Here is a 72089-nt window from a genome sequence, read left to right on the forward strand (position 1 = left end):
CTGTAAGAGTACTGAATCCTTCCAGGGAAATTGAAATATGGCGCTGCATGTTTCCATAATGAATCCCTTTTTAGTTTTTCATTCGTGATCATTTTAGCTGCACATCAATTTCGTTCTTTCTTCCATTCCTTTCAGCGTGGAAAAGGCCTTTCCGCCTATCTGCAGTGCGGGAGACCGGATATTCATCAACCCAGTCCCAGTTTCCAGCATGAGGCACTTAACCTTGCAGGTTCTGATGTTTCCAGGGTTAATTTTAATGAGATACTCACCGTGCTCTTAAATGACACAATCATAGGACTGAACTTTGACGTGGTCACACTGTACGGTAATCGCCCTGAGGAAATCATCCTCATTTTCATCCACACAGGTGGACAGACAGACAAATCTCCCGAGAGCAGGAGAGATGTCAGGATGAGACCGGTTTAACGTGCTTCACATCTGCCAGTTTCTCCGACCACCTCACCGCACCATGTCAAAGATTTCTGCAGCACAGTAAATGCACTTCAGCTGAACAAGTTTGCACCAGTCGAACTCAAGTCCCTGACTGTTCTCGTCTCACTTTCCAACAGTTGGCTCACAGCTTCAAACGCAGTTGGTGGTAGAAGTGTACACCTCAATGCGTCTCAAATCTCTCCAGAAACTTCTGCTTGCTGCACCCTGACAGGCAGTGGGTTGCAGATTTGCCCGTTTTTGTTTTTAAGCTGACTCTTCCAGTCGAAGTTAGGGAGCAATTTCCCTTCGCAATTATTGGCAGTTCTCCATCGTCATCAGTAGGATTCGAGGCTGCATGGTTTAAGCCATAGGAATTTCAATTCCATTGCCTTAACCATTCCTCCAGGACGACAGGACGACACTGTGCAATTCACTTTCCAGGTCTCTTTCCTTGTGGAGCTGAGGAAGAGTAAATCATCATTGGGTTTGTTTGAATCCAATCATTTCGCAGCTTCCAAACGTGTAAAATTTCGGTGCGTGGCGAGGCTGGCTGCATCATCCTGATGGATGGAATGGGCATTCAGTTAAAATAAAAACAGAATTTGCAAGAAAACCTCAGCAGGTCCAGCAGCATTTCTGGAGAGACGTTAAGAGGCAATGTTTCAGAACGTCATCAGCGCTGTGTTTTCTCCCACAGGTACTCCCAAATTGGCTCGTTTCTGCAGCAGTTTCTTTTTGGTTTCAGATTCCCACAAGTCACAGTTCTTGACATTAGTCTTGACAGCAATGCGGAAATGTCATTGTGGTTAGTCACAGAATAGTGTTTCCATTTGGAGAATACCTGTTAACCTCATTAGAAACCGAAACAGTGCAGCAAAGCAAACAGATGCATTAAGGGCAGCAATCGCTATCGCCCTGGGGGCTCTTGAATCAGCTATCTTTCATTCAGCAGACTAATGCGCTGACACATGCAATCCAGCACATCACACGATCCTCCAAAGTAAGCGGTTACTGAATCTCAACTTCAGTCTTCCCAGAATGACAACTGACCTTTATCAGATGTGTTTTTCCAAAATAAAGCCTGGGACGCTCATTATGGAGACCTAGGAACAGTCTGATCCCACTCACTGCAGGCGTACCCATGTCACTGGGAAGCCTCTCTCCCACAACCAGGACAGTCTGAGTTCCAGCCACTCAGTGTTTGTCTGGCCCGAGGTTTTTCAATGTCCTAGAGTCCTCATATACAAAAACAAGAAATCCTTCAATATCTCAGATCAGTTCGTGTCCCGAGAACATCAGAGTTAATGTCCCGCCCCCTTAAAGAGGGGGAAGCTGTCTTGACTGTTTCTGCTCAGTCCGACAGTTCACCCTTGCTCATTCCCCTCCGATTCCACTTCCCAAAAAGTTTCTGAAGATCCACAAAGCTGGAGACTGGTTTCCATGTTTGCCTCCTTAACATTGTTCCGCTCTCAAATGTCAATATTTCCCCAAAATCTTCACGCGTTGATGAGAGACAATTGTCTGCCTGGGTTTCCTTCCACAGTCCAAACATGTGTTCGTCAGGTGAATTTGCCGTAGTAAATTGTCCATAGTGTTTGGTGCATTACTCACAGGGAAATGAGTCTGGGTGTGTTAATCTTCAGAGGGTCAGTGTGGACTGGTAGGGCCGAAGGGCCACACTGGAGGGAATTTAATCCATTAAAGTGGATGGAAAGGATCCATTTTCATGTGCAGAGAGATTAATAAACATAGCAGTGGATCGAGAAAATAAAAACGTTGTTGTATTGGTCCAGTGCTTTCATCGCCAGCTGAGTTACTGAGGGTTACCTCAGATGACAACAGGATCTGTACCAGATCGGTCAATTGGCTGAGAGTGGCAGCAGGAATTTAATTGAGATAAATGCGAGGTGCTGTATTTTGGGAAAGCAAATCTGAGCAGGACTTATGCCATTAATGGTAAGATCCTAGGGAGTGTTGCTGAACAAGGAGACCTTCGAATGCAGGTTCGTAGCTCCTTGGAAGTGGAGTCGCAGGTAGGTTAATAGTGAACAAGGCGTCTGGTCGGCTTTCCTTTATTGGTCAGAGTCTTGAGTACAGGAGTTAGGAGGACATGTTCCAGCTGTAAAGGACTTTGTTTAAGCCAATGTTGGAATATTGCGTGCAATTTTGTTCACCTTCCTATCGGAAAGATGTTGTGAATATTGAAAGGGTTCAGAATAGCTTTACAAGGATGTTACCAGGATTGGAGGATCTGAGCTGCAGGGAGAGGCTGATCAGGCTGGGGCTATTTTCCCGGATGCGTCGGAGGCTGAAGGGTGACCTTCTCGAGGTTTACAAAATTATGAGGGGCATGGATAGGATTAATAGACAAAGTCTTTTACCTGGGGTCGGGGAGTCCAGAATTAGAGGGCATAGGTTTTGGGGTAGAGGTGAAAGATATAAAAGAGACCTATGGAGCAATGTTTTCACGCAGAGGGTGGTACGTGTATGGAATGAGCTGCCAGAGGATGTGGTGGAGGCCGGTACAATTGCAACATTTAAGAGGCATTTTGATGGGCAAATTATTGGAAAGGGGTTGGAGGGATATGGGCCGGGTGCTGGCAGGTGTGACAAGATTGGGTTGGGATATCTGGTCGGCATGGACAGGTTGGACCGAAGTGTCTGTTTCCATGCTGTGCATCTCGATGACTCTATGATTCTATGTGATCTTGAACAAAATTCGCTTTTGGCAAATCTAATGTGCAATTCATGTCTGTTTGTGTCATCAGAGGTCAAGATATGAAAATGTTTCAAATACTCACAGCTGGCTCTGTATAGTGAAGACCGACCTTCGGGTGTTTATTCTGCTCTGATTTACACCTGGGAAGATGTGGGACCAGTGGGCCTTATCACAGCGGATGGGGTCAAACATGTTCGACTGACGTGAGGAAAATATTCTCTCTTTTGGAGGATAGCAAGTCTGTGGAAATGCATCCAACAGAGGTCTGTCAAGAATGGGTACCTTCAAGGCTGAGATAGACAGTTATTTAGTCAGTCCGCAATCAAGGACCACGGAGATAAGGCTGAAAAGTAGAGTTGAGGATTATACAAATAAGCCGAGATATCACTGAAAGCTGTCGCTGACTTGATGGACTAAATTGCTCCTATCTGCTCTAATGTCTTTGCTGTCATTTGGAAAATGCTAGACACCATTTAAAATGAGTAAAAACACAACTTTAGGTAGAAATGTTTGCACTCAAGCTGAGTCAACATTACATTTTGAAAGGAAAATCACACTTGCCAATTTGCCAGATTTCTTTGCTAACATGACCAGCGGAGCTGATCAAGGGAGCTGTTCGGTATAGTCCTTTCGAATTTCTGTCAAATACTCAGTTGGGAGCCATATAATAGATCATTGCACACTGAGAGAGTTCACGGTGTTGGGTAATAAATCAGCATTAACTGTCCACTGTCTACTCACAAGAAGTCACCGCATCGGGATTATTGAACAGTATACAAGTTGAAAATATATAATTAGTGAAATCCAGAATGGTCAGTCATCGGGCTTCAATGATTTCTCTGTCTGAGTGACTTGAAGGAAGTGGCAGAGTGAAATGTGTCCAGTTCTGCTGCCGATACGCAATCAGTGAGCGGGCTTATTTTGATGAGGACGTGCAAAACTGCAAAAAGATAATGATAGTATGAGTGAGTGGAGAAATCTTGCAGTTTCATGTTGTGAGTGTGAGGTCATGCACTTTGTTAGGAATAATCAAAAGACAGACTAATATTAATATGGAAAGAAACCCAATAAAAGTGTGGTTCAGATGGTTTCCAAGAAAAGACGGAAACTAAGTCGCCTGTAAAGTAATCGATGACCAAGATATGGCTTAGCTTGTTCTATGGAACATACGTATTTTATTGATTATTGTTCTCCAAACATTCTTTACAATAGAACCGGGAGTGGGAGAGGGGAAATTAAGATCACCCATGATTACTGCCATCTTTTAGCGCTCACACACAGTACTTTTTCTTGTACGTATTATTTCTCACTCTGGTTACTGCGAGTGGGCTTGTCAACTACACCTGCTACTGACTTCTTTTCTCACTGTTCCTTATCTTGGCACAAAACACATTTTACATCCTTATTTCCTGAGTCAAGGGAATCTCTAATCATTGCATAAATATCACTAAAATCTCGGCATTTCGCACGCCTCTGAATATCATCTTCCAATATTAATTGATTCTTTACTATATTGTAATTGCATATGATAAGAGAAAGAAAAAAAGACATTGGTGGACCTGGGCTTCAGACGCGCGTTATTGAAGCTAAAACGCAGATTACTGCCCACAATACGATCATAGAAGCACTCAATTAATCTACAGAAAAAGTACAGTGTCGTAGGGCATGTCAAGAGCAGCACCAGAAACACAACAGAAATACTGCTCTGGGCTACTATTTTGTGTGTATTTCTCAATGAGCAATAGACTTTTACATGTGTTCCATCAGGAGGTACTTCACACAAGGAAGTAACCAGTGCTGCTGACGGTCATATAATCCCAGTTCCAACTCCCGGGATCAGAGATACTCAGTGTCCTGTGAGGATATGAGGAACAGCTGTCCGTGGCATTTACGGACTAGATGAACTTTATGAATGCAGCTCGCACGTTGTCAGCCTCTTTCTCCTATATATTGTTTCTTGCAGTCCCTTGGTGGAATCTCGTCAAATACTTTGTCCTGCACTTGATGGGTCTTGGGTCTTGTGTTCTCAAACCCCAACAATCGGAAGCGGAAACTATTGATTGAAACTAATTCAATTCATAACACTCACAGGACCGCAGCGTTTCACATGAGCTTCAGCAGCGCTGAGAATGTCATCGAGAAAGGGGAGGAAAAGGCTGGAAACCTTCTTCACAGCTCCGCTGAAAATTCCAACAACAACTCCGAGGACCGGAGCTTCACATCTTTCTGCTCCAAAACTCTATGGTTTTCTGCCGCAGAGAATTGCACCCTCAACTCCCGCGTGCAAGGTGAGGATACCAAGCCCGACACTATCAAGGATGGTAGTTAGAGCGAGGGCAACACCGGTCACTGTCATATGGACAGCCACAAACACACTCTTTTCATATGGAAGTCCATTCCTTCACACTCTCTTCATGTTACCATCATCCCAGAGATTATTCTGATAAAACAGCTTTGTACTGCCTCTGTGACAAGGAGACCATTGATTTAGAAAGGTCAGAAAGTCTGTCCACAATAGGCGAAATACTGCCTCAACAACACTCCACAATTCCTACACGTGATTCATTTTGTAATGAAGGCTGACATTTCATTTCCTGTCCTGGTTAATGGATGTTTTGCATTAATTCTGTTCGTGATGTCTGACCAAGGACATTCCGGTCCTTTTTGGCAAAAGCACTTCCCAACCTCTCACCTTCTAATAAATACAATATGAAAAGGAATGTATAAGTTAACAAAAAAGAACAAAGGAAATTTACAGCCCAGGAACAGGCCCTTTGGCCTCCAAGTCTGAGCCAATCCAAATGTACTGTCTCAACCTGTCGGTCAATTCCTTAGCATCTGTATCCCTCTGCTCTCCATCTACTACATCTGTCCACAAGCATCTTAAATGAATCTACCGTACCTGCCTCTCCCACCTCTGCTGGCAACACCTTCCAAACGGCCACCACACTCTGTGTGAAGTACTTGCCGCGTGTATCCCCCTTAATCTTTCCACCTCTCACCTTGAAAGCGTGACCTCTCGTTATTGAATCCTTCACCCTAGGAAAAAGCTTGTCTCTATCCACCCTGTCTATACCCTTCACGATTTTGTAAACCTCAATCAGGTCCCCCCTCAATCTCCTTTTTATTAATGAAAATAAACCTAACCTACTCAACCTTCTTTCATAGTCAGCACCTTCCAACCTCGTAAATCTTCTTTGCACCCTCCAAAAGGCGTCCATATCCTTTTGATAATGTGGCGACCAGAACTGTATACAGAATTCTAAGTGCGGCTGAACCAATGTCTTGTACAATGTTAACATGACTTGCCAGCTCGTATACTCAATACGCCGTCCAATGAAGGCAAGCAAGCCATATGCCTTCTTGACTACTCTATCCACCTGTGCAGCAACCTTCAGGGTACAATGGACCTGCACTCCCAGATCTCTCTGCCCAACAACGTTTCTCAAGGCTCTTCCGTTCATTGTATAATTCGCTCTAGAATTAGTCTTGCCTACATGCATTACCTCACATTTGTCTGGATTGAAAACCATCTGTCACTTTCCGCCCAAATCTCCAGTCCCTCTATATCCTCCTGCATTCTCTGACAGTCCCTTTTGCTTTCTGCTACTCCAACAATCTTCGTGTCATCTGCAATCTTGCTGATCATACCAACAGTGTCCTCTTCCAGATCATTTTTTTATATTACAAACAACAGTTGCCCCAACACTGACCCCTGTGGATCACCACTGGTCACCTTTCACCATTTCGAGAAACTCCCTTCAAATACTCCTCTCTGTCTCCTGTTTCTCAACCAGTTCTTTATCCACCTAGCTAGAATAGCCTGCACACCATATGACTTCAATTTCTCCATTAGTCTACCATGGGGAATCTTATCAAACGCCTTACTAAAGTCCATGTATATGACATGTACAGCCCTTCTTTCATCTAGCAAATTGCTCACTTCCTCAAAGAGCTCAATTAAGTTGGTAAGGCACGATCTTCCCTGCACTAAGCCATTTTGCCTATCACAGTAAACGCATTTATTTTCTAAGTATAAGTAGATCCTATCCCTCAGTACCTTCTCCAGCAACTTTCCCACCACTGACGTCATGCACACTCGTCTTTGGTGACCCAGAATATTCCTACTACCCTTCTTGTACAGGGGGGCAACGTAAGCTACCCTCCAATCCTCCGGCGCCTCACCTGTATTTAAGGATTCCACAAAGATATCTGTCAGGAACCCAGCTATTTCCCCTCCCGCCTCCCTCAGCAACATGGGATAGATCCCATCCGGTCCTGGGGATTTGTCCACCTTAATAACCACTCGCCTTCCCAACACATCTTCGCTACTTATGTCAGCGTGATCAAGACTAATCAAACTTCTATCTCTAATCTCAACATTCATCATCTTCCTCTCCTCAGTGAACACTGATGCAAAGTAATCATTCAGAATCTCACCCATTCTCTCAGGTTCGACACACAGCCTTCCTTCGTGAGCCTTTAGTGGACCAATCCTTTCTCTAGTTACCCTCTTGCCTCTTGTATAAGAATAAAATGCTTAGTGATTCTCCTTAATTCTGCACTCTAAAGTTATTTCATAACCGGTTTAAGCCGCTTGATTCCTCGTTTAAGACTTGTCCTACTTTTCCGATATTCTTTCAGGGCCCGTTCTGTTCTTAGCTGCCTAGACCTCATGTATGCTTCCCTTTTCCTCTTGGCTAGTCGTAGAATTTCTCCTGTCATCCACGGTTCACGAATGTTGCACTTCCTATCCTTTGACTTCAACGGGACATGCCTATCCTGCACTATCCTTAACCTACCTTTCAAAGCATCCCACGTCTCAAATGTGGACTTCCCTTCAAATAGCTGTGTCCATTCCACATTTCCGAGCTTCTGCCGAATTTTGATATAATTGGTCTTGGCTCAGTTTATTACTCTTCCCTTAGGACCACTCTCTTCTTTATCCATGAGTATTCTAAAACTTACAGAATTGTGGTCACTGTTCCCAAAGAAATCCCCCACCGCAACTTCTACCACCTGCTCTGGCTTGTTCCCCAGTACCAGGTCCAATATGACCTTTCCCTCATCGGACTATTGACATACTGCAGTATAAAACTATCCTGGACATTTCTTACAAATTCCACCCCATCCAGACCTCTGACGCTAAGTATATCCCAGTCAATGCTGGGAAAATTAAAATCTCTCATCACCACTACCCTGTTGCCTCTACATATTTCCAAAATCTGTTTACCTATTTGTTCTTCTACCACATGCTCACTGTTGGGAGGCCTGTAATACAGCCCCAACAGTGTAACTGCACTCTTCTGATTTCTCTGCTCCACACATAATGTCTCACTAACCAAGGCCTCCATAGTGTGCTCCTTTAGCACAGCTGTGATATCGTCCTTGACCAGCAATGCAACTCCACCCCTCCCTTTTACTTCCCTCCCGGTCCTGTCTGAAGCGTCTATATCCAGGGATGTTTAATTGCCAATCTTCATGCCCTTCCTACAACCAAGCCTCTGTGATTGCAATGACATGATACTCCCAGGCACCAATCCAAGCTCTAAGTTCATCTGCCTTTCACACTATACTCCTTGAATTAAAGTAGACGCATTTTAGGCTCCCAGTTTTTTTTGTGCTCATCTACTCTCTGTCTACTCTTCCCTTTATGAATGCAATCTTCATAATTCTTACAGTCTCCGGTGTCCACATCACTGCCTACTTATTTTCTCTTCTGGTTCCCAGTCTCCTGCCACATTAGTTTAAATATTCCCAAATGCAGTAGCAAAAAATCCACTAAGGATATTGGTTCCAGTCTGGTTCAGATGTAGACCGTCCATTTTGTAATAGTCCCACCTGCCCCAGAACCAGTCCCAATGTCCAACAAATTGAGCCCCTCCCTTCTACACCATCTCTCAAGCCATGTGTTCAATCTGTCTTTTTTTTTATTTCTACGCTGGCTAGCACGTGGCACTGGTAGTAATCCTGAGATCACTACCTTTGAGGTCCTCCTCTTTAACTTCTCTCCTAGCTCCCTGAATTCTTCTTTGAGGACCTCATCTCATTTTCTACTTATATCGTCGGTGTCCATAAGCACCAAGACAACTGGCTGTTCACCCTCCCCTTTTAGAACGCTCTGCAGCTGATCGGTGGCATACCTGACCTGAGCACCTGTGAGGCAACATACCATCCAGAAGTCCCATTCCGGCCACAGAACCGCCTATCTACTCCCTTCACAAGAGAATTCCCTGTGACAATGGTCCTACGAGTCGTTTTCCCGCCCTTCTGAACAGCAGTGCCTGCCACGATGCCATGAACCATGCAACTGCTGCCCTCCCCTGGTAAGTAATCTCTCCCAACAGCATGCAAAACGGTATACCTGTTTTGGAGGGAGATGACTGCAGGGGACACCTGCACTGTCTTCTTACTCTTTTTCTTTCTTTTGGTCACCCATTCACTGTCTCCCTCAGCAATTCTAAGCTGTGTTGTGACCAGCTCACTAAACGTGCTATCCACGGCATCCTCAGCATTACAGATGCTCCACATTGAGTCCAACCGCAGCTCCAGAGTCGCCATGCGGTCAAACAAGAGCTGCAGCTGGACACACTTCTTGCAAGTGTAAGAGTCTGGAGCGTCAGCCACGTTCCTAAGCTCCCACATAAAGCAAGGGGCACAGGCCATGGATCTGAGTCAACCATTGTTGTTTTGCTAAAAGGTTGACATAATACAGTGGAAGTTTATAGTATCCATTTGTTTGGAACTGAGAATTAACCGGAATTCAGAATGGTTAGGATAATATAACTTGAGCAGCTATGAAAAACAAATCTGTATCTGCTCAAATCTTTCAAGTATTAACTCACAGTCCATGACTCACGAAGGAATTAATATAAAGCTGACATAACAAAGAAATGCTAAAAAAATAACTTCAGAGGACATTGGGGCGCTATAGAGAAATATAGGTTAAGTGAGTAGTCAAAGGCCTGACAAATAGAGATTTATGTGGATAAAAGTGAAGTTGTCCATTTTGACTGGAAGAAAAGCATTTTGTTTTGTTAGAGCGGAGATTCCATAGCTCTGACATGCAGCGGGATCAGAGTGTAACATTACCTGAATCACAAAGTGCTAGCAGTACGTAATTAGGACAGTGAATAAATGTCTTCCTTTTATCATGGGGGAATTTAAACACAAAAGTAGAGAGCACTGTTGAGCTTGTATCTTGAATGCTCTAATTCTTATCGGTCACGCTGTTTATGGAAGGAAGTGAATACGTTGGAGGCAATTCGGAGAATGCTTACCAGAATAATACTTACAGAATGACTTGCCAGTTTGTGGTTAGGAGAGGAAGAGGCAAATTAATTGAAACAAGATGTTTCCTCTGACAGAAGAGACGAGAATGAAGGATTGCTGTCTAAATGTCAGTGGTTGCCCATTTAAAACACATCCAGATGATTTGTTTTCTCTCAAAATGTGGAAAGTCTGGCACGCTATTAAAGCAGATTTATGGAATATTTTAAAGGCAAACATAAACAGTTTATTGTTGAGAGAGAGATGGCGAAAGGTTTTCAGGGTAGGCAGGAATGTGGATTTAAAGTTACAATTAATAAGACATATTCATGTTGAATATCTAACTCATCCCTGTTTGTATGGGATGTGGCAGGTTGATTAAACTGATAAATTGGAGTTTCAATGTAAAGATCCAACAAACAAGTTTATAATGCTGAAATCCTCCATCTTCAGAGCTTTATCAATTGTTAAATTTTTCAAGTGTTTGTTTAAAATCACTTAATTTGTGCTGTAACACTAATTGCCGATATGGAAACTGTGACACTTCCAAGGTGAAGAGATTCCAGTAATGAATGCAGTAATCACAAAGAAAGTTTTAGTCCAATGTGTGACTTAATTAAGATTCACCTAGACCACAGCAATGTGAAAGAAAATTAGTGCCAGTTCCCGTAAGTTCTATGGAGGGGCTTCTGTCTGAGTAATGCCACAGCAATGCAACAAACACCAACCTACGGCAGTCACATTAACAAAGTTGCTGAAATATGTCTATAATGTTTGCATTTTTCTGAGAGATTAGAGATTTTGTTTGCTTAAAAATAGTTGCATCAATACAAAACCTTCAAAAGTGGTCAGTGGAAAATTGCTTGGCCATTCAATATTCAGATCTCAATTTGTATTCGAACATTTAGATAGCTGAACTCTGAAGAAAGAATAAATATATTGAACAATTAGGTTTCCTATATCCTCTGCTCCCCTCATTCTGCCTGTGATGTCTTTCATAGTCCCTATGAAAGTTTTAAAGAAAAAAAAAGCTACTGTTTTCCATTGTCCCACTACCTCTGGAAGTTGATCTACTTAATAAATACAGTTGATCAAAGAATATAATACTGAATCCCTGAGCATCCAGCAATTTTATACCAGCCATTAGCCAATTGTGCATACAAGACCTAGCTTAAAATGTCTTCTTTAAAATGTCTAATTTCAGCTGCGTACACTGTGAAGAACCGGGAAATCTAATTTCTCCAGGGACAGTTGCAGAAAATAAGCTTGCTCCAGTTTGTGTGTAAATGATCCTTGATTCAGAATTCAAAGACGTGAAAGGAAATTGCTGGAGAGCTGTTGTTTAGATTGTTCAGGGGCTACCTCTTGAAAGCATGTGACAGCAGTGCCACAAACACCTTTGCAGACCAGACCACAGCAATCGCACTAAATTTCCATCCCTAATGCTTGCTTTGTTCCTACTGATTGATGCTCTTATTTAACTAGAACAACAGAAAGCATCCAAATAAAACCCAAAAGAACTGCGAAAGCTGAAAATCAGAAGAAAAGCAGAGTTGCTGAAAAAACCATTGCTTTAAAACATCCCAATCTCTTCAGTGAAACGTTTCCCCTTCATCAGCCGGGTCATGAACGTTTTACCTCCCATTGACCTCTCTGGTCTATACTGCAAGGAAAAATTCCATCTCCCCGACATTCTCTGCCTCTCCCCCTACCTGTGCTCTGACTTCTTGCAAACCAGTTATGTAAGTTTGACCAAAGAAATCACCAACTCATGCAGTCATCCTTCTGCAGTGTGAGCAGTTTTTTTAAAAAGACAGCTGAATAAGTGCTGCAATACTGAATCCAGATCCTTCAGCCATTCCAGCAGCTGGCACACAATTGTATATGCAGACAAATGCTGATTTCAGTGACTAAACTTGCCTGTTCAATTGCAAGCCTGGTAAACGTGACAGCCTAAACTGTGATGGAGATGGGAAACCATGCCTTCCAAATCTAAGGCCGTCTCGAAAAAGTATGTTTGATACGATATGTGACCATGATTTTGCTTCATTCAGAGTACAAGAAAGTGAAAGTAAGTTGCTGGTGGGCAGGCAGTTATGGTAAGATAACGTACAGACCCCTCATGAAAGCACCACACAGTAGTGCAGAGATTACCATTCCCGACCATAGCAATCACATACTGCCTCTCCATTATCCACATTGTTCTTTGGGTCGGAGAGTTCTTTTCAAAACAAACAGTTTTATGAGAGGACATCAAGGAAGCTTGAATTCAAAATTGCTTGCAAAGTTGGGTTACTTATTCCTGATCAGTTTTGTCTCTTAAAATGAATATATTCAAGAAATATGTATCCCATCACACACTCACCCTTATCACCAGCTATAGTGTCCTATGAAAGGGGTTGAAGAATAAAATCAGTATTGATTCCAGGATCCGTCTGGATTGTAAGAAGTTTAACAAAAGCAGCTGAACTCAAGCTGCACGATTGAATTCAGAGTCTTCAGCCATTCAAGCAGCTAGATTAGATTAGATTGCTTACAGTGTGGAAACAGGCCCTTCGGCCCAACAAGTCCACACCGACCCGCCGAAGCGAAACCCACCCATACCCCTAACCTAACACTACAGACAATTTAGCATGGCCAATTCACCTGACCTGCACATCTCTGCGACAGTGGGAGGAAACCGGAGCACCCGGAGGAAACCCACGCAGACACGGGGAGAACGTGCAAACTCCACACAGTCAGTCGCCTGAGGCAGGAATTGAACCTGGGTATCTGGCGCTGTGAGACAGCAGTGCTAACCACTGTGCTACGTTCCGCACATCAATAATACTCAATAGCTGGCACTCGATAGTAGCTGGAGGCAAATGCTAACATAAGGACATAATTTATCTTGCCTGATCAGTTACAGGCATGGCAAGTTTGACAATCCAAACTGCTTGGGATATGGAAACTATAGTTCTCCAGGATTGTTTGCAATAACTACAAAATATGTTTGATCTTTTATGTAATTCGTGTTTCATTTGATATTATATTCTCCAAGGCAATTACTGGAGAACAAGCAGTTCCTGTGAAGTTATGTAGATATTTCCTTCTGCATCCAGGAACCATGTAGCAGGCCCTAGTTACCACACTCAGCTTAACCCGCAAAATATGTATTACATCCAGAAGTTGGAAGATGGTGTTCTTTCTTACACAAGACCTTTGCAGTCATAATTTTATGAATTCTGGTGAAGCATGCTAGTTGAACTGAGAGCTGGATTATAACGCGATGGTTGGCTGTGCCAAGGGTGGCATGGTACTGACAGTAGCTAATACAGAAGTTGCTGCCTGGTCACAAACCATTATTGAAATGGCATGATCCCAGGAGCTAACAACAATAACAGAGTGAAGGCAGGGCAACGACGTTTCCTTTGCTGTCATTAGTGATGGGTATTGCTGAGCCTGTACTAAAGAGATTTGCAGGCAAAAGCTCACTGTGGGAGTTGAGGAGCTCTATTGTTCACAACACAGACAGACATGAGTGGCTCTCAATTGGTGCCTTCATTTGCCCACCACTGACAAGATAATATAATGGTGCAGAAGGGATTGGGCTTTGCTCCTTATCTCCCCTCCATTTGGCCTGACTCATCAGAATCTTGGCAAGAGCAATTTGACGTGGAAAATTCAGCCCTGTATGTCGAGACAGTACCAAAGGTCCTCATTGGAGACATTGGAAAATTGATTGCCTCGTCTCCATTTGGGCCTGGAGCTCTTTAGTTGAGAAATTTTGAGACGTTTCAACAAGTATAAAGTATTGAAGAAATGAATTGGTTGCATTGTATCTCCCTTTCTTTGCTCCCACACTCCAGCCGCATTATCTTGTCTTGCAAACAGTCAATGAGGGTTTTGGGGTAATAAATCACCATCTACTGTAATTGTGCCTTGAACTAGTTTTACAAAACTAGCTGTCCATGGCTTGAAATACTTACTCAATGTTTCAGGTTTATAGCGATGATTTTATTGTGGATGTAGATGTACGCTTAAAATGACTGAATAACACTTTTCTGACTATTAGCAGAGCACCTGATAGTCCATAGTACAAGGTCGATGGAAAACTGTACACTCCAAAATCTATCATGAAAAAAGTAAGTTTGAAAACAATATGTGATTAATGTTTTGTTTCCTTCAGAGTATACAAAATAGAAAGGAAATTACTTTCTAGGTACTTTTCAGGAAACATCACACAGCAGCGCAGGGAACACCACTCCAGGCAAGAGCATTTGCATTACTGCCACTCTGTTATCTGCATTAGAATTAGGCCTTTAGAATTTTGGTTCAAGAATATTGTATTAGGAGAGGACATCAAAGACACTTCATTGTAAGTTTGCTTGCATTTTGATATTGAAGTTTCTAAACTCTGAATATGAATACATTCAAGAACTTGATATCCCCTTTCTGTCGCTAATCGTTATTACCAGCAACAAAGGTTTTGAAGAACAAATTCACCATCTATTGCAGTCACCCATCTGGAGTGTGACCAGTTTCACTCAAACGGCTGAATGCAGGCTGCAGTCCTGAATCCAGAATCTTCAGTCTTTCAAACAGCTGGAACACAATTGTGGGATGGAGCCCAATGCTTATTTAAATAACTTCATTTATCTTAATGATCAATTGCAGGCATGGTAAGTGCGACAATCCAAACTGCGCTGGAAATGAAACCTATAGTCCTTCAGGAACAACTGAAGAAATTAAAGAGTCAGTTTGATCCAAAGTGCAATTTAATTCCTGATTAATATTGTATTTGGAATAAAGGTTATTGCTGGAGAACCAACAATTCCTGTGAAGTTATGTAGATATTTCCTTCTGCATACATCCGAGAACAATGTCAAATACGCTATTCCAGGCCATAGTTAGCACATGACGGAAATTGCTGGGCTCTGCCTCCCAAGTGTGTATTTTTTCTAGAAGTTAGATTGTGGTGGTTTTTCTTAAAAACAAGCCATTTGCAGTAATAATGTTGTGAATTGTGGTGGAGCCCTGCTGCTTGGACTGAGAGCTGGACCCAGCGCTGCTGTGAATGATGGTACCACTAATGTTGACATGCTGCTGATGTGGACTGTTGCTCGGTCACTATCCCAAGAAGGAAACGGCCAAATCTAAAGAGCTGAAGGATCAATTGGAGCAATAGCAGAGTGGCAAACCTTTCTGTGCCTCTATTAATGTTTGCAATTGCTGAGCCAATACCCATTGATGAGGAAAAGTCAATCCTGTATGTAGAACCAGAATCCAAAACTCTTCAATGGAGAAATTGGACAGTTAGTTGCCCTTCTCTAATTGCCCTAAGCTCTTTACTTGAGACTTTTCTAGACTGTGCAACACGTGGAAAGTATTGAAGAAATGGGTTTGTCGCATCCTTTATTTCCATGTTTTAGCCTAACTGTCAGTGACTTGAATTCCTGACACTCCTATTCAAGTTTCTAAAATTGTTTTTATTCTGAACGTAAATGTTTGCTTCAATTGACTTAATGGCACTTGATGACCATTTGCAGCTCTGAAAACATCAACTGCTGAAAGTGCAAGGGAGCTGGTGATTCTGCTTCTCCAGAAACTAAGAAGGTCATTGAAAAGTAAGCTGAACACAATGTGTGACTGTCTACTAACAGCTAGCAGATCTGGCTGCATTTGTGGAGTGAAAGCAGAGTTAGTGTTTTTCGTTGAATGTTCACAACTTCAGCTCTCTCTGAAGAAGGGTCACTTGACTCAAGGTGAACTCTGATTTCTCTCCACAGATGCTGCAAAATATGGTGAGTTTCTCCAGCAACTTCTGTATTTCTTTCAGATTGTCAACTTCCACAGTTTGTTCTTTTACATTAAAGTATTGACTGGCATATAATCTTTGTTCTTTCGTTAGTCTTGTAAAAAAACATTTTAGGTGAAGCTTGCAGTGAATGCTGCAGACCTTATGCTGGGACTGAAACCTGGAGGTTTTGGCGTATGCTAAGGATGGTATATTGCCAGCAGTGACCAATGAAGAGATTCTTCATTGATGTAGGGCTTTTGCCCGAAACGGCGATTTTCCTGCTCCTCAGATGTTGCCTGACCTGCTGTGCATTTCCAGCTCCATTCTAATCTAAAATGAAGAGGTTCTTGCCAGGGTTACTCATCAGTTGACAGCGCAGCTTAGTTTCAAGAGTTGCTTCTCCAGTAAGAGGGAGGACAGATCAACACATTTCTGAGCTCTACTGTTCATACTGATTATTGCTGAGGCTGCAAATGTGGGCACAATCAGGGAAATGAGGGAGGCAGGCTTGAAAGATCATGGAGAGTCAAGCTGTCAAGGAGAACTGGTCTATGTCAGCATGGCTTAGCAATGAGAAGGTGCCAGAGTCCCTACCTGCCATTTTCTAAATCCTACCAACTCACAGTTAAAAACCAGTGAATAATTGAGCATGCATTAACACAAAGTCGTTCAATAATCATTTCCAGACCTTCAATGTTCAGGCCTTCAGTTGTTCACTTCAAAGCACTGGACTGTGCAGTGAGGATAAACATATTGAAAACATATTGACTACCTAACTCTCTGCTTCCCAATACTATTACATCGGACACCTCCCCTCACCCCATCTCTTCAAAAAGAACTGACCATGTGTCCTGCAAACCTCTGTGCAAGTTGAAAAAAGGGCAGCATATATTGCAGTCATAGCTTTTGAAAGTGGCCTTTTTTAAGAGAATGTAATGTGAACAGGAATTTCTGGAGAAAAGGAATTTCTGTAAGATTCCTCTTGACAACATCTCTCGGTGCTATAGCAAACACCACCATTCCAGACTACCGTCCCTCCCAATATTTGCATTACTCCTGGTGAGTAGAGTGATTCCTCTTTTTCAAAAAAAAAAAAATGTTGTATCAGCTCTCAATAGAGCCTTTTGATCTTCAGGGTTTATTTCCAAATGTTTGCAAGTTGTTTATAGGTGTAAGCCTTTTGCTTAATTTGTGCTTCATGATGACTTGTGACTGGGGACATTTTGACAGACCAGATTGTCAGGAGGATGGGAATCAAAGTTTGCCAGACGTGAGGGCAACCATGAGGAAGCAAGTTTGATTTGATCTGATTTTGATGTGGTTTAATTATGCTTCATTTGGAATACAACAATGTGAAAAGGGAATGTTGGAGAACCACTGATTCCTTTAAAATGTTTTGTGCAATGCGACAAATGTCAGTTCAGACAACAGCAGCGACATTAAAGAGGCTGCTAGACTGCCTCCCAAGGAATATAATATTAGTGACAGAGTTGTCTTAAACAGTAGTACCATCACCCTAAATGCTGAGACGGGAAATTACTTGCTGATCAATATTGAGGTTCTGTTTCTGGCCATTGGAGCTATAGTGAAAATACTGAAGAATAGGGTTCCACCGCATCTCATCGCTTCTCTTTGTTTCTCTTTCCTTCTCATCCTCACTCCCCCACCCACCATTCCACACTCCCTCCAAAATCATTGCCATGGTGTCCAGACTTTGGTGACATTTGATGAAATATGGCTATGGATTGGGACCAGCTCCTGGTCTCCTCGCCTTTTCTATCTCCCATACAATGTCGCCATTGAATGCTTCGCACTTTTTATAATTTAAGTTGACCAGAGGCCATGTGTATCCACGGAGTCAGGCATATTCCCTAGTAATAGTTATTTTTTTGAATCAAACTTATAAAGTGCTTTCATGGTGAATTCAATACAGGCAGCATCACATCCACACCGTTTCACTGATGTCATCAATTAATCGAAGCCTAAATAGTGAGGTCATTACACTGCTCTGGGTCAGAGGCCTGTAATTACATCTGGGTTTATTATGGTCATATCTTGCAGTAAACTCCGGATGGATGAAGGAGCAGGAAAGGAAAAAGAATATTTTTTTTTCAACAATACAGCCAATACTGACAAATATGACATGAACCTTCAGTGAATTTGAAAAATGAGAAATTACTATATTCGGATTCTGAATCAAACATTGAGTTACAAATTATGCTTGTAAGGGTTAAATTAGCAATAGTATGTGAAGAGATTAGATTAGATTATATTACAGTGTGGAACCAGGCCCTTCGGCCCAACAAGTCCACACCGACCCGCCGAAGCGCAACCCACCCATACCCCTACATTTACCCCTTACCTAACACTACGGGCAATTTAGTATGGCCAATTCACCGAACCTGCACATCGTTGGACTGTGGGAGAAAACCGGAGCACCCGGAGGAAACCCACGCAGACACGGGGAGAACGTGCAAACTCCACACAGTCAGTCGCCTGAGTCGGGAATTGAACCCAGGTCTCTGGCGCTGCGAGGCAGCAGTGCTAACCACTGTGCCACCGTGCCGTGAATTCCTTTTTCTAAGATCAGGAAGTTAAACTTACATCCTTGCATTTGGGATGTTTTCCCTCTGTGCCAGTGCAGAAAGTCTTTATTTGACCTCTTTACTCCCCAACCACCAGCTCCTGCCCTCACAGCCAAAACTCTCGATGTTGATAAGCAGTGCCACATATTAACTTGGTGATCATGCACATATTTAAAATGATCTAACTGGTAGTTTATGATGAGTTGCAGCTTTGAAAATGTTGACACCTCACACTGTGAATTAGGTGGAAACCTAAGGTTGTCAGAAACAAAAGGAAACAGATTGGCAAGTAAGTCTGGTATAATGTCAGATTTAAATCTGCTATGTTAGGGATCCAATATTGTGAAAGGGAAGTGCTGGCAGTTGTTGTAAGATTATGTCAGGGTTGCCTCACGAAGGCATCTAATGGCAGTGTGGTGAACACTAACACAGATGAGAACAATCACAGAAAACAACTGCTTGACTCGTTCAGAAATGCTTGGCTTATTTTGAGAGACCAATCTTGAATCAGCATAAAACATCCAAAGTTTTTCAATGGTCGGTTGATTTTTGCTTGTTTTTTAGTATGAAGGTCTTGCATAGCCCAGAAATGGCTATAAACAATGGTGACATACTACATAAATGGTTTTCTCTTCCACACCCCAACCGCAGCATTCCCTCAGTGTGGTGTACTGTAGACATCCTGTGGATTCAAAAGAACCACATGCCAACACGACATGTTGGTTCATGATGCATCTTGAAAACAAATAACGTCCCAGCAACATTTTCCAGATCATAGGACAGCATTGCCAATACACTCTAGGGGGATGGGTGGTGATGGCAGCAATAACTAATAACATTAGCAAGAATACAAGACTGGGATTCAAGGTATACTGCTTTGTCATTACCCCCTCATTAACTTCACCATTACAAGGGTAAAATCGGGAGCATTGGAATCTTCACCGCTCACCTGGTGATTGGTTTAATTGCAACAATAGTCAAGAAGCTCAATGTGATCAAAGAGAGAGCAGTTTGATTGACTGGCAAAAGAACTAACTGACCTAATTAAGGTAGTCATTATATCAGAATATGACAAACCATTAGGAAAAAACTGGTGAGCTGGTAGTTTGCGCAATGTTATACAACGATCAATGGTAACAGATCAGACGCAATGATTTGATCAGCTCTCAAAGAGGAACTTGCCGATGTTCACTCCCAAGTCCTTTTACTATGTGATACTGCAAAACCTCTCCTTATGAAAATTGTAGATTCCTTTTGAAGACCTCAGTTGAAGTTGCCTCCTCCACTATACCATTAGGCAGAACATTCCAGTTTCCAAACTATGCTTTTTTTTCAAGTATTCCTTATCACCATTGATTTATTTTGCTGATCATCTTAAATCAGTGTCCTTTTCTTCTCAAACCTTTTTTAAATATAATCCGCACAGTATGGAAACAGGCCACATGGCCCAATAAGTCCACACCAACCCTCCACAGAGTAACCAATCCGGATGATTTCTCCTACCCTTTACCCTACTCTATTCAACTCCCTCATGATTTTGAACACTTGTAAAATGTCTTATTTATCTTCAGTTCTCCAAAAAGAGCAGCCCGGGCTTCTTGAAACTATCCAAATAGTTGTCCAGTTACTCATCTCTGGTCCCATTCTTGTGTACCTTTTGTGCACCTTCTCAAATCCCTTCCTGAAGCGTGCTGCATAAATACTAGACATGAGGGAAAAGCAGGACTGTTTATAACCATTTGTCATAATTTCCCTTTTGCATGCCATGGTCCTATTTATAATGTTCAGAATCCTAATGATATCTTCAATCTGCACTGCCAACTTCATAATTTGTGTGCATACACACAATATGTATAAAATGCATTAAATATTAGACTGGGATCATTTAAGGAGCATTGATACTTGTATCGAAAGAAATTAGCTTGTGTATAAAACGAACAAGGAACAATCCAGAAAAGTTCTGAGCTGGAGGAGGGTTGAATTCAATGAGTCAAGAGGGCATTTGAGCAAGGGCATTTGAGCACAAATCTGGGCAATGTTCAGCTTCAGCTGTACAGTACAGCTTAACATTTCCACAAGCAGGAAATGGTGGCAAAAACAATACTCTAATTCCCTGCATGACGTTGCAAAGAATATGGATTATTGTTAACCCCAGTGAGAACCGTGCTAAATATAGACAGTTCAGAGCGGAAATAAAGATTAAGGGAGACTGACAGCTAACTTTAAAACGGAATCTAAAAGTCATCATTAGTCACAAACAGTGAAAGGGTGGCAAAAGAATGAGTGGGGCCAATTATCATGAATCCCCTGTTTAAAATTCACAGGTGCAGGGGCCTGGCTGTGGTATTGTGAAGAGGAAGTTCATGCCCAAATTCATGGTGAAAAACAGTCGTTGAGACTTGGATGAGATGAAGTTTGACAGAATTTTAGAAAGGCTAAATTAAATCAAAATTGCAGATGCTGGAAATCTGAAACAAAAATGAAACTGTTGGAGAATCTCAGCAGGTTTGACAGCATCTGTGGCGGGAAAGCAGAGTTAATGTTTTTGAGTCCTGTGACACTTGAGCATCTCCAGCTATTTCTGCTTCATTCAGAAAGGCTGATTGTCATTGAGTGTTGGTAGCTGATAACAACTGAATTGGAGACATCTGAGGATACAGAGAAGAGGAGCATTGAAGCTGCAGTGGTAATATCCACAACAACCTAATCCTGTTCAAATAGAGGCATGGAATCAGAGACTGGAGAATCACAACATTTAAAATATTTTTGTTCAAAATTGTCTGGATAAATCCAGCAACCAGATTCATCTTAGTGGTGGGAAAGCTTCTAATGAACTGTAATCTCAGCCTCAAGCAACAATACTGGGAAATCATATGGACTAACTTTATATGCTGACTAGAAAATCTAATGTTTAACCTGTTTACCTAAATCATCTGATGACGGCTTATAATTCTGAATCTTCAGTTTTCTTGGGTATTTAAGCCGGTTTAGAAACGTAGAAAATAGGAGCAGGAGGAGGCCATGCAATCTTTCGAACTTGCTCTGCCATTTATCACGATCATGGTTGATTGTCCAACTCAATAGCCTAATCATGCTTTCTCCACATAACAGTCGATCCCATTCCCCAAGTGCTATATCAAGCTGCCTCTTTAATTGTAGTTGAAAGTGCTTGCTTGAAGTGTCTTAATTTATCCTTACGTTCAATTGAAGCTGAGAAACAAACATGGAGTCCAAACTCTGTCCAAATTCTGAGGAAGTTGACAATTTAAATTCACGAGAAAAGAAAGTGACAGTCAAAAAGTAAGTTTGATCCAATGTACGACCATGTTATGCTTCAGCATGTGTTCAGTCTCTTTCTGAACCTGTGCCACCCTTCAAAGTTTAAGTCTGTAGGATGTTGCTTGATTGGAACAGCATTTCCTCAATCAATATTATGTGTCGTGAGATTAGTAATTCCCAGGTTATTCCCACACATCTCCCCATGTGATTATACTAACTCTTTCAGGTCATTTCGATTTTCATCTGGAAGTAACTCAGCAGTTTATCCCAGTTTTCCAGAACGTCCTCATTGTTCAATTTAATTTGAGGAATGTCTAATTCACAATCATCTTGATTAACTTTTGAACAAAATACATCTCTTCAAGCCACAGAATGGTCACAGAAATAGGTGGAGCAGTAAGCCATTCAGCACCTTAAGCTGCTGTTCAAAATGATGATGGCTGATTAACCAACTCAGTACTCTGTTCCATCATTCTTTGATCCCTTTAGTCCGAAAAAAAATCTATTATGTTTTGGACTCAATCAATTTCTATGACAGTGAATTCCAAAGAGTCACCACTGTCAGGGTGAAGAAAAGTTTCCTCATCTCAGTCCAAAATGCCCGAGCCAGTCTCCTTAGACCGTGGGGCCTGGTTCGGGACTCCCCAGTGGAGAACATCCTTCCTGTTTATCTAATTCTGGACATAAACACTGGCTCGTGCTGCATCTTGTGATCTTTGCCTGGGTCATGTATGGGGAGGGTTGTTCTCTGTATTGCCACACTTTGACAGTGCAAGTTAACCTCTTGCTGATAGCAGGCTGGAAGCAAGGTAGCCATTTGTTGCTAAAAAAGAGATAGGACTGAGTGCTCACTGCCCATATTCAAAAGGGAAGAATGACCTACTGAGGAGAGATATTAGAGAACTTTTTGTAGCTTTAACGGGTGGACACTGATAGAAATTACCTTCTCCAGTAGAACACAATGGGAATCAGCAAAGGTGACCCAAAGTGCTGGTTCCTAATTACACATATTGCATTTTCCAAATGACATCAGCCCATTGGTTGAGAGGTTTTCCTTTTTTTCAAAATTAAAATGTTCAGCGATGTATGACACACCTCTGGAGTAGGTGGGACAGGAATCCAAGTCTACTAAATCTAATTTAGGAACTTAAGTCTACTGACCAAGGGTAGGGAGACTATCATTCTATCATCAGAGGTCTGTTTTGCATCTCATACAGAATTGGTGCAATTGCCCTTAATTGCTTCATTAATCCCTGGGGATGTAAATAATAAGCCACTTGTCAGAGCATTGTGTGTTGCTCAGGTGCCACTGAGTATAATGCTGATCGCTGAGTCGGAGGGTTCAAGATCTACCCTCGGGGTTAGAATACACTAATTGATACTGCCACGGCAGTGCAATCCTGAGATAATCCTGCACATCAGACGTGTATGAGGCATTAAACCAAAGCCACTCTGCACTCTAAAGGGACCCTTATTATTTTTAATTAAAGTGAGATTATATCTGGTGCCCCGGCCAATATTTATCGCTCAATCCCGATGAGCAGACGATCTGGTCATCATCTCCTTCCTGCTTTTCTCACGGTACACAAATTAGATATCACATTTCTGACATGTGACGACATGATGAAAAGTACTTCAGTTGTTGTATCGAACATCTCTGATTGAAAATTGGCTTTGTCAGAACCTGCATGTATTATTACTCAGCTTGGCCGTTCATTTTTCACTCTCTTGACCCTCTGTTGTAAGAAAGCACTCCTTTCCAACTTCCACCAAAGGAGAATGAGACAAAGCTCAGAGCTGTAATATTTCATTTCATACTAACATCTGGATCAAACTGAAATACCATTCAATGCAAATATAAAACGAACTGAACCGGTTTTAAAGGATTAAAACAAATTATATTTTTCACCAAAGGAGTGTATTGAAATATTTCAATAGTTCTCATTGTGTCAAGTACAAGCAAACAGTGGAGTCTGTTGCAATCTATTTTATCTTGTCTAAAGAATAGGCTGAGGAAAAGCATTGCAGGCTCTTTAAATTCGAGAATGAGGAAAGGAGTACATTGTGGAACAGTGACTAACAGCAGGAAAACTATTCTCCAGATTAGAATAGATATGTAGTGGAATATACTAAAATGATAGAATGAGAGAAGCGAAAGTGGGATATTGTCAGCGGAATGTTTTATAAGCTTGTTAATATCGGGTCAGTCAGGATCTTATTGAATGGTGGAACAGGCTTGAAGGGCCAAGTGACATATTCTCATTTACTGTTCATACCTCGAAAAAATTTTGTTAGTTATTCGAGCGGAGGTATTAAACACATTTTAAACTGTTACATGGGCACATGCTGATATTTCCATCTATGATTCCCTGGGTTTGATAGTATGTAGTTGACAGTGGCCCCAGGGGTTCTGCACTTGTTTCAGAGATCTGGAAAGAGATGTTTAGGATACTCTGAGGTGGCATTAAGATTAGGTTAGATTACATTACAGTATGGAAACAGGCCCTTCGGCCCAACAATTCCACACCGACCCGCCGAAGCGCAACCTACCCATACCCCTATATGTACCCCTATACCTAACACTACTGGCAATTTAGCATGGCCAATTCACCTGACCTGCACATCTTTGGACTGTGGGAGGAAACCGGAGCACACGGAGGAAACCCACGCAGACACGGGGAGAACGTGCAAACTCCACACAGTCAGTCGCCTGAGGCGGGAAATGAACCCGGGTCTCTAGCGCTGTGAGGCAACAGTGCTAACCACTGTGCCACCGTGCCGCCCACAAAGATGTTATTAAGATGTTATATAAATGCGCAACTTTTCTACTCTGCTAGGGTAGAGAGGATTTTGCTCTCTATCAAACCTGTGCATCATTTGACTTCAATCTGCTTTTCTTTGTTGCATTATTGTATGGAGTTTACTCTCTTAAGTCAATAGCCTGGGCTTTGCCCAAAGTTTAAGGGGTTTTTACTCACATTGGTGAGTTTCTGTATCCCATGAGGTAGATTCATTGCAGTCAGTAATGGGAAATATAGCAGATCAAATATAATGTTGTTAATTGTTATTACACCTTTTAACATGGATAACTATGTGCTGTTCTATGAACCTCAAGATTTAAAAGCCTTTTCAGTGGAGCCACTGCTGGTTTAACCAATGCGCTATACTGGTGAACTCACTGATACTGAAACCTCTATAATCTGGGACAATGATGAAATAGAAACGGACTGGAACTGCAACTTATCAAGAAAACTAGGGTTCAGCGAGAAGTTGAGGCCAAAGCTTAGAATACAGAGGCACTGCAAACCCAAACACCCATTGACACAGCTTCTGGAGATGAGTTTTGATGTGGTTCTGCACTATTCGGTTCTGATCTCTGTGGTTTGTGGAAAAAAAATGATATCTGCCAAAAGACAAGTACAAAGCTCTCTTGCGATAATGTGACACAGAATCAAGTGAAATTTGGAGTTCTCCTTATGGGGCTTCTTTCATCCTTTGAAGTGGCAGCTGAATTTGGTGATCAGGTATCAGTTACTATCAAATTGGATGAAATCTTGATAGTGATTCCTTTGTTTACATTTCCCTATCTCTGAGGTTTGCCCCATTTCTTTGTTAAAGGGCCAATGTGTGTGAGATCTCTTTAGCGCTGTCCATAGGATAGCCGTGCTCCTGCCACTGTGCAACTTCATATTGATATCTGCCTTTAAAAACAATCTGAATCTATGGTCACATACGGGTGTCGGAACTAACCGGGACTAATTCTTCAACTGCTGCAAACCAATATGGGCTAGACTTTCAAACTGTCATTATCACAAAGGTGCTTTTGGTGCCACATTCAGTATTCAGAATGACAATGAGGATTTCTGTTAGTGCAGAATTTCTCTCTATTACTTTAAATAATAGTGTGTTGTGTGTATGTGCATGTGGTTTGTTTCTATTTATTTCTGTTCCTCAATGGCTTTGAAATTGTTGTTGTATAGGATCAAACGCAAAGTAATGTCTCCACAAGGACATTGTTGCTGGTTTTCCTCTGAGACCAGTGCAGAACTTTACCAGTTCATTGTAGGCCTGATACATTATAGTTAAGTTTCACCTCTGCCAACTGGTACAACATGGAAATTTGAGTATTGATGAAAATAAAGTATTTTTTTATTTAAGTCTTTAATATTGTACTTATCAGGACACTCTCAAGAATTCCAATGGAAAGGGAGAAAGCATTTAATCTGTCTGGGTAATGAGTGCTGATTGGTAAAGGCATGGAGAGTGGACCAGGTGATGGTTGGCAGTTAACTGCCAATGCTTGTTGTGATTCGACTAAATTGGTGATGGCCATTCTCTGCCTCATTTGGCATGACAATACCTTGACCACTCAGGCAACCTGCCAATTGAAAACATAACAAAGTTCAGTTGTCAACTGTCCATCACCATCTGACCAGTCCATTTCCCAATTGGGAACATCTCGATCAATCATTGTGCACTTTCCAAAGCATCAGAACTCTTTTCTTATTCAGTATAAAATGTTTTTTCCCTTTATGTCAAAATATTTCAGAATTTGCAAACAATCGTTTGAATTTGGGTACCTTTTGTTAATGGAGTATCCAACATCCAGCTGATATGATTAAAATGGAATCTAGTTTTCGAATTTGAAATGATTTAACCCCCTGACAAGCCCACTTTGTTCATGAAGATCCTCTTTGTATATTGTATCAGTCTGGCAGTTGAAAGACAGCTTTGGAAAGTTGTTTACTTTGGTCAATTTGTATTTAATGAATTGCTGAAACGGTGCAAAATGCATTCTATTGCATTTACAAAACTAAGATATCTTGTGAAATCAGGAGATGTGCACAGTGCAAATAAAAATCCCATTTACTGCTGGCCTGGACAAGACTGGTAAACTTAAACTTGTGCTTATAGAGAAAGGACTGAGATCTAATGTATTGAGTTTAAACTTACGTCTATCTCTAAATTCTTCAAAGCCTTGATCCACCCTGTCTCTTGTACCCCTTATATACACACTCTGTTCTTTGGTTCTCTGATTGCTTTATATCTTTTTGTCCATGAGTATGGCCAAGCCCCTTAATTAGCTGTACTTTACTGATAAACTTCCTCGGATGCCCTCTGGTACTCATTCTCTCTTTGAAAGCTTGCTTAAAAGCCGGTTTCATGTTTTTGGTCTTGGTCCTAACTCTTCTGATACGTGCTAATAAACTTCCCCTGTTTGGCATTTGGTGCATCTTTTTCTAGTTTGAAAGGTCGGACTCGAATAAATATAGGGTTAAAGACAGGATTCTTGGCAGTGTGGAGGAACAGAGGGATCTGGGTGTGTAGTGCATAGATCCCTCAAAGTTACCACCCAAATGGATAAGGTTGTTAAGATATCATTTGGTGTTTTGGCTTTCATGAACAGGGGGATCGAGTTTGAGAGCCGTGAGGTTTTGCGACAGCTCTACAAGTCCCTGGTGAGAGCACACTTGGAATATTGTGTCCAGTTCTGGTCGCCCTACTATAAGAAAGAGGCTTTGGAGAGCATTCAAAGAAGGTTTATCAGGATGCTGCCTGGACTGAGGGCTTGCCTTATGAAGAAAGGTTGAATAAGCTCAGACGTTTCTCTCTGGAGAGAAGGAGGAAGAGAGGAGACCTGATTGAGGTATACAAGATAATGAGAGGAATAGATAAAGTCAATAGCTAGACACTTTTCCCCAGGGCAGGATTGACTGGTACGAGGGGGGTCATAGTTTTAAGATATTAGGAGAAAGGTATAGAGGAGACGTCAGAGGTAGGTTCTTTATGTAGAGAGTTGTGAATGCATGGAATGCATCGCCAGTGGTGGTGGTGGAAGCAGAGTCATTAGGGACTTTTAAGCGACTGCTAGACATGCACATGTTTAGCAGTGAGTTGAGGGGTGTGTAGGTTGTTATTATATTTTACATTAGGATTAAACCTCAGCAAAACATCGTGTGCCAATGGGCCTGTTCTGTGCTGTACTTTTCTATGTACTATGTTAAAGCATCTCATAAATGTGAGTATTTAATGTTCACTTTGGCAGATTTAATTGATTCTAATTGGAATGTATCTGCCAAAGCTTTAGCAAAACTGAATCAGCAAACAGCTTCAAACTGTGCACACATCCATCATATAACATTGCTGCTCCACATTAACGTTTCAAATGCACTGCTCCATTCCAAATAGCGGACCAGCCGTTCCCATTCATAGAAATTTGTTTCTGATGGATGGAAGTGATTGTTTCGGTACTTCTGCAATTTTTATTGAACTCATCTCAAGTTACACTTTAGAATTTAACACTCAGGACAAGACTGTTTGTGTTAAGCTTTATCAATTTTGACCAGTCTGCCAGCTCTTCATGTTCTTGAATATTGCAATGGGACTGGGTTCTATCAGCCCCCTAGGGACAGGCTGCAAGGTCATTAGGTGGATAATAATAAGGGAGGAAGGAGTTTCAGTGGCTCTCATATTTCCACCTCCATAGTATTTTATTGATCCCAAATTAGGGAAAGGATGGCCACTCAGGTGGACAATGTAGAGTCTGTTCCCGCCAATGCTGGCAGTTTGTTAGCAGTAGGTGGGTCCTCCATTGTGTGGGAGACCTTCTCCTGCATCCTAGAGACACACCTGCAGGATGTCCCTCCTAATGAAGTACCTTATGGCTCATAACAGGGTATCCCATCTGCATACTGGAACAGTCTCCTGTCCATGGTGGCGATCATTACGGGAACTGGAAATCAGAGTAAGTGAGTGAAAGAAGCCGTGAGGGCTAGAGTGTTCACAACATTCCCGGGACCAGGTTGGCAGGTCCTACTGAGACCATTAATAAGTCATTAAGACCCCCCAATTGGTGCATGGACACTGGGTTACTCCTGCTCCTAGTAAGAGTACTGTGATTACTGCTGTTTCAGTGCTAGCAAGCAAATAGTGAAGTGTGGCCATGTGATAAAATCATTTACATTCAGTGCTGAATACTTGAGACTTTTTTGTGAGAAACATTATAATTCTTCTAGATGTTTTTAATACACTTTTTGTTTCATACAATGGTGATTTTCTACATAGGATTACAGAGGAAATACAGACCATTTGGTACAATCAGTTCATGCCAGCGCTTATGTTCCACTCAAGGTGTTTCTCATCTTTCCTCATCTAAATCGCCCATTGTAATTCTCTATTCCCATCCCTTCCAAGTGCTCACCTAGTTTCCTTGAAATACATCTCAACTAATGATTTCAACTATTCCGTCTGGTCACATATTCCCCGTTCTCATCATTCTTTCAGTGAAGAGGTTTCTTCTGAATTCCCTTTTGAATTTCTTGAGGTACCATCTTATATTGACAGCCTCTAGTTATGTTCAACCCGTAGTGTAATGTTTTCTCTGTACCTTCTCCCTTCAAAATCTTTCATAATTTTAGAACTGTCAGCCTTCTTTTCAAGAGAAAAGTGAACAGCGCAACAATTTTTCCTTGATATACACTGCCAGAAACTTGTGTAGCATTCTTATAAATCTTCTCTTCACACTCTCTCATCCATTCTATAATATGTCAACTCGAACTGCAGGCAATACTCTTAATTATAGTCAAACAAATTTTTATAGGGTCCCTACTTTCAAATCTATCCCTTTAGAGATAAAACTTAGAGCTTTGTTTGCATTTTTATGGCCTTCGGAACCTGTGGTGAAATTGTTAGTGACTGATGTCATTGTCTGAGATCCCTTTGTTTCTCTCCCTCACTTAGACGTGCATCTTTGAATAAGTGACCTGCACATTATTCCTACCAAGATGTAACACCTTACGTTTATCTGTGTTAATCTTCATTTGCTAATTATTTGAACATACCGCAAATTAATTAATGATCTCTTGCAACTTCTTGTACTCCTCAGAATTGGCTACATTTCAACATTCCTTTCCAATTTGGTGTCATTGGATTGCTAATTTTTTGTAGTAATTAGATACAATATTAATTTGCAGTTTTACTTAATTTTGTTTTGAATTTTTAGAGAGGTGCAGTAATCCACACGGTAACTACAACAACTGAATGTAGAATGACAGATAGATGAAAATTATTACACACACAGGACTAATTAATAGACTCTATTAACTTCAAGGTCAAAATAGGGAATTATTTTTTACACGAATGATATGGTGAGATTATCCGTAGTGCAATCACTTTTTGTCCATTTTTTTGTTGCAGTTTATTTCCCCAGGTCTTACTGGGCTACTGGTATGAAATTGCAAAGGCACCCATCCTCCATTTTATACTAAATGATAATTTAAAAAAGCATTTATATAAAATGCAACATGATTTATGAAGCCATCCCTCTAGGCTTATACATATTCACAGCCATGTAGAGTTATATAGGGAGAGGCTGAATGAGCTGGGGCTGATTTCCCTGGAGCGTTGGAGGCTGAGGGGTGACTTTATAAAGGTTTATAAAATCATCAGAGGCATGGATACGGTGAATAGACAAGGTCTTTTCCCTGAGGTGGGTGGAGTCTCATCTAAACCTATAATCGTGAGGACAGGTTTAGAGTGAGAGGGGATAAAGTTGAAAGTACCTTAGCAGTAACTTTTTCATGCAGAGGATGGTGTGTATGGAATGAACTGCCACAGGAAGCAGTGGAGGCTGGTGCAATTTCAACATTTAAAAGGCATCTGAGTGTGTAGACGAATAGGAAGGATTTAGAGGGATATGGGCCAAGTACTGGCAAATGGGATTAGATTAGTTTAGGATATCTGGTCAGCATGGGCAAGTGAGACTGAAAGATCTGTTTCCAAGTTGTACATCTCTATGACTCTATGATCTACCCCTTTGCTCTTAATGTACTAGTCAAATCTCTTTGGATTATCTTTAACATTATCTCCCAAGGCTATCTCATTTTCCTTTCTTGCCCTCCTCATTTCCCTCTTTAGAATGTCCCTGCACCTCTTGTACTCTTCGAGATTCACTTGATCCCATTTATCTATATCTAATATATGATTCATTCTTAATCCGAACCAAAACCTCAATATCTTTATTCCTCCAATGTTCCCTCCTCTTACCAGCCTTATCTTCACACTAACAGGAACATCCCGCCTCCGAACTCCCGTTATCTCACTTCTGAAAGCTTCACTCTTCCCGGCCGTCCCTTGAGCTGCAAACAGTCTACTCCAATCAACCCTTGAAAGGTTTTGTCTCATACTATTAAAATTTGCCCTCGTCCAATTAAGAACATTAACTTATATATAATGCCAATCCTTTCCATAAATATTTTACAACTAATGGCATTATGACCCCGGCCCCCAACAGCTCCCCTACTAACCATTCAGTTCCTTGCCCTGCCTTATATCACAAGAGTAGGTCAGGTTTGCTCCTTCTGTGATAGTTACATCTGCATATTAATGAAGAAAATTGACTTTAGCACTTTCCAAATTCCTCACCATCCAAGCTCTTAAGACCATGGCTGTCCGACTTTATGTTTAGAAGGTTAAAATTTGCTATTATTCCAATCCTATTATTCTCACGTATAAATAAGATCTTTCGACATATTTGCTACTCAATTTCACTCTGACTACTGGGGGGACTATTGCAATCGCATCAAAGTAATCATGCTTTTCTTATTTCTGAGTTCCATCCACATAGCTTCACTAGACCATCCCTCAGAAATGCCTTGTGTTAGAACAGTAGTAATGTTTCACCACAAGAAAAATTGACTCCAATCTCCTTCTAGCTCTTCCTACTTCTGCCGTACCTTTGATGATGGGAGGGACTTTGAACATAAATTATTCAATTTACTGGTGTTGGTTAGTAGCTGAAAATAAAGATACTATGGGTGACTTGGGTGATGGGAAATAAAAGGTTACATTGTATGGAAGGAAAATTATGGATAGAAACAAGAATTTTAAAAAACGAACTCCATTCAGTGTTTGGAGTCCTTGTTGGTTCAACCTGTGCTTTGGTCTATAATACAAAATTACAGAAAAATATTAATAGCAATTTAAAATAAAATGTTAGGATATTGGAAGAACAGCTAAGAGCTTCAAAGCTTGACAGACGGCTTGTGGGAAAGGACATGGAAAGCAGCAGGGTTTCCAGAACTTCTCATCTCTGCCTTCCCTGATCGAAATCAACCTGTGATTTATAATTGTTGAGGATTGTTATTCATTAATATCGGTGTGTCAGATAGATCTCAGTCTCAGGGAGGTGTGACCTGCTTCTTTGTTTTGTGATGAACTCAGGGGAACATACAATAGTAAGGGGGTAAACCCAAAGGGGTGAAGGAGCAGAGGATCCCCCGTGTGTATGTGCACAAATCAGGGAATGTACCATGACACGTGGACAGAAGAGCAAATAAACCCTACTTCATCACCCTACGCTGTAGAGAACAAACACAAAGCAATTATGTTAAACTGAAATAAAAAAGTCTCTTGTCTCACCTGGAATGTTGCATCTAGTTTCAGGTGCCATGTTTTTGAAAAAAATGCAAAGTTATGAGATTGGGTGCGTGACTGATTCACAACACTATTCCCGGGATGATACACCGCACCAACTCTGAGAAATTGAGAATGTTCTCCTCTGCTGATAGTTTCCAGACTCTGTGACCAGTTGCTATGATTGGTTCTCAATTCCGTCTTGCGTCATATGGATCTCAATGGCTGAATATTTCAAGTACTCATGAGCTGTGCCTTGCCTGGTCACAGCGCCCTCTGATTTATTATTTTTGAGGGTTGCTGTTCAGTAATATCCCTGTATCAGACAGATCTCAGTCTCATTCCCTGGGATTTGACAGGTATGGTGTGTCAAGTAGATCCCAGGAATTGCGCTCCATGAGATTTATGTATGGGAAAAACTCCAGTTCTGAGAATCCGCCCTTGGATTGTGCACGTGTTGTGTCTGAATACCTGACTGAACGTTGACATTTTTGGCTGATGAATGTTTCATTGGGCGCTTTCGGTGGCGATTTCTGCATTACTAACCCAGGCTGCCCTGACATTGGGAGTACTTTTAGTTTAGACAGTGTAGAGTAAACTTTCAAACTCCGTTGTCTGCCTTTTTTCGGCTTCTGGTGGAACCTATAAAATTATCATGAGGTGACCCGAGGCCGTGACCCTTGGTGCATAAGCGGAAATGTTCTCTAATCATTCTGCCTCTGGAGTGTTCCATCAGGCATATCGTGAGAAAGATGTATTCACATCAGTGGGCTGCATGGTAGCGCAGCATTAAACTAAATGGCTGGATAAAATACAATCAAACAGAACAAGTGAAAGTATTTGGCTGGGAAAGGAGTAGGATGTGGGTAAATGTATTATTAATGACTGGCCTTGAAGAAAGAATTAAGCAAACTCAAGGTTAGTGCATATTCATTCGAGATTTATTAACTATTTCAGAAAGCATCTTTATCCAAAAGGTTGATGTAAAAGCTAACAGAAGTGAACATAATGGCTGGATGCCACATTGAGACGAGAACACATGTGCTGTGAACTGGGAATTTTCTGTTCATCAGTAACAGTCACAAGAAAGGCAAACAAAGGCTCATCAGAAAGGGTAGGCAACCATTCTGAGTAAGGAACAAATAAAAACAAAACAAATGGGCTTCAAACAACTGGGAAGCTACAAATTATTCCAACCACAACCATCTCAAAGATATCAAAGTAAAAAAGGAAAATCCATCAATAATTGTCTCAGTTACACGCTAATAAACTGAAGTAATCTCACTGTTAGAGTCAGCAACAGGACAGATTGGAGATTGGGAATTCAGAGACCTTGATAAGCAGATCAGGAAAATCAAAGGGGTCCATAACTCATTCACTTAACCTGGAAAAGAGAGAGAAAGCAATGACGCAGATATTTATGATCAGGGACTTTCAGATATAATGTTTATTTAATGGCACACTTAGAGATTTCACAAAACATATTGGGCTGCTTGGCGTGAGAAAGATGTGATTATTCTCACCTTCACCAGAGTGACGGCAGCGCTGTAGAAAATACTCAGGAAGAACAAGGTGATGAACGTGGAAGCAGTTGTCCAGATGTTGCTGTTATCATCCTCATAGTCTTCAATCCAAGTTCGATCGATTGAATCTATGAATATCAAGCCGAGAGAACGCATTTAGATTGTTTATTGAACCAGATCGATCTATCTGCATCCAAGTCATGTAATTGGAGACCATTACATCTTCATAAAACAGTCAGGGATTTCTCAAGTGTGACTCTTATCTGTATCTATTAGTGTATTATTGACTCAGCAAGAATTTACAAATACTAACTGCACATGTTCTTTCTTCATTATCCATGTCAGAACGTTTTAAATTATTTTTCTTTTCATCTATTATTTAAGGATATTATTATTTGAGGAATGCTTATTACGAATGATGATTTTAATTATATCATTATATTTTAAATATAGGCTGTGACAGCACTTTAGTTGAAAATTGTAGCCATCTCTGAATAAAAGTTCAAATGTGATTCCCGTCTTTATGTATTGGTGACCAATTGCTTGGCAAATCATGCATATAAGTGACATCACAGTCAGGACATTGCTTCATATTTTTGTTTGTAGGATCTGTATATTTAGGAATAACTTTTTGAACCTGTGTCCCTTAATTTATTTGATCTACTGCTTGGTATGTTTGGTTTCCCTTTAATGTTTGTGTATGTGGTTATAAAAGTCTCTTACTTCACTCTTGCCCATGTTGGAGTCTGTGCGTGAATAAACATATTCCTGTTCCTTTACTGCTGGTGTGCTCATGTGTTTGTGCACCTAAATTTTGGTCTATTCACATTGTGTAAGCATCATCATGCTAATATGCCACTTCGTTGCTGCCTATGCTTACCTTGTAATGTCTTTGTGAGTGTTCACTTTTCATTAGTGCTATCTAAAATGTGTGCTTATGTGTCTGTTTCAGATCCTACCGAAACTAGGTTATTTTCATGTTTATGCTTAATAAATGTTAGCATGCAATGTTATGTTTTGATGGATGTTTATATTTATATGACGATGTCTGCTTGTGTGGCAATCTTTCATAAACCATCTCCTGATCAGCTTGTTTGTGCTATTGTTTGTGGATGCTTGCTGATCCTTGTGCCCATTATCCTTATTTAATAAACGCCCCTCTATTTGTTCATCTATGCACTTGTGTGTCTGCATGTGAGACTCTGAATTTGTGTGTGCGTGTGATATTGTATACATGCTGATCAATGTGGTTTAAAAATAACTAATTAAGCTGCCTCTGTCATCGTATGTTTGTGATTCTGAAAATGGGAAAATAATGATATTAATGTTTATCTCTGTGCACTTACGTGCCTGTGTGAGTTGACATGTGGGAGGACATTTTTCGGAATTTGTATCTGTGTGTTCATGTGTGTATGTCTGTACGCATTGTGCTGTATGAATGTATATGTATTCATGCCCATTTGTGTGTTACCGTGTATCGATGTTTCTCATGGTTAAGTGTGAGTCCTCCTGTTCATTTGTGCAAATGATTTTCTTTTGGTGTATGTGAGTTTTTGTATGAGCTTAGGTGAGTGTTCAAGTACCACTTGCATGTGTGGCTCTGTGCGAGTATGCGCGTGTGACATCTTATCTATATGAACATTTGAGTGTGCACATAAATATGTGTCTTTAGGTGAGAGCCCATATATGTGTCATTACGTGTGTATTTGCGATCATCTCTCTGCACCTGTTCTTATACCAGACTGCAATTTTCATTATTCTAATTTATGGTTCTAATTTTAATGCATTGCCCATAATTAGATTTGACCTTGGTGTTGCAGGAAACATTTCCCATCGTCGTGCGGAGATAAGTGTTTTATGAGCAACTCTTCTGTTGCAGTGATAGAACTTCTGTCTCTGAGAGAAAAGGCGTGAGTTCAAATCCCCACTGCCCCACAGATAACATTTCTGAATATGTTTATTAGAAAATGTCAACTTGTGTTCTGTATGTGAAACAAAATGATATCAGGTATTCGAATACCAGAATTGATCCCATGTGCTCCAGAAAACTGAGACAAAACTATGGAATTCAAACTGGGACAATGCAAACACCAGTTTTGGATTATGGGAATCAATGTTAATCATTTGTTCACAGAGCCAAGCGTGTCTAACATTCTTCAAAGGTATTGTTTTGCATGGAAATGTTAAATCTTTGGACAGTAAGCAAGAAGCTGACTGTCCCTGTTAGCAACTGGGTTACATTACAGAGGACATCTACCATAAAACTCTGCACAGGGAGCAAGAGGACAAACCATTCATCGTTCCCCTCCCCTCTGCTCCACAACAACTTATCTGTCGATTCTCTTTGGTGTGAAAGTGAAGATACATTCTGTCAACTCATGCGCTGGTGCAAGATCCCTGGCAGTTCCCCAGAAACAAAGGTTACATTCAAACTGTTCTGCATTCTTTACGATTGGTATGTTCCAATCAAATTTAATTTTAAAGTGTCGTAACTTTACATTTCCAATTGGTGCAATTTGGCAGTTTAAAACTGACATGAATTTTGTAAGAATGTCAAATGGGGGGAATCAAAAACACAAAGTTCAAAACTCGTGCCCTACCCTTGACATAAAATGGACATTGTCAGATTTTGTCACAGAGGGATTTAGGATGAATAAGGTACTTGGTGGAATCCTGCAATGAGTGAGATTTACTCTGTCTCTGACCCAGGGTGTATCTGAGCAGAGAACATTAACTACACAAGACACTCGTCCTAGACCTGTTAATAATCCACTTTAACTACACAGATGCAATGTAAGTCAGAGTGAGAAACAACTAATTCAGTATTTAACTCACAACTGGAGGAAAAAAAACACTTCATTACTTCTGTTGAATTATTAAATGCAACTTTGAGATTTTTTATTGACATGAATTAACTGTGTCCATCAGTGCAAGTGAAATGTTTACAAAACTCGGTTTACCGCTGGATTTATCGACTGTTCCGTTGATGATCTTCAATGGAATCGCTTCATGTCCCACCACACAGGAGTAAGAAGCACCGCTGGCCCACTCCTCCGCTGTAATGGATAACAGGCTGTAGATGAAGAAGGAGGTGTTGTCACTCTCCGCCATCACCTCGGTGTTCTTGTAGTTACTGGGATTCACCGGCTTGTCATTGTTTGTCCACTTGACGAAGATCTCTCGGGGGGAGAAACCTCTCACTAAACAGATGAGGGAGAGAAACCTCTGAGCGGAGATTTCTTCTGTTGGTGGCAGGAGGACCGACACTGATTGCTCCAGCGGATTAATCACTGCAGAGTATTTGGACAAATATGAATCAATCAAAAAAATCCTGAACCAATATCACAATTTTACAAAATATTAAAATACGCCATGTTTAATTTGGGATTTATTCACTTTCGTTTTTTAAAGGATCAGTATGGTACACATACTGTTCAGTAAAAAAAGGAAAGTTTAATGTGAAAGTTGCCTCCATGTTTCCAGCCCACAACGAGGACATTCTGGCAATTTGTCATTGCTGATGGCGACATCACAACCCAGACTTCTTCCCACCTTATCTGACTTAATCAGAATACAATATCCTTTGGTCCATCTTTTTCTGAATCAGCTACTTAGCTATCCTGCCTTCAGATGCATCGTCAATGCTCCCAACGGTGTTGGTTCATTTCCAATCAAAGCCTGTCATTGATGTAACTGAATCTGGATTACACATGGGATCTTGTGTGCTTTAATCTCACTGCTCACCTTTCTCCTTGTGGATGGAGTCTCTCAGCGGAGTCGGTAGATTCTGATGGTACACCACACATTCAAAAGTAACGCCACTCAGCCAGGCTTCAGTAGAAATGTCTAATTTGCTGATCACGCTGTCGGGATTCTGTCCAGGCTGCTCAGCAATCTCCGATTTCAGAGGCTTCTTTTCTTGTCTCCAGGTGACATTGACTCCAGAAGGAAGATTGGACACAACGCAGGTTAATGTCACCGTCGCCTCCAGTAAGACCTGTTCTACTGGCGGTGGGAGGATTTTAACGGTGTTAGGGTGGCATTCGGTATCTTCTATGAAACAAAAATCAAAGTCAATGAAAAATGCCCCTTTCTGATACAAACAGCCAATCTTCAGATTACTCCTTCACAGGGTGAAGACACCACCTTCAAAATGGCAACTCCAACTATTGCTGAAACGATGCTTACTATTGTTGATGTATTTTGATCTGTGAAACATTTGTGATTACCTATAACATACCCTGTGTAATTATTCCTAAAGAACACTGGTTTTGTAACAAGTGAAACCTTTGAAAAAAGTAAAATAATCGAAGATACCATCATGTAGCCCATGGAATTATCTTTCTTTCGGAGTTTGTCTCTCACTTAAGACCATCTATTGATACTTGTGACAAGAGTAATCTGAATATAAAGAGTTCATTTCCATGTTCATAACCTTTAGGTGCAAGTGCTGCTGGTCACACTGACTGCCAAATCACATCCCAAATTTTGGACAGATTATAATAAATAATTATTATTCTCTTTGCAGAGTTCTAAAGTGTTACAGGAGCAGTGAACAGCCATGGAAATTCTGTTCATCATATTTAACATGATTAAAAATACTTTGCATTATTGGTGTGATGTCATTCTCTAATTTATGTCATTGTTCCTCGTGGGCTGTGTTTGGAATAGATCTGAAAACAAGACATTGAGTGCAGCATTCGATATCGAGATGGACACCCATCTCATTAAGTCTTTCCCTACATTCAGTTAGTTCATAACTGGTCTGTACTTTCACTTTATTTACCAAGCTGCATTTTTTAATTTCTTCATAGAGCAGGAGAGAAAAAAAAAACAAACAAAAGCGTCTTAAATTAATCTACAAACGCGATGGAAATGTCACTAATTTTATAGACATCCACTACTCACTGTGTAAACATCGCCACCCCAAACAGGCTAAATCAGCCTGTCTCAAGTTCCCAGTTCATTCATCCCTATTGTAGCATTCCCACCAGAATTTATTCTCCTGCCTCATCCACTAATTACAGAGAGCATCTTAAAGAAGCTCAGTGAGATCACATTTATCCCAGTTCATCAAATGTGATAGCCACTTGGTCTGTGGTTTGATCCCATAAATGAAGTTAAAGAGCTCAGTACCAGATAAAAATCGATGTCGTACAATGTCCAATAAACAGGTCATTCCTGAGCAGGGAATGAAGCATTGAATGCATTTTGATTTATTTTCAAGTAAGGGTCACTGCATATTTTAACCACGTCAATTTGATAGAGGATCAGAATAAGGCTGTTCGGCCAATCTAGAGTTTCGATCAGAATGATGCTGGAAAAGCACAGCAGGTCAGGCAGCATCCGACGAGCAGGAAAATCGACGTTTCGGGCTAAAGCCATTCTCCTGCCTTCTCCCCGTACTAAACAAGAGCCGATCTATCTCTGGCTTGAATACACACAATGGCCTGGCCTCCACAGCCCTCTGCAGCAACATGTTCCACAGACTCATCACCCTCTGGCTGAAGAAATTCCTCCCCATCTCAGTTCTAACTGGTGCCCCTTTGACCCTGAGACTGTGCCTTTGGGTCCTAGTCTCGCCTACCAGTCAAAGCATCTATTCCACATTCACTCGACCTCAGTCTCTCAGTATTTTCTATGTTTCAATCACATATCTCTCCAATATCCCCCAAACGTATCCTTGAAGCGGCTACCAGGCAAGTATTCAGCACTCTGAATGCCTCTCCCAGCATGGTCAGGCAACAAACCATTTAACAAAGCTCACTGTCTATATATCTATCTTCAACAGAGAGGAAACATGCTTTTCTGACTTGCCAACTGGTTGAATTATGAGCAATGCTAATGTAACACCCAAACTGAATTGAGACACGTGGCATGTTGGGAAACGAGAAGCTGTACCGTGCTGTTTACTACGCCTGATAAATTCGTGTGTTTGATTCACATCAGAGTTCAGATTGTTTTGTAGCTCTCTCAGTGTGTGTCTCTTACCCTGGAGTGCGGTGATGTTTTTACTTTGAGTGTTCTCTCCATGAGTGACCTGGCAGGTATAGACTGCGCTGTTGTACCATTCACCATAAGGGACCATCAGCCGACTCGTCACCGAGAAGTTCCCGTTCGCCTCACACACGGGAGACGTGAAGAAGCCAGAATCCAAGGGTCGGCCATTTTTCAACCAACTCACGGAGATGGACTTCGGATGGAACTCGATGATTGAACAGACGACTTTTGCAAACTTGCTGCTTGCGATTTCTTCACTGGAGCTCACAGTTAGGAGAAGGGTTGGTCGGAGAGGACCTGTACCTTTAGGAAACACATCGCATACATTATCCGACGAATTTCATAACAAATACAATAAGTTCTCATATATCAAGTATTCTTATGGTTAATGGATACAGAAATCATAATTGTGCAGAGTGCTGGAGAAGCTGGGATCCACACAGAAAGATCAGCAGGACAATGTGAAAGGTTACAATTATAGGACACTGCAAGTGAGTCAAAGAGGCACAGAAACTATAGGCCGGTTAAATCATAAGGGCGATAGCAACGTTGGATGGTATTCGTTTTAATGACAGAGTCTGATGAACAAGGCAGATTAATTACCGGCATAAATGAGGAAATGACGCAGTTGTTATCACGGAGTCATATTGAGAGCCGGGCAGGAGTGGCTATTCAATATTCCAGGATTTGGTGCCTTCAGGCGAGACAGGGAAAGATGGAAAATGATGGGGGCGGGGGTGTGCGGTACAGAATGGTGCTTCTGTCGCAATTCTGACAAGGGTATTTTAGGCTGTAAAGAGAAATGAAATCATGGATACCTCCTTGAACAAAGGCAAATGGACAGTACTTCAAAACCAAAATACAACAAACATAACTACTGGGAGAGCACGATAGACCTTACTATAGGTCCAAAAGACCAAGTGCAAATACATGGGCAAATTTCAGAAACATGTAAATTAAATAGGGGAATGAAAAGAGGTTTTTAACTTCCTCAGCATAGGCTTGGATATTCATTTTGTCAAAAGTTTAGAGGGAGCACAATTCTGAAAATGCTCCCTGGAGAATATTTGAACAAAGTATGTCTTTAATACAGAGAATTTTAATCCAGACCTTGCAAGAGAGGGGTGAACCTGAACTTAACGTTAGGGAATGAAGTCGACCCAGTGGTTAAAACACCAATGATGGAGCACTTTGCAGACAGTGACCGTAAATCAGTTGGATTTCAGATTGTACTGCAAAGGAATAGAAATTGGCCCAAAGTTCTGAAAAGGGGAAGGACAGTTTTAGTAAGATCAGGTAATGACTTAACCAGAGTGGACTGGAAGCTGACACTTATTGGTAAATCTGAGTCAGAGCAGTGTGACACATTTAAGAAAGAGATAGGAAAATCACAGGGAGGTCATTTCCCAGGAAGCCACTGCGTGGGACCAAGAATGCAGCGGGCTCTGGACACCAAAGGGCATGGAGGGGGAGATAAAGAGGAACAAGGGAGGCTTCCGGTCTATACTGAAATCTCAAAACAATAGAAACTAATATGGAGTACAGAACGTGCAAGGGGGAGTTTGAAAGACAAAGGAATTAGAAGAGCAAAAGGGACTATGAGAAAATAATAGCAGTCAAAATAAAGGAAAATATTTTTTAAAGTTACAGACTCATTCATAATAAAAGAATTATTCGGGAAACAGTAATGCCCATTATGTGTTATTATTGGAGTGGAGCCGGAGGATTAGGTTGTGGTCAAAACGAATGTGTTGCGTCAGTGTTCACTAGGAAGAGGGACAATGTGGGGACAGAAATCATGGAGGGGTGTTATGATGTACTTTCAGAAATTAGGACACATGACGTGATGTTCTGTGTTGTCTTGCTGAATGAAAAATGGTTATATTTCCAGGGCAGATGAAAAGTATACCAAGCGGTTGAGCGATGCAAAGGATGAAATAGTTGGGTCGCTGACAATAATTTAGAATTCCTGTCTGGCCACAGCAGTTGTGCCAAGTGAGTGTAGATCAGCCAACGTTGCACTGTTATGCAGGACGAAGAAAGGGATAAATAATGAAATCATAGATCTGTCAAGCTCGTCTCAGTGGTAAGGAAACTATTGAGAAGTGAATTTAGTCTTCATTTGGAAGATAAATCTTCAATTTTCAGCACGGTTTTATTGAGAGGAAGTCACGTGTAACAATTTGATAGTAGTTTTCATAGAGATAACTCGATGTCCAGATGATAGCAATAATCAGAGCCAATGGGATCCGAGTTCATTTGACAGATTGGATCTAGAACTGGCTGAATGATGGGAGCAGGGGGTAATAGTCATCGGGTGTCTGCGTGACTGGAAATCTATGTCTCCTGGTGTTCTATCGGGATTAGTGTTGATTTCCGTGCTATTTCTCTTACATACCAATGATTGGGACTCAAATTTAGGAGGATTAACCGGTGAATTCACAGATGAAATGAAAACTGTCATGTTGGTAAGTCATGAGCATAATGGCTTTAGATTGCAGGAGGTTATAAAAGGGTTGGTTGTATGTGAAGAGAAAAGTTGTAAATGGAAATTATTCTGAATAAATGTAAGGTGATGGAATTCGGCAGAAGAATCTGTGAGGTATGACGTTTTGAATGGTGGAACTCTGGAAAGGCCTGAGGATCTTTGGTGCATGTACCCACCGATCCCCTATAGTACTGTGTCGTCTGGATAAAGAGGCTAAGAAAGTGGGAGGATATTTGCTTTTATTAGCCTAGACATTGACAATGAAGAGTGGTGAGATGATACTGGAACTTAATAGAACACTGGTTAGGTCATACTGAAGCGTTGTGTGCATGTTATCGAAGGAATGTGATTACACTGAAGGCAGTATTGATGAGATTTGCCAGGGTCTTTGCTGGGTTGGAGGGTTTTAGTTATGAAACTAGTTTAGATGGACAGGGGTTTTCCTTGGAGCAGAGGAGAATTAGGGAGATGATTATCATGATATCCAGAATTATTTTAGGCAAAGACAGGGTAAACTGGATGAAACCTTTCCCCTTGATGGAGAGATCAATGCCTCAGGGGCACAGGGTGAAGGTAAGGCCAGGAGGTTCCAAGTGGATCTCAGGGGAAAACAAAATCAAACAGAGGGTGGTGTTAGCCTGGAGCTCAGCACCTATAAGTCATGTAGAGACTGAGCCCCTCATAATAAGTATGAAGTATCCTTGCAAGGGCAAGTCACACAAGGCAATGGATCATGTGCTGGCACATGAGACTGGAATAGTTAGGTGGCTGTTATTGATAGGCGTGAATTGGGTGGATCAAAGGGTCTTTTTCCTGTGCTCTATAAGGCGATTCTGTGAAAACGGTTATAAATAATGCCTTATTCATGTTAATCACAGATGATCTGTTTATCACAGTTCCCACAACACGTACCTGGACATGGCATTACTTTGCTCTTGTGTGTCCCGCTGTGTTGAACCTCACAAGAGATTTTGCTGGAGCAATCTACCGCTGACCCGGACAGGGTTAACTGGCTGCTCAGGGTGTAGGTTCCCTTCTTGTTTCTCACTGATGGGTAAGTCTTCAATCCAGTCGTGATTAGCTCCCCACCTTTCTTCCAGGTTAACTTGGTGACGTCAGGGGAATAGTCCATCACCAAACAACCAAAGATCACAGAACCGGTGTTGTGCTCCAGACAGGAGGAGACCAGGCCATAAAGCGTGGGGGGAGACGGTGTCTCTACAACAGAATGACAAATTGAGCATGTTAGTTTCTGTTAATTTGACCTTATCAGTTACTCAAATGTATCCTCAGCTGTAAAAGTTTGCCAGTCTGCTCCCGCTGAAGTCGACAGCATAACTGGGGTTTATTTTTGTTTCCTACCAGTTGCTGATCATGATCATTGGTTCCCTCTTTAGAAACATGCCTTCGACCTTGACCATTGCCATATAATTTAGGAAGAAGAACATCCTGATCCCACCCCAGTAACTGTTTGAAGATCTCACCAACTGACACTTTCACTGGATTGCTGTGAAGAGCAGAGACATTTCACAAAAAACAAACTAAGGAAATGCAGATTCATCGAAATTCTACAGTGTGTGCAAACAGGCCATTTGGTCCAACAAGTCCACACCCACCCTCTGAAAAGTAACGCATCCAGACCCATTCCCCTACCCTATTATGCTACAATTAACCCTGAATAATGCACCGAACCTCCCAATCACTGAACATAACATTTGCAATTCCCCCAGCTTGCACATCTTTGGACTGTGGGAGGAAATGCACACAGACATGGGGAGAAAGTGCCAACTCCACACAGACAGTCACCCGAGGCTGGAATGGAACCTGAGTCCCTAGCACTGTGAGGCAGCAGGACTAACCACGGCCCCACTTGGTGCCGTGCTGCTGGAAATACCCAACAGCTGGCAGTACCCCCGGAGAGAAATCAGAGTGAATCATAGAACATAGAACATTACAGCGCAGTACAGGCCCTTCGGCCCTCGATGTTGCGCTGCCCTGTCATACTAATCTGAAGCCCATCCCACCTACACTATCCCATGTACGTCCATATGTTTGTCCAATGACGACTTAAATGTCCTTAAACTTGGCGAATCTACTACCGTTGCAGGCAAAGCATTCCATACCCTTATTACTCAATGAGTAAAGAAACTACCTCTGACATCTTTCTTATACCTATCTCCCCTCACTTTAAAGTTGTGTCCCCTCGTGTTTGCCGTCCCCATGCTTGGAAATCAGGTCCAGTGCCTTCCTCACTTATCAATGCAAGGCAGAATGTTCTCTCTGGGAGGAAGGTCACTGCAGCAGCAGCAGCACAGGCAGGAGCTGAGCACTGGGACGGGGAGGATGGCTGTCACGGCTGAACTCATGCCAATTGTCTGGAAGTTGAAACGTCTCTTTTACAATTATCTGAATTCTGGAGGCTGCTGAAAAATGGAGGACCATTAAGGTTCAGAGACTTTGGAGTGTTACAGCTGAGTATTTACGTAAATATTATTTGAGAAATGAACAAGTAATCTTTAATTTTAAAAGCTATCAAACTGACACACAGTTCACCAGCAAACCTCATCTTTCAGACTAACCACTGCACCTACTCTGTCTAGACCTAAATTCCCACTCACATTGACAAACCCTACCCTGCTATACACCTATTCATGCCTGGAACACACAACCCCTATCACACGAAACACATCCAAGGCAATCCATGTTGGTAGTGTAGCTGAGCAGAGAGATCTCGGTGTCCATGTACATAGATCCCTAAAAGTTGCCAGCCAGTTTGACAGAGTTGTGAAGAAGGTATACTTTGTGTTGGCTTTCATCGATAGAGGAACTGAGTTTCAGAACCACGAGATTAGGCTGCGGCTGTACAAAACTCTGGTGGGGTCGCACTTGGAAGTATTGTGTACTGTTCTGGTCAGCACATTATAGAAAGAATGTGGAAGCTTTGGAAGAGTTGAGAGGAGGTTTACCAGGATGTTAATTGGTATGGCGGGAAGGTTTAATTAGGAAAGGATGAGGGTCTTGATGCTGTTTTTATTTGAGAGAAGAAGGTTGAGAGGTGACTTAATTGTGACGTAAAAGATAAACAGAGGGTGGACAGTGAAAGTCTTTTTCCTTAAATAGTGATGGCTCGCAGGAAAGGACATAGATGACAGATGTCAGAGGTTGTTTCTTTACTCAGAGAGTAGTAGGGCCATGGAACGCACTGCCTGCAACAATAGTACACTCGCCAACTTGAAGGGCATTTAAAAGGTCATTGGATAAACGTATTTATGAAAATGGTTTCGTGTAAGATAGATAGGCTTCAGATTGGTTGCACAGGTCAGTGCACATCGAGGGCTGAAGGGCCTGTACTGCACCGTAATGTTCTATATTCTATATTCCAGATGGACGTATGATCTCAATTCCTTTCACTCATTTACACTCCTGCCACTCTGCATCTGGCCCATGGTGAATCTGGCCCTGACTGGATCTGGCACCATCATTTTCACAACCTCTGACAAAAGCCCACTACCCATGACATGGCCTCAGCCCTTGATCACTGACCTCTCACCTTACCCAAGTCAACCTGTGCACATTGCATCCCAGCTCCTTTCGCATCTGTCATTTACCACCCACCATTTTGCCAGACTCCGAGCTTTGCATTTTGACAACACGTCCACCTGTCACTTCATTACAGTGACCTTCCACCCCCGAAACATCCTGGCACTCTGCCCACGTCTACACTAACCAGCCTGGAACACTGCCCACCTCTGCACTAACCAGCCTGGCATGCTGCTCACCTCTCCATAAACCAGCCTGGCATCCTGCCCACCTCTAACTAACCAGCCTGGCACACTGCCCACCTCTACACTAACCAGCCTGGCACTCTGCCCACCTCTACACTAACCAGCCCGGCACACTGCCCACCTCTACACTAACCAGCCTGGCACACTGCCCACCTCTACACTAACCAGCCCGGCACACTGCCCACCTCTACACTAACCAGCCTGGCACTCTGCCCACCTCTACACTAACCAGCCCGGCACACTGCCCACCTCTACACTAACCAGCCTGGCACTCTGCCCACCTCTACACTAACCAGCCCGGCACATTGCCCACCTCTGCACTAACCAGCCTGGCACTCTGACCACCTCTACACTAACCAGCCTGGCAGTCTGCCCACCTCTACACTAACCAGCCTGGCACACTGCCCACCTCTACACTAACCAGCCTGGCACACTGCCCACCTCTGCACTAACCAGCCTGGCACTCTGCCCACCTCTACACGAACCAGCCTGGCATCCTGCTCACCTCTCCATAAACCAGCCTGGCAAAGACAGACCTCCTGCATTTCAGCTCAAACTACCCCTCACCTACCAAGCACAATTCGACCAAATTATCCTGTGACCATTACCATTTACCTTGATGCCACCTTGCCAGACAGAGTGCATGCAAGCTTACCCAGCAGCCAGCCAACCCCTCACAGCCTACCAGCCCAAACTCTCCCACATGCCCAATCTAGCCCCTCACTTGCTCACCACCTTCCAACTTGAGCCTACTCCACCATAAAGTCAGTGAGTCATAAAGTCGTACAGCACAGAAACAGTTCCTTTGGTCCAGCTCATCCATGCTGACCAGAGTTCCCAAATTAAACTAATTCCACTTGCCTGCCTTTGGCCCATATCCATCCAGACCTATCCAGTTCCTGGAGCTGTTCAAATGTCTTCTAAATGTTGGACCTATCTCTGCATTTACCACTTCCTCTGGCAGTTCATTCCAATGTTTTGGACAGTTACAACATGAAGCCCTAACTCCTGCAGTCGGTGCTCTGACCAATGAAGGTACATGTGCCAAACACCTTCAACACACTAGCTACTTGAGACAACGCTTTCAAGAATCTATGAGTCTGAACCATCAGGGTCCTCATGTGTTCAATATCACTACCCAGTGCCTTACCATGAACTCTGTAAGACTCTATGAGTCTGGACCCTCAGGGCCCTGTGTTCAACATCACTATCCAGTGCCGTACCATTAACTCTGTAAGTTGTGACATGATTTGTCTTCTCAAAAAGCAACACGTCATAGTCATTTAAATTACACTCCATCTGCCACCCCTCAGACAATTGGCCCAGCTGATCAAGATCTCATTATACGTTTAGATAACTTTCACTGCCAATTATACCACCAATGTTGGTGCTACGTGCAAACTTACAAACCATGTCCCATTCAATGTTTTCATGGCTTTCAACCAATATTGTACCCTGTTTGCCTTTCTCCCACATATCCGGAGCGTTTTTTTAAGGATTGAAGGAATCTATCTCCTTATTGAAATCATTTAATGTTTTGTCCTGAATCAGTTTCTGTGGTGGAGAATTCCAAAGGTCCACCATTCTTTTGCTGAACAGTAAACAATCAGGTTCAATGTTATCGGTGTGTTGGGAAGACTGGTGAGCAGCAAGATTAATGATGATCCCATGAATGGAATAGCATTCTAGAGGTGCCGAGGGGCCCTCTTCGGCTTCCAGTTTGCATGCTGACATGTCCCTTCAGCAGCATGTTCCAAAACTGTGATCCTTGAGGATAAGGGCGCACATGCATGTAAATGCTTCACCTGAAAGCTCTCCTCCAAATCAGACTTCAACTTGACTCTCAACTATTTCTCTGCCGTTTCCTCTTCCTCGATCACAGCCATGGGACTCACTTCCTAACAGCGCTGCGAATGTGCTAATACCACACAAACGTCAGCAATTCAAATAGGCTGATGATAACTGGTTTCTCAAGGCGATATAAAAAGTCTGAAACTTCCACACCTGTCTAGAGATTCAAACAACCACTGGAAGAATTGAAAATTATTTGAGGCACTTGTGTGTCTACACAAGATGACGTGGTTTCCTTTTGTGTGATTTGACTGTGTTTTCACTGAATGAACAGAGCGATTTCTTAATCATATAATTGGAATGAAGCTTCCCTCATTTTTAGCAAGGCAATCACACATTATGTTTCTTTATTCCAGGGAAGTATAGTGTTAAATTAACGAAATATGATGATTGGGATGCTTCAATTGGAAATTGTCAGAGATTTAAAGTTTACTTTCAGGAGCAATTAATTCCAGCCTCATTGTGTCACAGTACTCACAGGAATGTCTTTCAGAAATGGTGTCTCCCTTTGTTGCGGGCAGTCGAATCAGTAAATCTGGGATAGTTTTTGCTTGTTAATCAAAGGTGTTGAAGAGTTTTAGCCAAAGGGAGACCTGTAGATTTAGCTCACAGATGCACCATGATCTAAGTAAGTGGTGGAACAGCTCGATGGGCTGAGTGCCCTTCTCTTGCTCCTACCTTCCTATCATTGTGTCATTCATAAAGCTAGCACTGGCGGTGAACACTTTGTATTAAAATATTTCAACAAATTAATTGTTTCACATGTTTTAGAAAAACCTTCTGTTGATTATTTGGAATGGGATCATTGACATTCTCTACCTGAGTGATCAAAATTACTTCCACCCAATTACAGCAGCCACTGCGCTCTGGAGTGTGTTGTTACTTCATAATAGTTTCTTATGAAACTACAGCTCGAGATCAGGGCGGTCAAATTCAATGATTCTCTGATATTTAATATCTCTGAACATTTGCAATTTGTTCAAATGCATCTTTTCTCTGAAGAACGTGCTTCATCGAACAGAACTTTTTTCAATGAAACAACAAGCTTTAAATGGTAGAAAACCAAAATAAAGACAGAACGATCTGAAGAAACTCAGCAGGTCTAGCAGCTCCTGTCGAGAGAAGGTAAGGTTAACCTTTCGCATCCAGAGACCCCCTCTTCACCAAATTGTTTTCATGTTTTTGGCACAAGAGCTCACACCTGTTGAGATAAACAGTGATTACGTTGGCTTGACTCCTGTTGGAAAAAGAATTCTTAGCAGAGGGACCGGATGGTCTGAGATAGCAATTGAAAAGCTATTGCCATCTGCTGCAAGTGTTGGATTCAGCGGAACTCCCACCGTACTGAACAATCAAATTCAGCTCCAGCACTGGTTTAATATAAAGTAAAACAGCCGAAGCATCATCTCATCAAATATGCTTCGAAAATGATTCATTCTGGATTAGTTATAAATGATATTGTTAGAACAGCAAGTCAAAAGCTGGGATTTCTTTGAGCACTTACTCTATTAACCCCATCTAGCGATGCCCAAAAGCTTGTGAACAAATATTGATCTGGAAAAAGCTGCTTACCACCAAATTTCTGTTTAATATCTAAGAGACACAAGTCAGGACAGCGATTGAATAGATTTCATTGACCTCTGTGAGTGGAATTCCAACAAACACCCAGACATGTCAATCTGCTTTCTTGCACTGAAGTAACCTGATTAGAGATTGTGTTACATACCTCTCTAACAGGTTCTAAGTGAACACAGGCCATCTGGCACAAAATCAGGGACTCTACTACAACATCACAACAGACCTGAACACAATGAGCTCGACACTATCACGGAGAACACAGCCCACCTGTTTTGACAATACATAAACCATGTTAGTTATTATCACCTTCCAACAACCAGTGATTGTTCCTGAATGTGTGTACAATGAAAGTAACATTTCAAAATTTATCCAAGAATGCTTTGACAGCAGCTCCAAATTGATCAAACTCTATGGGAAGTACAGAGGAATAAATCTAGGAATTGCATTGCCATCAATTCACTGTCACTGGATTCCAACCTGGAACTCCCTTCCTTTTTCCCCTGTGAATGTTGCTGCACCAGACGGTCTACTTAGTTTGAAAAAGATTAAAATGTTTTGAAGTGTAATATGACCGTTGCCAGTGACATTAAAAGCTGATAATAGGTTTTCAAATAATAAGATGCAAAAAAATTCTGATTCTACATTGTGCTACGAAACATGTCCTGCATAACTGAGGCACGAAGAAAATATACATCATATTTCCCTCTGCCTTGCTCAATCAAATATCTCTTGTTGCCAACAACCAATTTTAAAACTCTTGCTGTCTGCCTTTTGTTCCTGAAACGTTCATTCTGATTGGAACAACTTAGTCAGGGCTCTCAATTCTGAGGCACCTAATCGAATATTGTATTTCTGGCAGATAAAAGTGGTTTTGAAGCTCAAGATAAAATTGAACTGCTGAGATTCAGGTATCCGAACTGGACAATTTACAAATGGTCAGGACCGTTGACAAGTTAGTCGGAGATAGCACAGAAACAAACTGCACAACAGACTTAATCCTAGAGGATACATTGCTCAACTCCTCACGTCAAATATATTCACTGTAATTGAACATTCATCAGAGGAACTAACCAGTGGATTAATGTGAATGAGAATGTGTTCACAATGAACATAAATAACCACTGAGTTAATAAACTTAATAAGTCATTGTATTTAACAAAATTATTGAGGTGGGAAATATCACCCATTAAAGCACAGATCCGGATGAAATGGATTATTCTCTAAATTATTTTTACATATTCTTAAAACGTTCCTTGAACTGTGGAGATTTTGCATGCACTGCATAAAATCAATACTGCATTCCAGTGTGGAAAGCATTTCTGTTGAAGGAATTAGGGCAAGGTCATATTCTTGTTAACTGCTTTTAATAAACGAAAATGTTTAAAAAGGTATGAATTGTAAACATGCTTCTGTCTAGAGTTGCCCGCTTTAGCGGATGTCTAAGTAAATGTGGGCACTGCTGCCTCACAGATCCAGGTACCCAGGCTCGGTTCCAGCCTCGGGTGGCTGCCTGTGTGGAGTTTACACAATCTCCCCTGTGTCTGTGTGGGTTTCCTCCCACAATCCAAAGATGTGCATGTCAGGTGAACTGGTCATGCTATATCGTCCATAGTGTTAGGTGCATTAGTCAGGGGTAAATATAGGGTAGGGGAATGGGTCTGGGTGGATTACTCTTCAGAGGGTCGGTGTGGACTTGTTGGGCCAAATGGCCCGATACATACTGCAGGAAATCTAATCTAAATGATTGTCACACTTAACTAATGTGAGCAGATTCCTTCCGATCGCTACATTGCAATAAATCGGTCAAGTATATTTATTAAAATAAATATTAATCTATTTTAAGTGTCTGAATAAACAATGTGCTCTGTTATCCTCTAGTTCATGTCTTCTGCAAATTTGTGAACTCTGCATCCGTCTGAACACATCGAGGTAAAATGAAATCTCTGCGTTTGCAGCAAGCGCTCCCATGGTTTTAAGAGTAGGGTTCCTACAATATAGAAACAGACCATTTGGCCCAACAATTCCACACTGACCCTCTGGACAGTACGTAGCCCAGCCAGACCCATTCCCCCTAATTTATATTTACCCCTGACTAATGCACCCTAACCTACACATCCCTGAACACTGTGTGCAATTTAGCACAGCCAATCGCCTGGCCTACACATCTTTTGGACTGTGGGAGGAAACCAGAGCGCCCGAAGGAAACCACGCAGACACAGGGAGAATGTGCAAACTCCACACAGGCAGTCACCCGAGTGTGGGATCGAATTTGGGACCCTGGCACTGTGAGGCAGCAGTGCCAACTACTGAGATACCATGCTGCCCGGCGAGGTCATGAGTGGATTATTTTAATTAATTCGAAATTTGGCCTTGGTCACATAATTCACGATAGCAGTTGTTTCCGAAAGAATGACTCCTCAGTTGATATTGTGTTGTAAAACGTAACTATTTATTTAAAATGCACAGATTGGGTACACCTAAAGCACTGTGCAGATTGAATAATTCAGTTAATGTTTTATTTTTATCCTGTAAATCCAGTTTAATCAGGGACATAACAATGAATTAACTCAAGTTACGTGTGAAACTGATCAAAGCAGTGAAACTGATCTGTTCTTCATAGAATTGAGCAGAATTTCCAAATGGTTTTTGCCAATGATCTTTTCCAGCCAGAAAAATATGTATGTAGTGTACAACGGAATTGAAAGGTGTTTCTTGATCAATTATAACACCGTCATGGCATTTTTGCTCAAGAGCAAGAACTATTGGAACATTCGACTTTTGAAATGCTATTTATATTTCTCTATGACTTGTAAACTGTTTAAAGACAGACCTTGTGATTGAACTAGATAGTGGAGTTCTGAATTTGGATTGTAAAGCATGGATTAGATTAATCCTTAATTATTACTTTTAAGTAAAAATGGCGCCCGAAGGTATCTGTTTTCCCTTCATTTCTAAAACCTTTGCGATTTGCCTTTCACTTAATAATAGGCTTTATGAAATTTCACCTCGCATGCTGATTGCATTGAATGAGGAACCTGGAGCGGTTCACTGTCACCAACCATGTTAACATTGCAAAAACAATGTAGAAACCAGAAACGGTTTCCCAAATATAACATATTTAATGTTACCCAAGCACAGTCCCTCCTCAACAGATCAATGATCACCAGATCACAACACGGTGTGTCTGCAGCAGAACTAGCTCTGCAAACATTTTCAACAGAACCAAGAACATGGTGTAACCTCACAAAACAAACCCAGATTGAAGTCTAACAAAGCTGCTCAGAATCCAGCAAACTAATGATTAAATTGAATAGAAATAACAATCATAACAGCAGCCATATTTGTGAAGGGACTTAACACTTAAAGCTGTAACGTTTCTGGCAACAGTTCAATTTATTTCCAACCTGCACACCCTTCTTGATCGTGACAATCTTGTGAAGTGCACAGTAGAGCGGTTGACGGCATATTTGATTAATCACTTCATGGTCAAAACAAAATTACTGAATGGACAAATATTACCACATTATAATTTTAAGTTAGTTTCAATTACATAATCTGATCAATTCTGCAGTTTCAGATTTTAGTCCCAAATTTTATTTTGAATGAGGCTAATCAAAACAAAATTCAGTTAGTTTACAATTAGAACTGAGTTTTTTTGTTAAAAGTCAATGCATTAAAAACTCTTTTTTTTTCATTTCTCACACTTCCGGGTTTCTGCCTTAAGTTGTTTTTCAGACCGTTTCAAATGGATGTAATGTTGTCAATCAAGCAGAGAAAAATGTGTCATACAAGTTTAACAAAAGCAGAAATGATTCATGAAAAACAAAAGAACTTCACAAATATTGGTAATGAAAAGTAATCCAGAGAGTCAATCTCCTCACCAGAAAGAAAACACCGATTACAGAAAACATGAAAACGCTGATCAATTTCACAAACTGAATAAGAATCCAATCAACTCAATTCAACAGATTTGAATGAAACATAATGAGAATCCAAACAATTCAATTCAACAGAATAAATAAAACAAAAGCCAATCAACACAATTCAAAAAACCAAGTAAAAACAAAGTCTAGAATCCAATCAACACAGTTCAAACCGAATCAACTAAAACAAAGCCAAAATCCAATCAACTCAATTCAACAGAATCAAGTAAACCAAACTCAGAATCTAATCATCAGAATGCAATATAGCGCCGCAAGAAAATTTTTATGACAGTTTCTAACCTGCTTGTCATCAACAAAATTAACAAAATAAATGAGAAAATATAATCAGGGTAAGAACATATATTCAAGAAGTGAATCATGATATTTTAGCATATTTTAATCATGTTTAGTAATATCTCGAACATCTTTGAATTCTTAGCCTTTGTTGTTGATAATAAAACTCACAGTCAGGATGTCACTGGTATTAAACATTATTTATAGCTGACTGATTAAGAAACATTAGGTGTTTCAAGTAACCCAGCCACACAGAATGCCCATCTGATCAAAAAAAGAGATACACCGAGTAACTGACTCCATCATCCCCACTGTAACTATTTGCTGAGCCTTAACTGAAGTCTATAATCAGTCTGAACAAAAATCAATCCGAACCAAACCAAACTCAGCACAGAATCTGAGTTTCATTTAATTCAGAAATTAGTCACATGAATAGAAAGTTTTTAAAAAGTCACTAAGAAAGTTCAAGGGTCTTACCTGAAGTCACTGTCACCATGGTCCCTTGGCCCCAGTAGCCAAGATCGTCCAGTTATATCACTGTGAGACACGTTGTGTCAAATACTATGACAGACTGTAAACTGTAAAATGCAGAGAATTTCTTCACTCCCTAGAAAGCAGTGATTCAGACTCCTCTAAAAATGATTCAGTGTGTTATTTCAGCTTTTACTATTCATTGTATTTTGAAAGCTTGGAATACTTTTCCAGTTTGCATGTAACTTGACAATCAACACGAAGAAGTTAGAAAAAAATTATACATTTGGACAAACTAACACTACTGGATGGCGTTTAAATCGCATCTCACATTATTTCTCGCTCCTGCCATGGTAGAAATCACCAATTTGAGATAAACACTTGTCAGTGGTTATTGTATGAGGATGTCGCTGTGCACAACACTGTGACCCACTGTAATATTCTCTTGCACAGTAATAGATGGGGGTGTCTTCGACCTTCAGATTCTCCATGTCCAACGCGAAAATGTTGTTTGAAGTGTCTTTGGACGCAGTAAATCGACCCATAATCGCTGGTGCATAGCTATTGTCCGATAAATCATAGTAGCTAACCAGCCACTCCAGAACCTGTCCGGGAACCTGTCGGACCCAGTACATGTAGTAGCTGCCAAGATTGAAGCCGCTGGTTTTACAGGTCAGTTTCAGGCTGCCTGGGGGACGGCCAGTCTCTGCCTCTGGCTGGGTCAAAACAACCTCCGACTGGACACCTTTAAAAAAGAAAACAAATAAACCATGAGCATTAATGCTGATGAAATGATGGCTGAGTGTTTTACATTCCTGCGGTAGACTAACATTGAGACAGTCACAAAGAGAGACTTGAACAAAAAACACTCACATGATAAGAAAGTCAGTAACAAACTGAGAAAAAGTGTCGACACAATCATTCTGATAACTTGTGGGAAACGGTTCTGTCAAGATCTTTCTAAACAGAGCCGACCCAGGAGTGTTGAATTACGGTCCAGTGCCCAGGATTTATATGGCCATCGGAAGGGACAGGCTTACAGCTTCCGCATGTTGGTGTCCTGCTGGAGGCTCAGACTGGATCCTGGTGTCAGCTTGCACAGCCTGAACACATGGGGTCATGTCTTAACATGAGGTTCTGCTTAAACATGGACACATACACATCTTGGGATATTGGTTTTGCTGAATAGCTTATTTGGAAGTAAATTTGAGTAGCTTCAGGTCTGTTTCACATGATAGTTGCATGTATTTTGTTTAATATAACAAATTCAACTGGAAGTTAGCTCCCTTTATTTCGACATTCATTCACAAGCAGATAAAAGTAAAATTAAAGTTCAAACATATTACTAGTTAATAAAACAGTTGAGCTTTTCTTCCCTGGATACAGCAAGTCTCTGTCGCACTACAAAATAACATGTAATTCATATGAAACATTTCAGAATTCAATTTAGACAACTGAATACAGAGCGTGTCCAAAGTGATTATATTTATAATATTCAATTAGAAGTTAACTCCCTTTAATCCTACATTCCACCACAAGCAGATAAAGCTAAAAAGAACTTCAATAATATTATTAGCCAACAAAATGAATGACTTTATTTTTGCTGTCACTCAAAGTCTTTCTCACATTACAAAATAACATACCATTTCTAATCTGCGTTTCTAAATTCAGTTTAGGCAACCTAATATGGAACATGTCTAAAGTGATTATGTTCAGAATGTGAGTGTATGTCACTAAACAGTTTGGACCCGGAGATTAGAAGCACCTCCTTACATTGCAGAATGTCTCTCCCTGCATCTTATTTTTCAAATTGCTCCGACACTAAAATGCACAGTAAAGGCAAGTTGTGTGCCTGAGAAACAAAATGTGAGTCCGCAGTGATACATAACACCTAGGTAAACTTTTGAAAGAGCATCTAATGAACTAGAACAAAACAGTCTATAAGTTTTTTTTTAATCCTCAATGGCTAAACCATTGCACGTAACAGTCTGGGTACATCAGGAATGTTTGGTTAAGTTAGAGAGTATTACAGTAATAATTACCACGAATGTATGTTATAAACAGTACATTTCTCTGCTCACTGTTAGCTCTGACAGGGCAGTTAACTCATAAAAATCAGCAAAACTTCGCTGTTACACGACACAGTGTTAACCATGTATAAAGGGCCCTGGAAGACTGAAGCGACTGGGCTTGTATACCCTTGAGTTTCGAAGATTGAGAGGGGATCTGCTTGAGACGTATAAGATTATGAAAGGATTGGACACTCTGGCAGTAGGAAACATATTTCCACTGATGGGTGTGTGCCGAACCAGAGGACACAGGTTAAAAATACGGGGTAGACCATTTAGGACAGAGCTCAGGAGAAATTTCTTCACCCAGAGAGTGGTGGCTGTGTGGAATGCTCTGCCCCAGAGGGCAGTGGAGGCCCACTCTCTAGATTCATTCAAGAAAGTGTTGAATAGAGCTCTCAAAGATAGTGGAATCAAGAGTTATGGAGATAAGGCAGGAACAGGATACTGATTAGGAATGATCAGCCATGATTATATTGAATTGCGGTGCAGGCTCGAAGGGCTGAATGGCCTACTCCTGCACCTATTGTATATTGTCCATTGTCTCTCAGTTTTAATGAGATGCAGGAATCAGAGAATGGTGTAACAAGTGATGTGAGTTTGAACCAATTCAACTTTGTTAATTTACTTTGAGATCATAACAAATGTTACTGCAATGTGGGATTTTGGATGCAGTAACTTCATATTCAGGAGCTTTAAAGATACTCAGTAAACAGGTTGAACTAACCAGAACGTCACTGCATTCAATGTCCTGTTTTCTTATAGTCATACAGTGAATGCTGCATTCAGTGACATTCCTTTTAAAGGGAGAAATGCCAAGTGAAATGTGTACATTGTGAATAAATGGGAAAATATAGCTTGTTTCGTAGGATTTTACTTTAGTTGATTCATTTTCCCTTTAATCGGCCAGATACAATAGTTGGCAGCAATTAAGCTGACTACAGAAAAAATCCTTGAGTTCCCAGTTTCATTTACTGGAAGCAGATGGAGTTTCTGCATGGATCAAAGATATTTTGTCTCACTGTTGACCAGTTGGTGGAAAGCCAACTACAAACTATAACCACCGCCTCCGCAGAAACAAATCGACTCAGCAACAATGCTGGAGAAAAGTTTATTTTCAGTTGTGTAACTTGGAGAACTAGTCACTCCTCTCATTGAAGGAAATATTCGCAGAGTCTCAGACACAACCTTAACATCAACAGTTCATTCAAGGATCACTACAGCACTGTTTAGTATTGAGAAAAATTGATCAATAGTCACAGAGTCATGTAGTGATACAGCATGGAAACAGACCCCTCGGTCCCCCCAGTCCATGCCAGTCCTAATCCCAAACTAAACTAATCCCACCTGTGTGTACTTGGCCCATACCCATCCAAACATTTGATATTCATTTACTTATCCAAATGTCTTCTAAAGGTTGTAAGTATCCACCGCCAGACCATCCCACACACAAATCATTCTCTGTGTCTCTGATATCCTTTTTAAAATTTTTCTCCACTCATTGGAAAAACATGTTCCCTCTTGTTGAAATCCCCCACCATACGGAAAATACACCAATGTCTGGGTCAAAAATTGAAAACAATTCCAGCTCCAAACATTTACAAAATATCACTGTGGATCTTCCTCGAATCCAAAAAAGATTGTCCCCTTTGATCAATGATTTGTAAAATTTACTCGCGTATCTACTGTGATACACGTTTTCAAACAATTTCTTAAGTGCAAATCGGATTAAAGTAACATTTCGTGCGCTACCCCACACACAAAAAAAAAGTTTGTTGACACGAATTGGTCTGAGAAAGTCTACGATGGATTCTTTTATCAAACAAAATCATTTCCAATGTTGTGAGCGCTCCTCTATGTTCTGTGCAATGGTCTGAATTTTAAGTTGTGTCTGACTGCAGATGAAATTGGCTGAAGTGGGTAAAAGTACAGTTTGTGCCTTTCACATTGTTAATGTATATTGCTGACTTTAGTTGAATAAAGTGATGTTGTCTCAGGCATCGTCTGGCACCATTAATTAGACCATCGCTAGCCGTAGGGTCAGGTGGAGTTTATTGATATGTGATATTTTTGAAACAAAAGCTTCGAACATTTCCAGTATGAATCACGTCATTTGGAGCCATTCACCTTTCCACTCATGGCTTTATAAACTTGTATGAGGTCCCCCCCCCCGGAACTCTCACCCTCCAGTGACAAATGTTACAGTCTAACTGGATTTCAAACGGTGACTCTGTTCCCTCACATTCTGCTGTGAAAGATCCTCCTCTCACCCCAGATCCACAGACAGTGTTCCTGGTTACAAGTTCAAAGAAATGTAAGGAAGTTCTCCCACCATATTGTTCAATTTTAGTTGGCTTCACACACCATTAAAAATAAATGTTCATGTCATTGCTGATTTATGGGAGAATTCCGTGTACACAGTATCTGCTGAAATACCTGCAGTACCATCGTGAATCTGGTTCGCAGGTTCATCTGTTGCTCACAAAGGCAACCAGACATCAGGGAATAGTGAACATCGCCCACCCCCACCCCTCCACCCTTCCCCTCTGTACTTCGCACTTTGTGAAATCCGTGTTGTCAATAATCAGTTAAAAGAAAGTTTTTTTAAAACTTTCTTAATTCATGTTGCTGATCTTGGCTGAATAAAGGTATGTTACTGTCAGCATTTCTGGGGAACATGTCTGCATTTTTTTCATATCAGTTTACAATGATATTAAGTCAAGAATAGTCAACATATCCTGAGGAACAACGTTTAGAAATGGGCCTATTAGCTCCTCAGGGCTGCACCAACTGTTTGAATATTGATACAGTTCTGCCCCTACTTTTTCCCCATAAGCCAGGATTTACAGCATTGGAGATCATATCTATGTTGATAATGGATTAGACCCTACACAATGTTCCCGAATGTTTACAGTGCTATCACCTGCACGGTTATGGACAACATGCTATAAAGTGGGTGTTGGCTGGAAGGCTCTGTCTTCACGTGATACAGGTGCGATGGGTGAAGTGATCTCGCTCTGTCGTAAAAACTTCCTACTACTCGAAATTCATCTTTCCTACTTTGTCTCCAGGATGTTGCCTCGAATGGAGAATAGGTCGTACGAGGATAGGTTGAGAGTGCTAGGCCTTTTCTCATTGGAAAGGCGAAGAAAGAGGGGTGACTTGATAGAGGTTTATAAGATGATGAGGGGAATAGATAGACAGAGACTTTTCCCCCGGGTACAACAGAGTGTTACAAGGGGACATAAATTTAAGGTGAAGGGTGGAAGGTAGAGGGGAGATGTCAGGGGTAGGTTCTTTACCCAGAGAGTGGTGGGGGCATGGAATGCGCTGCCTGTGGGAGTGGCAGAGTCAGAATCATTAGTGACCTTTAAGTGGCAATTGGATAGGTACATGGTTAGGTGCTTAAGCTAGGACAAATGTTTGGCACAACATCGTGGGCCGAAGGGCCTGTTCTGTGCTGTATTGTTCTATGTTCTATGTCTCGTTCAGAGGCTCTACTTCACATGATTCATACCGGAAATATTCCCAGCATTCGTTTCAATGAGATCAATACACTCCACCTGATAGTCTGGCTAGTGATGTGGAAATTAATGGTCTAATTAATGGTGCCAGACGATGCCTGGGACAACATCACTTTATTCAAATAAAGTCAGCAAGAAACATTAACAATGTGAAAGGCACAAACTGTACTTTTACCCAGATCAGCCAGTTTCATCTGCAGTCAGACACAAAATTCAGACCACTGCACAGAAGATAGACAAGCACTCACAACATTGGAAATGATTTTGTTTGATAAAACAGTCCATCATAGACTTGCTGAGAGCAACTCGTGAATATTGCTTGATTTCTTTTTGTATGGGATAACACATGAAATGTTACTGTATTCCGACTGATGTGAACCATTTGCACTTCAAGTTATTTGAAAACGTCCTTCACAACAGATATGTTAGCAAATTTTAGAAATCATTGATCAAAGGGACAATTTTTTTTGGATTCCAGGAAGATCCATAGTGATATTTTGTAAATATTTGGAGCTGTGATTGCTTTAAATATTTAACTAAGACATTGGCATACAGTTCACAATTTGCTGTAACATGAAACTCGCAACCTCTGTGAACCTGGAAGGCGATGGTTTCGAATTTAACAAGGACCTAGCAAGGTTCATGGAATGGACCAACGAATGATTCATGAAAATTAACAAAGGCATTTTTGAAATGATTAATTTAGCTAGGAAGAATATCGAGACACAAATTCACATCTCTGTTTGCATTTCAATGTACTATAAATTACTTTTCTATTATATCCTAAGATGCTTGTGCCTTTGTTCATATTTAATACGCTCTATCTTGTTCCGGTGTTAAGATAGTTTCTTTATTTATTTCACTCAAGACTGTATGCTGTATTTTTGCCTCAGTATTGACCAAACTCGGTTTGGTGCCAGCTTATATCACTTGAGCTGCTTTTTCAGGAAGTGAATCTCTCCACCTGTTATGTCAAAATAATCTGTTCATGCTTAGATCAAAATAAATCCTGTTAATATCATCCCAAATTCAGGCTCGGTTATTTTGTATTTATTCATTGCAAATGAACAGATTATGACCGGACTGTTCTTGGTGGAGTGGGAGAGGGAGTTAAAGTGGTCAGCCACGGGGCCGTGCGGTTGGTTGGCACGGGTGTCCCAGAGATGTTCTCTGAAATGATTCGCAAGTTAGTGTCCTGTCTCCCGGATGTATAGGAGACCACAGCAGGTGGAACAGACACAGTGGATGACATTTGTGGAAGTATAGACAAATTTCTCTGGGATGTGGTAGGATCGTTTGGGGCCTTGTCGGAGGTGAGGGGGGAGGTGTGGGCTGATGGAGGGGCATGGACCTGACGAGGGAGTCGTGGAGGGAATGGTGTCTCCCCAATGCAGATAGGGGTAGGGAGGGAAATATACCCCGAGTGATGGGGTCTGTTTACAGGTGGTGGAAGCAGCGGAGGATGATATGATGTATGCGAGGTTGGTGCGGTGGAAGATGAGGACCAGGAGGGCTCCCTGTTGCGATTGGAGGGATGGGGTTCAAGGGCATCGTCGACCAAATGGGAGGGGAAATGGCAGTCTTTGAAAAAGGAGGTCATCTGGGAACTGGTCCTCCTGGGAGCATGTGCAGTGTAGGCAGAGGAAATGACAATAAGGGATGGCATTTTTACAGGAGGTCGGGTGGGAGGAGTGTAGCCCAGGAAGCTGTGGCAGTCAGTGGGCTTGTATTAAATGTTTAGTTGGTCACTGGACATACAGGTGGAGAGGTCTAGGAAAGGGAGGGAGGTGTCCGAGTTGGTCCCTGTGAAGTTGAGGACAGTGTGGAAGGCTTTAGTAAAGTTGATGAACTGTTCAACCTCCTAGTGGTAGCATGAGGTGGCGTTGATACAGTCATCAATGTAGCGGTGGTAAAGGTGGGCAATGGTACCAGTGTAGCTGTGGAAGATTGACTGTTCCACATATCTGACGAAGAGGCAGGCATAGCTGGGGTCCATACAGGTGTCCATGGCTACCCCTTTGGTTTGGAGGAAGTGGGAGGATTGAAAGGAAATGTAGTTGAGGTTGAGCATGTACTGCTTGGGTTGGCGTGACAGGAAGAAACGGAGGGCTTCGAGGCCGACATCATGGCGTTTGGATGTGTACAGGGCCTGGACATTCTGTTCTCTCTGGGGCTTATCAATAGCTTGCAGTTATTATGGAACTGCAAGGGCAATGGCTGGGAACTCGGAGAAACCAATGTTTTAATCTTCTGCTTGAAGCAAATGTTGACCAGAACATTTAAACACCACAAAGTTCACTGTAGGAAATGCCAGGGCTGTAACTTTTAATAATATTTGAAACGTTGTTAAAAATAGAGATTTTTAGTCATAGATTGTGAAATAATCTAGAAAATAATTAACAGTTAGAACAAGCTCTTTCAAAGAGAGAGGATTTGCAAAGTTTGAAACCATACAGTGCTGTGCTTTATTTGAATTCAATGTCGGTCAGAGTTAGATACAGCCAAGGTGATCTCTCCATATATTGATTCTGTTAATCTGACACACCGACATACCTGTCTGTACAAAACTGTATTATTTGTTTAGTTGATCAAAATTTAGGAAACAGATCAAACAGAATGTATTCTGCTGGGAAGGTGATGGATACAGAAGACAGAATCAAAAACTGGGAACATTAAATCTGAAGAGAGAGTAACAAGTAGTACAAGATCAAAGACATGACAAGGCGCATGTCGATATGTACCAGACGTTAGTGAATCGAATGAACTTGTTAGATGGTCGAGAGACTCGTCCAATGACGTCCTGGAATCAGACCGCGAAACAGAGATCGAAAGGTCAATTTGCAAATTTCACTTCAATGTGATCACTTCACACTCTGTGTCCTGATATAGGCCACATTGGCAGATGTTTCCGCCAGATTGCATCCCCTGGGTTTATTTTCTGATCAGAAGTGAGATGTGTGGCTTGCTGCTGGCACATAGAAACAGGAAGTTGTGTGCCAGCTGAGAATTATACATCAGGCGCTACTTTCCGTATTATCAGCACAAAGTCTTCCTGCCTCTGAGGGTGAACACACACTGACAGTGTCAAGAACAAACGGACAGATTGCTGTTGGTCTCAACATTGTGTTCTATTCCATTCCCATTTCCCAGAATGAAACAGAAGAGACACAAGATTATTTCAGCTAGAGTAAATTATCTGTCAGAGAGATAAGAAGAGTTGTCATCGGGTGAAAGGAGCTAAATGACAATGTATAGTTTCACTCATAAACCTATGTTTAAAAGTAGAAAACTTGAGGGAAGTTAATAAGTAAATCTAAGAGACAGCATTCATTAAAAGTTGGAATTGTAAGGTTTAAGCAATAAAATTCAGCATGGCTTTGGTGGAAGTGATATCATATCGGAAGTGGTTGATTCTGTTTTCCGGAGAGGCAATGAGATGTAACATCGGGTGCAAAAAGTGGATGTAATGCTTCTTGACTTCAATCTCGTTTTTGACTAGCTCTTGCATCTTTAATATGGTAAGGGTTCATGGGATCTGGTGCAGTTTGGCAAATGCATCGAAGGTTTATTTGTTGGCAGAAGGTAATGGTCGAAGGTAGTCATTGTGAAGACATCTTGGGTCCAGTGGCTTACTATATCACTTGTTGCTGGATCCTTTGCTGATTGCAGCGTATGTGAACGGTCTAGTCAAGAACGTAGCAATTTTGATCAGTAAGTTCAAAGATGAGGTGAAAAATGTTTGGTTTTACAATTAGTGAGGAGGAAAGCCAGTGTGACATCGATGGCCTTGCCTGTCGGAGAGAAGAATTGAAACCAGAACATTATATCCTAAAGTCTGTGAAGTAAAGCATTTTCGAGACTAACAATTTAAGCGAATATACGATGCATTGCTGGAATCTACACAATACAAAGGATAAGTAATCTTCTGTTGTGAATATCCACATTATGGCGTGGGGGTTGGAGTTATAGTCTGGATATATTGTGGCTAGACCATTCATTCAGGAAACAGGGGTCTGAGCCCACAGTGCTGCCACATCAAGTCATGAATTAAAGTTGATAATTAAACAACTCATTGAAGGAATAAGCTCCACAGATATTTCCTTGCTCTGCTTTGGAGAGCACAACACATCAGCACAAAAGTTAAGGCTGAAGCATTCACAGCAATCTTCAGCCAGAAGTGCCAATTGTCTGATCCATCTCGGCATCTTTCATAGATCACCAATACCACAGATACCTGTCAGCAGGGAATTCGCCTCTCTCCATGTGAATTCAAGACACTGGTGGGCGGTGAGTGGCGGGGGAGGGCGGGGGGGGGGGGGGAGGGGGGAGTGAGGGGGGGCAGGGCTTACTGCAAATGCTATGGATCCTAACAAAATTCTGGCAATAATACTGATGACTTGTGCTAGCCAAGAAATCCCGGTACAGCTAAAACACTAGCATGGACAATGTGGAAAATAGGCCAGGCACGTCCTGTGCACAGAAAATAGGTCAAACCACCCTGATGAATTACTGCCCCATCAGTCCAGGCTCAATCATGAGTTAGATGTAGGGAGGTGCTATCAAGCAGCACTGGCTCAGCAATAACCTGCGTAAATGTGGGTTACGCAAGGCCTACTCAGCCCATGTCTGAATTACAGACTTTTTTTAAACATGGACAAAGAACTGAATTCCAGAAATGAGGGGACAGTGACAGCCCTTGACATTAAGGTCACATTCGACAGAGTGTGATATTATGGAGCCTAGCAAAACTGGATTCAATGGGTATCAGGTGACAACCTCCCTGCTGCCTGCAGTCACACCTCACACGTTGAAAGATGGCTCTGCTTGTTAGAGGGCAGTCGTCTCAGCCAAAGCAAATCTCTGTTGGAGATCCTGAAGAAAGTGTCCTTGGCACAATCATGTTCAGCTGCTTCAGCAATGACCTTCCCTCCATCAGAAGGTCAGAAGTGAAATCTGCATTAATCTAGCACTTTTTTGTGACTCCTCAGTCCACATTCAAACACAACAAAATCTGGACAATTTCCAGACTTGAGCTGACAAGTGGCATACAGCATTCACACCACAAAACTGCGAGACAATGACCATTGACAATAAGAGACAACCTAACCAAAACCCGTTGACATTCAATAGTGTTACCATCACTTAATCCATCACCATCGACACCCGGGGTTTTATTGTTCATTGGAAATTGAGCTGGACACTCCATATGAATACAATGGTTGTACGAGCAGGCCAGATGCTAGGAATACTGCAGCGAGTAACTCACCCTCCTGACTCGCAAAGCCAATTGACTGTCTAAGAGACAGAGGTCAGGAGGCCAATAGCACAGCTCGCCCCTTGACTGGTTAGGAACAGCTTCAACTGCACTCAAGAAGCTTGGCATTGTCCAGGACAAAGCATCCCACTTGATCAGTAGCACATCCACAAGCGTCCATTGCCTCCAAATCTGATTCTTAGTACCTGCCATATGCACTATCTAAAATACTACACTGCAGTAACTTTGCCACTTCCTTAGACAGTACCTTCCCACTACCACTTGCATCTCGAAGGACAGGAGTAGCAGATACAAGGGAACAGCACCACTGTAAGCCCCTCTCTAAAACACTCGGCATCCTGACATGGAAATATGTCACCGATCCTTTACTGTAATTGGGTCAAAATCTGGAATTCCCTTCCTCAGCTCCTCAAACAAGCAGACTGGCGGAGTTGGAGGCCACATACTCCTACAGCCGAGCGCACAGAAACAGATGAGACCATTGAGCCCCTCACGACCGTCACACATGCTTTGTATAATTAAACAAATATATTGTAAAAATGTGGCCCTTCATCTTTCTTTACATAGCTTCCCCTCTCTGCAACATGTGCTTTATTATTTCTTTGGTCATGTGTAGACCCAGATTTATTGTTACTGCAGTCCCCATATTTCACCCAGAGATGGCTTACAAAATATTCTGGTCCCTCTGACTACAACACTCAAAAACAGCACCTCCAGTAAAATATAATTCAAAACTTGACAAACACAGAATGAAAAAGATCAGAAACAGGGGCCCGTTTTCACCTCAAGCCTGACTTGCCCTTCACGAACATTGTGGCTGATCTGCTGTTGGTCTCAATTCCTCTTTCATATGCAATTCTTCATAGCGCTCACCACTCTGATAGGTCGAAGTCCGTCGAATTACTTTATAAACACTTCCAGTGATCTAGCTCACTAATTCTGTGGAATAGGGAATTCCTGACATTCACTACCTGCAGGTAAGGTGAATTGGCCAAGCTAAATTGCCTGTAGTGTTAGGTGCAAGGGTAAATGTCGAGGAATGGGTCTGGGTGGGTGCACTTTGGCGGGTCAGTGTGGGTTTGTTGGGCTGAAGGGCCTGTTTCCACACTGTAAGTAATCTAATCTAATTTTTCCAAAGATAGCCCTGTCTGCAGGTAGTTCATGCCAGTCTCTGTTTGCCACATCCTCTCTCATTATAGGAGACTCAGTTGTGAAGGGGACAGACAGGAGACTGTGTGGCTGCAGACATGACCCCAGGATGGTGTGCTGCCTCCTGGGTACAAGGGTCAAGTATGTCTCTGAACAGTTACTGAACGTTCTGAAAGGGAGGGTGAACAGCCAGAGATCATTGTCCACATCGGACAACATGACAGAGGTAGATAATGGGATGGGGTCCTGTGAAATGAATATCGGCCATTAGGTAAGAAGTTGAAAAGCAGGACCTCAAGGGTAGTGATCTCCAGATTACTCTCAGTGCCACGTGCAAGTAAGAATAGAAATAGAAAGATAGGCCAGATGGATGTATGGCTGAGGAGCTGGTGTAGGAGCAAGGGTTTTCAGTTCTTGGATCATTGGGATCTCTTTTAGGGTAGAGGTGACCTGAACAAGTGGGGGTGGGTGGGTTGGATTTGAACCAGAGGGGCACCAGTGTGTCCCTTGGTGATGGTGGTTGGGGGGCTGGGGAGTGAAGTGAAGACGTGGGGGGGGGGGGGGGGTGGTGGTGTTGGTTGGCTGACCGGCATGCATGAGGCCTGACTGTTAAGGGAGATGAGCTCAGAGCTTGGGTTGGCTCGGGGGACTGTGATATTCCAACCATAACGGAAACATGGCTGAGAGATTTAGGACATAGATACACTGCTGGGCAAGGAAAGTTACATTCCAGGCCGCAATCCCATCATCTTGTGAAGGTCCTGTTTTCACCTCTGCTGTACTGCTCTCACTGAGACAGCACAGGGGATCCCAGGTATCAATCCTGGCCCATGCTGTATTCGTGATCTCTGTAATATCCTCCATTCCCGATAATCCTTCTTCTGTTTGGAATCTCCTCTAGTCCCACAATGCTCTCTGTCTCTGTCAGGTTCTCCAATCCCTAACGCCCTCATCCCTAAACTTCTCCAGTAGATACTAATTTCCTTCATCCCTGTAAACCCAGACAGGACTGTCTATCCCTGTAAGCTCCTCCGACCAATACCACCCTCCATGTCAATATATTTGCCTTTAACCTCCCCATCTGTTGTGGTTCTGTTCGCCGAGCTGGAGGTTTTTGTTGCAAACGTTTCGTCCCCTGTCTAGGTGACATCCTCAGTTTTTGGGAGCCTGCTGTGAAGCGCTTCTGTGGTGTTTCCGCCGGCATTTATAGTGGCCTGTCCCTGCCGCTTCCGGTTGTCAGTTTCTGCTGTCCGCTGTAGTGGCTGGTATATTGGGTCCAGGTCTATGTGTTTGTTGATGGAGTTTGTGGATGAGTGCCATGCTTCTAGGAATTCCCTGGCTGTTCTTTGTTTGGCTTGCCCGAAAATGGTAGTGTTGTCCCAGTCGAATTCATGTTGCTTGTCATCTGCGTGTGTGGCTACTAGGGATAGCTGGTCGTGTCGTTTCGTGGCTAGTTGATGTTCATGGATGCGGATCGTTAGCTATCTTCCTGTTTGTCCTATATAGTGTTTTGTGCAGTCCTTGCATGGGATTTTGTACACTACATTAGTTTTGCTCATGTTGGGTATCGGCTCCTTCGTTTTGGTGAGTTGTTGTCTGAGTGTGGCTGTTGGTTTGTGTACTGTTATAAGTCCGAGTGGTCGCAGTAGTCTGGCTGTCAGTTCAGAGATGTTCTTGATGTATGGTAGTGTGGCTCGTCCTTTGGGTTGCGGTATGTCCTCGTTCCATTGTCTTTCTCTTAGGCATCTGTTGATGAAATTGCGAGGATATCCGTTTTTGGCGAATACCTGGAAAAGGTGTTCCTCTTCCTCTTTTTGCAGTTCTGGTGTACTGCAGTGTGTTGTGGCCCTTTTGAATAGTGCCTTTATGCAATTTCGTTTGTAGCCACACACGCAGACGAAAAGCAACATGAATTCGACTGGGACAACACTACCATTATAGGGCAAGCCAAACAAAGAACAGCCAGGGAATTCCTAGAAGCATGGCACTCATCCACAAACGCCATCAACAAACACATCGACCTGGACCCAATATACCGGCCACTACAGCGGACAGCTGAAACTGACAACAGGAAGCGGAAGGGACAGGCCACTATAAATGCCGGAGGAAACACCACAGAAGCGCTTCACAGGAGGCTCCCAAGCACTGAGGATGTCACCTAGACAGGGGACGAAACGTTTGCAACAAGAACTTCCAGCTCGGCGAACAGAACTACAACAACGAGCACTCGAGCTACAAATCTTCTCACCAACTTTGAACCTCTCCATCTGTCCCTATCTGGGTAAACCTCTCCAGCTCCTCCAACTCTTCCTTATCTGTGAAAAATTATTCAGTCCATTGAGCTGTCCCGATCTGTGTAATCCCTTCCAGACCTGAATTACCTCCCTGTCTTTGTAACTATGTCAGGCTCCTACCTGAGAATCTCAATATCTGTGTAATCTCCCAAGGAGATCTTGACCTTAGGAATCTCCTCCACCTGTAAACATCCTCCATGGCTGTGGATACCATCCAGTTCATCCATCCCTATCATGGAATTTAGTCTCTATGATCCTAATGATGACAATAAACTCTTCCTTTCTCAATCAGAATCAATCTCTGTTAACTCTCGTAGTCCCTACTCCCTTCGCTGTGCATGTAATCTTCTTCAGTCACTAGAAACCTTTATACCTTTAATGTGCTCCCCTGATCAATACACTATTTATTTATGTTACCTTCATGAACTGCTGTAATTGTCACTGTGACTCTCACCATGTTCCATCCCTACATCCTTCCGTTTCTCTGAAAAGTCCTCCTTATTCTTAAAACCCTCCCGATCTATGTCACTTGTTCCAGTCTCCACAACTCTCTCTATCTCTGGAGAAACTATACAGTTAAAGCTGCTCCAAATAACCTCAAATCCTCCTGATCTTTCTAACTCCATTTAGTTGTGAAACTCTCCCCATCTCTGTAACATACCTCCTACAGGATTGAAAGCCTCCCTATCTATGTATGCTCCTCCAATGCCTACAACTGTCCCAGTCTTTGTAACATTGTCCTTCACCTTGAAACATCCTGATTGCTGAATCCTCTTCAGGCACTGCATTTTCTCTATTTCTGTTAATTCCCCCTGCTCTTAGAAATCACCGTTTCATGATCCCCTGCAGTCTCTGCAGTGCTCCCTATCACTAACCACCAATTGCTTTCACAACCCTCCCTACATCTTTTACCACATCCAGTCCCTTCAGCACCTTCTATAGCTGCAAACTCGCCATTTTCCAAGGCTACTCCACGTCGTCCAATGGCTCTCATAATCCGAAGCCCACACTCTCTCTAACCTGGAACTCTCTCTATAATCCGTTAACATCTGCAGCCACCACTGCTGTCTGTACCTTTCTTCACTCCTCCAGTCCCATTAAGCTTCCCATTCTTGCACTAACTGAAGCCTTTGTATCTTAGTACTGTCCTAAAAGTTTCATGTCTCTGCTAACTGCTTCAGCCCCGCCACTATCTCCGTAAACATCCACAGCCCTTAAATCCCTGCCTTTCTGTGTAACCTCTTCCAGTCCTGACAACACCCCAATCTATTGAGCCCCTTTAATCTTCGCTTGTTGAGTAATCCCTTGAAGTCCCTGCCTATTTGCCGAATTTAGCACCAACCCAAATCTTTGTGACTCCCCAGTTTCCATAAGATTCACTTTCAATGTCAGCTCATCCAATCCCTACATCCATCTGTAACCTCCCTATCCTTCTACAATTCTTCTATCTTAATCTATTTAAACCTCACCGCCCCCCAACCCTCCTGACCACAGGAACCTCTTTCAGTTTGCGCAACCCTCCCCATTTGTGTAACTCTCTCCAACCCAGTAACCTGGCATTCTCCATTGCTTTCCTATCTATGCAGCCTTCAGAACCTGGAAACCTTCTTATAACTGTAAATGTCTTCTGTCACTACAACGTTTCATATCTCTGTTAGTATATACAATACACTTCTCCCTGAAACACCCACTGTCTCTGCCTCTCAGACTGCCTGCCTCTCCCTACATCGATCCCTATTCCTATCTCCAGAATCTAATCCAGCTCCCTCTATCTCTGTAAATTCCTCCAATACCCAAACCCATTTGTGCCACTGACATTCTTGGCCAGATGTAACTCTGTTTAATTTGAACATCCTCGAGACCCTGTAAGCCTTCCTATCTCTGTAACATCTACTCATGCGTTCAATCCCCCTCTACTGAGGAATGACTCCGTGCATTCGCCATAAGGCAAATGGAATGACAGTGAACAGATATTATGGAACTGTCATTCCGGAGTTGTAGCTGCAGAATGACCATCGTTGGGAAGGGAATATTGAAGGGTTGTTGGGTTCAAGGCAGGACAGGCAAAAAGCCAACAAATTGTGAAGAAAAGATGAGGTTAATGCATTGCTGAGACAGTCACGTGGATCTGAAGATCAAAATTTGGAGTCTATTTGGGTGGGGCTGAGAATAAACAAGCAGCAGCAAGTGTTAGCAAGAATTCTTTTATAGGCACCAGACAGTAGTGGTAATGTCAATATGGTTGTGGTCAGGACACTGAATATACTTGTAGCAAGGGCAGGATAGTAACTGTGTGTGACAGTGGTCTCCATCCCGATTGGATAACTAATGAGTATCAGGGCTGTAATGGATGGAATCCTGGATTGTATATGAGATGGTTTTCCAAAGCATCATATGAAGGAGCCATCAACAAAATTGTCTCTTGTAGATCAAATGCTGTGTAATAATAAATATCTAATAATCCCATTATAAAGGAGTTTGTGAGCAGAGATTCATAATGTTATAATGGAGATACTGAGTTGAGATGTAGGAGCAGAATTAGGCCATTTGGCCCATTGAGTATGCTCTGCCCTTCAATCAGGTCATGGCTGACCTGATGATCTTCAATTCTACTTTCCTGCCTTCTCCACAAAACCCTTGTTTCCCTGATTCTTTACAATCTGACCATCTCTGTTGTAAATATTCTTAATGACCCAGTCTCGGCAGCCCCCTGCAGTCAGGAATTCCCACAGAGTCACTACCTTCTGAGTGAAGACATTCCTCCTCATCTCCATCTTACATGGGTGAGCCCTTGTTGGGATTTTCTGCCCCTGGTTACATATTCTCACACAATTGAAATGAAAGATAGTGACAAATATAATTATTGCAGATGAAATAAAAATTGGTTGAATTGGGGTTAATGAGCAAGGATATCCAAGGTTACAGGAGGTTAAAGATCAGTTAGAAAGATGAGCTAAAAAATGGCATAACGTTTCAGAGAACACCTCGGGGACACCCGGACCAACCAACTCAACCACCCCGTGGCTCAACACTTCAACTCCCCCCCCCCCAGCCCACCAAGGACATGCAGATCCTTGGACTCCTCCATCGCCAGACCATAGCAACACGACATTTAGAGGAAGAGCGCCTCATCTTACGCCTAGGAACCCTCCAACTGAAAAGGATGAACTCAGATTTCTCCAGTTTCCTCATTTCCCCTCACCCCACCTTGTCTCAGTCAAATCCCTCGAACTCAGCACCGCCTTCCTAACCTGCAATCTTCTTCCTGACCTCTCCGCCCCCACCCCCACTCTGGCCTATCACCCTCACCTTGACCTCCTTCCACCTATCACATTTCCAACGCCCCTCCCCAAAGTCCCTCCTCCCTACCTTTTATCTTCGCCTGCTGG

The 72089-nt window shown here is 41.9% G+C and overlaps 1 long non-coding RNA gene and 1 pseudogene across 2 annotated transcripts; both read right to left on the minus strand.

The window, feature by feature from the left end:
- Positions 1-33395: 33395 nt before the first annotated feature.
- On the minus strand, positions 33396-34122 carry LOC148135869 (uncharacterized). The gene is made up of 2 exons (XR_015754900.1): positions 34000-34122; positions 33396-33860 (listed from the first exon to the last, which is right to left on the minus strand). It is a non-coding gene; the product is annotated as an uncharacterized LOC148135869 (long non-coding RNA).
- A 2775-nt stretch (positions 34123-36897) lies between these two features.
- On the minus strand, positions 36898-55395 carry LOC148135870 (Ig heavy chain C region-like; annotated as a pseudogene). Its single transcript, XR_015754947.1, has 7 exons — positions 55263-55395; positions 54808-55134; positions 54396-54455; positions 43400-43705; positions 39991-40302; positions 37744-38052; positions 36898-37289 (listed from the first exon to the last, which is right to left on the minus strand). The product of XR_015754947.1 is annotated as an Ig heavy chain C region-like (transcript).
- Positions 55396-72089: the final 16694 nt, after the last annotated feature.

The sequence above is a fragment of the Chiloscyllium plagiosum genome, unplaced genomic scaffold, assembly GCF_037043375.1.
Source record: "Chiloscyllium plagiosum isolate Xiang-an unplaced genomic scaffold, Cpla_swu_hap1 HiC_scaffold_48, whole genome shotgun sequence".
Classification (NCBI taxonomy): domain Eukaryota; kingdom Metazoa; phylum Chordata; class Chondrichthyes; order Orectolobiformes; family Hemiscylliidae; genus Chiloscyllium; species Chiloscyllium plagiosum.